The sequence below is a fragment of the Myotis yumanensis genome, unplaced genomic scaffold (genome assembly GCF_028538775.1).
Source record: "Myotis yumanensis isolate MYYU_CA2020_CCGP unplaced genomic scaffold, mMyoYum1.0.hap1 SCAF_16, whole genome shotgun sequence".
NCBI lineage: Eukaryota > Metazoa > Chordata > Mammalia > Chiroptera > Vespertilionidae > Myotis > Myotis yumanensis.
In genome coordinates this window covers 33,768,242-33,830,904 of record NW_027223767.1, presented here as the reverse complement: position 1 = coordinate 33,830,904, position 62,663 = coordinate 33,768,242, and the positions used below count along the sequence as shown (strand labels likewise).

Below are 62,663 nucleotides of genomic sequence, written 5' to 3'. Positions count from 1 at the left end.
CTTTTCCTGGGGCTCCTGGCAGCCCAGGCCCCCAAGATAAAGAACATCAGGCCAGTCCTGAACATCCGGGCACTTGGACATTATGCCGGCCCCCTGGCCGCCTCTCCTTATTTATCCCAACTCCCTTCTCTTTTCCTCCCTCTCCCTGCCTTCTTTCCTGGGGTCCTCCCTGAAGATAAAATCTTTACCTTGTCCCTGCAACAGACTCAGCCCTAGTGCTCAAGGCAGCTTGGCAGGGCTCGGGCAGCTCCGTTCCAGGAGAGCCATGTGGTGTGGCTGGCCGGCTCCTCACCCCTGCGGCCTCACAGCGCTGCCCACTGGGCCAGGCCAGCTCTGCCAGGACACCTGGGAGGAGGCAACTCTGCCCTGACAAGAAGAGGCTGTTAAAGGCCTGACACCGCGCTCCCATCCATTCATGGATTCCGTGAGCCGTCACTGAGCGTCCAGGTGGCCAGAGCTGGGCCGGTTCGGTCCTGCCAGGCGAGGTTGGGCTCAGTGCCTGGCATACAGTGCCCTTTGGCCGGGGCCCGCGGGGATGGATCTCAGGGTATCCCCCTCCCAGCAGACAGGGCATGTGGATGGGTTGTTTAGAGTTCAGTGAATTGGAATGAGCAGACAGAAAGGACGCTCTGCCACGTGCTCTGCTAGGACCGGGCGAGTGGCCGGGCCCAGAGCCTGCCCCCAGGCCCCACTGTCCTCTGGCAGCGGGGAGACGCCAGCCAGGAGGCTTAGAACAAGGGCTGCGGGGGCCCGAGGCCCATGAAATGTCTGAAATGCTTGTGGGTCGGGGCCGGGCTCTGGCAAGGACTTCAGCCCCCAGCAAAGGAGAGAGGAGTGAGGACAGGTATTTCTGGGGGGATTTAAACCTCCAGACACACGCCCTGGCCGGTGTGGCTCAGGTGGCTGGAGTGCCGTCTTGTGCACCAAAAGGTGTTCCTCCCTCCCTCCCTCTAAGATCAATAAAATATAAAAATAAAAATAAACCTCTGGTCACTCAACCAACCACTGCCTGCAGGCAGCACGGGGCATCTGGGCCCTCACTTCCTCCGCTGCCCCTGCCACCCCAGGAGCCGCCAGCCTGCCGTCACTCCTCAGCTTTTCTCTCCCTGGGCAAGGGCTGCCGCCTCGGGGTGACTCCCCGCAGCTGGGTTGTGGCCCACGACCCACAGGGCACTGAACCCACAAAGGAAGCTGTTCCTGAGTTTGGAGAGTCACTTCAGGGTGAAGGGGATCCATCATTATCCCCCACCCCCTGGGATTGGGGCTCCCTCCTGTTCCCAAGTCCTGTTGCCACTGCTGGGGCTGCACGGGAGCCTGGAGGAGGGCCTCAGGCTTGACCTTGGCCTCCGGCTCAGGAAAGCAGCTCCCAGGCCCCGCTGGGGCTCCGGCTCAGGAAGTGGAGCCCAGCCCGGAAGAGGACAGGATGAGACTTCGCAACATGTATCCTCTTTATGTCATTTAGGCTTTGGACCATGTGACCCTATTACCTATTCAGAGCAGGAGAAACTCGTTTTAAAAAATCACAACACACACACACACACACACACACACACACACGTCCACCACTGAAGTCACGAGCCAAACCACCTCCTTCAAAGGTGAATCAGATTAGCCATTTCCACTGACTGTCCACTCTACTTAAACCAACATCCACACGCTCTACCGCTGGGCAACTGGGTCTCAGCGACCTCCTGGCCCGCCCCCACCCCCCTCCCCTTCCTCAAGCTCCAGCCAGCCTGGCCTCCCTGCTGGTCCCCTGAAGCACCAAGAACTCCCTCAACAGGGCCACGGGCACTTGCAGATCCTAGTCCTGGACCGGGCCTACATGACTGCACCGCTCACTCCCTCACCTCCCTCTGGCAGAACCCGCCCCAACCGGTGTCCAAACTAGCACCCCCCGCCCCCCCCCGCCGTGGCCGCGTGAGCCCTCCTCACAGCACCTGGCTGACCTGGCACAGTGACCGTCCTTTGTGGGCAGGGCTGTCCCTTTGTTCCGTGCTGCATCTCCGGCTCAGGTATCCTCCGAGTGAGTGAAGGTGGGGGGTGGGGGCGATCCCGCCTCTGGGTGGCTTCAGAGCCCAGGCTCCCAAGGACAGGTGTGCGCTTCCCTGAAGCTCAGAGGCCGCCCTGGGAGGTGGATGGTGTGGAGCCCCCACCCAGGGCTGGCTCGGGCACCTCAAATGCTCCCCTGGGAGCCACAGCCCAGAAATATCAGGAACAGCTGACATGTGTGGGGCACTTACTGCACGAGCTGGGGCTCCAGGCGCAGATGGCCTCACTTCATCTTCCAATACCCTTAACACAGCGGTTCTCAACCTTGGCTGCACATTAGAATCACCTGGGAATCTTTTTAAAATCCTGATTTCTGGGCCTCATCCTCCGGAAATTCTGTTTCTTTGTTACTAATGTTGTGGCCTCACCCCGTAACAAAGAAACAGAATTTCCGGAGGATGAGGCCCAGAAATCAGGATTTTAAAAAGATTCGCAGGTGATTCTAATGTGCAGCCAAGGTTGAGAACCACTGACTTAACACAACCCTAGGAGGTGAGTCCTGTTCTCCCATTTACACCTGTTGAAAGTTAAGTTGCCCGAGCGCTCGCTCGCTCGCTCGCTCTCACACACACACACACACACACACCTCACACACACACACACACCTCACACACACACACACACACACACACACACACCTCACACACACACACCTCACACACACACACACACACACACATGCAAACCTCACACCTCCCCAGGAACAGAGAGAGAAGGGGGAGCAGGCCCCGAAAGGCAAGGTCCGGGAAGAAGAGACCAGAGTGAGGGTGTCCCGGTGGGGCCGAGGTAGATGCAGAAATAACAAGCGATGCCAGCTCAGGAATGCCATTTATCTCGTAAGCGATATGAGGAACAAGGCCCACGACAGGACAAGGCAGGAACCCCTCTCGCAAGCCTCTTACAGGTGTTTTATTTGTGTGCTTTTCTTTTTTCCTTTTTCTTTTTGACAATAAAGGCACATTAAAAAACTACAAAAAAAGGACCATGTTTTTGAGTCCATGTTCACATTGTCCGCACTGTGGCACCAGGACTGGCCGCACACTCCGCTGTGGGCTGGGGTTCGGCCTCTTGGAAAGGCACTGAGTGGGCTCCCGGCATGGGCCACTCCAGGAGCAAGGGTGCTGTTCCTCTGAGCCCCACAAGAGGGCGCCCCTGGAGCCGTCCCAGGCTCCGCCAACCCCTCCTCTCTCTCCAAACCAGAGCCAGAAGCTGGAAACATTAGAGGAACTTATTTTGGTCCCCACAGGGGACTCTTCAGGGACTTTTTAGAGCCCTCTCCCAACCGGCAGGAGATGACACCCCAGCCTTGCCCAGTCGCCCCAGGAGGTTGAGCGTCTCTCTCCCTGGTCCTGTCTCCAGTCCAGCTGACACCACAGCGGAGCCCTGGTCCTCAGGCCAGACCCAGGCCACCCCTGCCACACCCCAAGGCCACCCCAGCAGGCACAGGAGTGATGGATGCTCGGACCCCTCAAACTGACCCCCACTCAGAGCAAGAAGACTCCCCAAACCCCTGGACCCTGGCTCAGAAGGAAGGGACAGGTGAGAAGCAGGGAGAGGGACCAGGGCAACGGGCTCAGAGCTGAGGCTGCCAGGTGGGAAGGAGAGAAGCGACAGAGGCTGGCTGAGGGTTCAGCGGAGGCTCCTCAGGCTCTGCAATGCGAGGGTTCTGGGGCTTGGTCAGCAGGCCCAGCGGTGGGGGAGGGAGAGGGCGAGGGCTGGGGATAAAGAGGCTTCCATTCTGTCTCTGGTTACCATGGCGGCACAAGCCCAGGTGACAAGGCCTTAGACCTCAGGACCCCAAAAAGGGAGACACCACGTGCACTCAGCCAGGGCTCAGCCCAGCCCTAATGGGAGGGAGGGACCCCACCAGCCCAGGCTCTGCCCAGCCCCAGCCCCCAACAGCAGCTCCCAAGGACATCCCTCCAAAGGCCATCTGCACTGGTAGCTGGTGGGGGGCCCAGCGGACCCAGCTCCTCCTGCCCGGGGCCTGCCCACTCCCTTGGCTCTACTCCTGCTGCTCGTTCATTTCCATGTCAGACACCAGAATGTTCTTCTCCGTGGCCTCGCCGGGGCCGGAGGCGCTGCTGCGGCTGTAGCGTGCACCCTCGAAGGCCCCACGCTCCACACTCTGTCGCCTCCGGTAGAGGATCAGGGCCGCGGTCACCAGGGCCAGGAGCAGCAGCACTGCCATCAGCACCACCACCAGGGTCGCCGGGTTCTCTGGGAGCGCTGCTGTGGCAAGACGGACACCCCCTCGGTCAAGAAGCACCGCCACTGCCGGGCAGCCCTGCCCCACCGCCAGCCGCCCAGATGGGGCGGGGGGGGTAGCGGAGAGGAGTCTCAGCTCTGCCTTCCACTCACCTGATGGGGCGAAGCTGCTCTCCTGGGCTGCAGGGAAAGGTGGGGGGGCAGTTAGTAGAAGTAGTAATAGTCAGAAGAAGAAGAAACAAACACAGATAGAGCCCGCTGAGTGCTGACACTTCATTAGCTCATTTAATCTTGTAGGTTCTGTTACTATCCCCATCCTATATAATAAAAGCCTAATATGCTAAGTGTCGGGTCATCCAGTTGGCTGTTCAACCAATCAAAGCATAATATGCTAATGATATGCTAAGGCCACTCAACCACTCACTATGACATGCACTGACCACAGAGGGCAGACAGTCGACCAATTGACCAGTCGCCATGATGTGCCCTGACCACCACGGGGCAGACAGTCAGTGGGACATCCCCTGAGGGCTCCTGCACTGCCGGACTGCAATAGGGCGCAGGCAAAGCTGAGGGACCCCCTCCCCGCCCCCCCCGCACAAATTTCATGCACTGGGCCTCTAGTTTTACATCAGAGGAAACTGAGGCCACAGAGTTTAAGTAACTGGCCCAAGGTCTCAGCGTCGGTAAGTGGTCTGCCCGGGGCTTGAACCCTGTCCATGCCCTTAACCATTACAAAATGACAGGTTTGCTGTCTAGCTTAGTAACTTGTGGAAGAGCCAGTCCTTCCTACAGACCAATTTACCCCGGGGGAGGGCTCCGGCAGCCCCAGGCCTGTCTGTTCATGCCTTCCCCTGCTCTGTGTCTCCTGCAGAAGGAGCAGTGGCCCCTGGCCCCAGCCCTGCCAGCTTCGAGGGGGTGGGAGAAGGCTGAGCTGCGTGCCTGGCAGGGCACTCACCTTGAGGGAGCTTGCAGACAACGCCCATGGTGATGTTGGTGCAGGCGCCGGGCCGCCACTGCCCGCTGCTGCTCTGGATCCAATAGCAGCTGTTGTGGCTCAGCATGCTGGGGCCCAGGCCAGGGGGCCCCCAGTTGGAGTAGTTCACAACGGTGTTGTCCTGCCAGACCAGGGTGCCTCCTGTGGGGGAGAAGGCACTGAGGGGGTGCGGGGAAGACAGACAAGGCAGAGCAGGAGCAGGTGGGAGGGAGCAAGCCTGTTCGAGTACCCATTCTCCCTCCCACAAGTCCTCACCCCCCCCCCCACGCCCTAGTGAAGGGCATCTCCCTACAGCCAGAGCTTTCCCCTCCCCACCCCCCACACGGGGTACCCACCTTTGGGGTTGAAGTGCATGCCTAGCCAGGCGCCCCGACTCTGGTCCTCAGAACTCTGCAGGTGCTCCCAGACAAACACGTTCTCCATCTCATCCCGAATGGACAGGACCGTCCCACCCACTGGACACAAGCGAGGTCCACGTCAGGGCAGGCGCATCTCCCCAGGCAGCAGAGCCCCCCAAGGCCCCAGCCCCCTCTCTGGCAGGCTGAGTAGAGGATGGTGTGGGGTCCCTGCATTCATGTGTGCATAGCCGGGAGGGGTGCAAACATGTAATGGCACCTACGCTCTGTGTATGGGAACGCTTCTCAACCTGTGGGTCGTGACCCCTTTGGGGGTCGAACGACCCACTCACAGGGGTCGCCTAAGACCATCCTGCATATCAGATATTTACATTACGATTCATATCAGTAGCAACATTACAGTTATGAAGTAGCAACGAAAATAATTTTATGGTTGGGTCACAACATGAGGAACTGTATTTAAAGGGCCAGAAGGCTTGCCGTGACCAGTTTGGCTCAGTGGATAGAGCGTTGTCCTGTGGACTGAAAGGTCCCAGGTTCGATTCTGGTCAGGGGCATGTACCTTGGTTGCAGGCACATCCTCAGTAGGAGGTGTGCAGGAGGCGGCTGATCGATGTTTCTCTCTCATCAATGTTTCTAGCTCTCTGTCTCTCTCCCTTCCTCTCTGTAAAAAAATCAATAAAATATATTTCAGAAGGTTGAGAACCACTGGTCTATGGGAACGCGACGGGCACTTCTGTGTGAGTGCCTAGGGGAAGAGTGTAGCTTGGAGACTGCGTTCATGGGGTCTGAGTGTCCACGAGAGGGGTCACCACTGCAAAGACCCATGGGCTCTCGCCTGCCCTGCCCACCTCGCTGGCAGTGCTGCAGCGCCTCCTTGTGGCCCAGCTTCAGCTCCAAGTGGAAGGAGTAACAGTGCTCCCGGAAGGGAATCCACGAAGACTCGGCCAGGTCCTGGGGGCAGCTGCCATGGTAGTTTATTCTTCGGGGAGGGGGCCCTGTGGGGGTGCAGGATTGAGGAAGTGGCCCCGAGTCCTCCCCAGACGGCCCACGTCCTACCCACTCCTCCCCCCTAGCGGGTGGGCACTCACCATGGTGAACTCCACACACAGCCCCCTGCAACTTGGCTTTACAGCTGGCCGTGCGCCAGGCCCCATCCACATCCACGTAGGCGCAGCCCCCTATATGTTGGGGCTCCCTGTCCTGCCAGCCCACGTAGCTCAGTGGCTCCTCCGAGACCCAGGAGTACCGCCGGGAGCCCTGGGCAGGAGGCGGCCATCAGGGTGGGAGGAAGGGGACCAGCCAAGGAGGTGGGGGCAGGGAAGGCAGGGGGTTCAGAAGGGAGAGGAGGGAAATCGGGGGGCGGGGGGGTTTGGGTAGCTGACCTCTTCACTGGCCAGCCCGATCCAGAGCGGTGCGCGCAGCCCTCGGGCGGCCTGTGTGAGGAAGGCCTGGGTGTAGGGCTCAAGCACGCGTGCCAGGCTGGTGTTGTAGCTCTCACACAGCAAGAGGGCGTCATGCCAGCTCAGTGGCTTCTGCAGCAGCCGGAAGGTGCCGTTGAGGTAGGAGAGCTCAGTGCCCGGGGCAGGGGGTGATGCTGCTGGGGACGGGCTCAGCAAGGGGTCTACAGGGAAAGGAGACGGGGCTCAGGCCGGGCTCTGCCTCCCTCACCCCATTCCCAGGCATGAGGCTGGGGGAGCCCCAGGTCTCAGGCAGAGACCAGGTCTCCACTGGGCACAGTGAGTGTTGGTCACGGTTATGATTCATGACATATTCTTGCTAATAAGCCAGGGAGCAAGTTAGAGCCTTCACCTGTCCCTTCCCCAGAACCCAGGGCAGAGGAACCCACGCACGGAGCTGCAGGCGCCTCAGTCAGACCTCAGGGTGCTCGACACCGCGGATGCCTGGGGTCTGGTTTTTCCTGGTCAGCCTTTCATTCCCCCAACCTTCCTCCCAAGACCTGCCTTTCCCTCTGATTGGCACTGGGCCTTCCTGCCCATCTGCTTCCCCAGCAGATACGAGACTCTGGGGGTGAGGTCAGGAGCCCTGCTTCATTCCTCCCGGCATGGCCCAGAGCGGCTGGCCCAGTGCTGGGGTTTCCAAGGTCACTGGTCCCACGTACCCGTGTCCTTCTGGCAGATGAAGCCGTGTGTCTCCTCCGTGCAGCTCCGATCATCCCAGCGGCCAGTGAAGTGGGAGGAGGGGCTGTGCAGCACCACCGCACAGCTGGTCTGGGGGGAAGGAGCTGCTCAGGGGAGCCCCAGCAGCTGCCTCCACCTTGTGCCACTGCCCCCAAAAGGCACTATCAGCAAAGAGCTGGAAGAGGGGGGACCCGGGGAGTGAAGGCAAGCTAGGGCGGCGGGGCAGGGGGTGGTGGCCAAGGAGAGTGGGGAGGGCTTCCTCACCGGTATGTTGCCGCTGGGAGCAGGGTTAGGGCCAGAGGGCTCCCCTGGTGCCCAGTTGGCGTACAGTAGAGGCCCTGGCTCCACCCACTGGAAGTCCTTCTGCGAGGCATGGAGGCCAATCCAAAGGTCAAAGGTCACGTTGAACAGGCTGGCTGTGATGAAGGCTACAGGCCCCCAGAAGAGAGCGTTGTGAGCGACAGGGCAGCCCCCTGCTCGCTCTGCACTGGCCATTTCTGGGGACTGTGTCAGAGGACACTGGGGGCTCCCCAGGGGCTGGCCCTACCTTGCTCTAAGGGGTTCACAATGGTGAGCAGCTGGGCCTCTTGCTGATCGCAGGAGAACTGTGCCTCTGACCACTTCACCCGGTCCTGGGGGTCCTGGCCCTGGATTCGGAAACACTGGGGGAGGAAGGGGAGGCGTGATGTCCAGCCCCACCTCCCCGTCCCACCAGCCCAGAAACTCCACCATGTACCCCTCAGCCGTGGGCCCTGGGGAGGCTTCGGGGGCTCTCAGAACCAGGACCCTGGGGTCTCCTTGAACATGGCTTGAGCCCCCTCTGAACCTGGCACAGCAGATCGCTTGCACTTGCCCACACCCTGAGGAGGTTTGAGTGGGAGGACTTCTTCAGGCCACCGACGCTCCACTGCCCGTGAGAACAGCAGCCGGCCAAGCACCGGGAGGATGGACAGCGCCGTCTCGCTTTTTGCTCAACGCCTTCGAAGTGTCGTCTGAAATCTGTTACCTAGCCCTTCGAACATACATTATCTACGGGATACTTTTATCTGTGTTTTTGAATGACCTTTGTGAGGCGGCAGCTTCTAACTCTTGCCATGTCATGCTTCTCTGTTCCCACCCGCCTTACTTCCATAAGGTTGAAGGACCCCCCCCCCCGCCCCCCGGCCCCGTGTGGGAAATCTTCATCAAGTGAAGACTATGTCTTCGAAAATTAATGATTTACAGTCATTTTCTGCTCAGAGGCGGTGCGATCGAGAAAGAATGTATGTAAGATATATTCTGTTTCCTATGAGGTGGAAGAAGCCATGAGAATAATTTTTGGAAAAATTTAATGACATGGGAAAATGCTCAAATACAACACGGCGGGGGGCGGGGGGGGCGGGGGGAGAGCTGGCCACGAAACTGCGTTACTTAATATGAACTCAATTACGTGGGAAAAGGCAGGAAGGGGAGTAACTAATACTGATGGTGGTTATCTCTGGAGAGTGTGGGTGAGTTTTATTTTCTTTCTGTATTTTCCAAAGTCTTAATAATACACATGCCTTACTTTTTTTTTTAATAGAAGAGGAATAATATTTGCTTGAGTATTCTGAGAGGAAGAGCTCCATGATACTAAAAGCCTGGCTGTACTCCAACGTATGACAAAGAATTATGGATTATATTATCTAAGGTGACCTGATCTAATCCTCACAGTCAGGCCAAGTGGTCTTGCGATATCCTGCAAAGAAGCGTGGGCTGAAGCCTGTGCTAATGGTGCCAGCGCAAACAAGAAGGAAATGGTGACCTTCTCTTCCTGTGATAAGCTCCCTTTAGCCACTAGTGAAAACAATGATGGTCTAATCAGCCCAGTGTGCAAACAGAACCACTTTTAGAAAGAAATTCACACTCTAAAGGGAGTATTTTGAGATTATTACACTAAGCGAAATAAGCCAGTTAGAGAATGACAACTATCACATGATCTCACTTCTATGAGGAATCGAATAAACAAAATAAAGTGATGAACAAAATAGGTCCAGAGGCATGGAAGCATGGAACAGACTGACAGATCTCAGAGGGAAGGGGGATGGGGGAGCAGGGAGAGATTAACCAAAGAACTTCTATGCTTATATGCATTGCCCATGGACACAGACAATAGTGCACTGAAGGCCTGGGGTGGGTAGCGGGCAGGGTGGAGGGGAGCAAAAGCGGGGGTGGGGGACATCTAATTGTCAACAATTGAAAAAAAAAAAAAAACAAGCCCAGCCAGTGTGAGCATCAACCCATGAACCAGGAGGTCACAGGTTCAATTCCTGGTCAGGGTACATGCCCAGGGATATAGGTTCGATCCCCAGTAGGGGGCATGCAGTAGGCAGCCAGTCAATGATTCTCTCTCATCATTGATGTTTCTCTCTCTCTCTCTCTCTCTCTCTCTCTCTCTCTCCGTTCCTCTCTGAAATCAATAAAAATATATTTTAAAAAATTAAAAACAAACAAAAACTACTTGATCAGGTTTTCTGGTTAGTTTATGAGGCAGACTGTTTAATAGGGGTAGAAGGACTGAAAAATGGAGAGAATTGCTCAGAAAGCCCAGCCAGTGATGGATGAACATCTTTCCCTTCCATCTACTCGTCTTTTGTGAAGCAACTTTTTAATCAGCAACAACCATTAAAATCATGTTTGGAAATAATCTGAACTTCAAACAAGACCTGTGAGTCATGAATCACAAAGTGTCGGACCAAGATGTTTTTAAATGAGGAACATTCAGCCACATAATAGTGATTATGATTGATGATTTTTGAGTGAGCACAATTTTTTCATACTACTAAGACAGGAAAAGTTAAAAACTTAAAAATACTGTATTTAAATCTTTAGCTCATGCTTCGTATGGTTTTGTTCTCATGCATATTTTCATATATATATTAGTCATATTCGCATGGAGGTAAATATATATCTTTTGTAGACACACACACACACACACATATATATATAATGTACACACACACTTTATGTTCAGTATTTTGTTTTCCTAATAGATCAAAACGTTTAACGAGCCCTGGCCCGTGTGGCTCAGTTGGTTGGGCATCAACCTGTGCACTGAGGGGTGAATGGTTCAATTCCCAGTGAGGGCACACGCCTGGGTTGTGGGCTTGGTCACCACTGAAAGTGTGTAGGAGGTAGTCGATCAATGTTTTGCTCCCACATCGATGTTTCTCTCTCTCTCACTCTCTCAGTAAAAATCAATAAAAAGTCTTTAATAAAAAAAAAAGTTTAACGACTGCTGATCTACAAAACTCACCAAACGATTTGGACGACCAGGAGGTGCTACTACATGAGTCATTTTCCAAGGAGTCCAGCCCTGGCCGGGGAGCCCAGGAGAGGTTAGTGGGCACCGGCAAGAGGCCACAATGTTGATGTTGCCAAGGGCCAGGACTCCTGAGGCTAGGGCTTCTCGTGTTCATGTCCTCTCCCCTGACTCCCTGTGTTGTCCACCCCCCCAACCTCCTACCTTGTTGAGGAACTGGCTCCAGCCAGAGGGGCAGCCCCCCCGGACGGTGGGTGGCAGGTCGAGGGGCTGTGTCTCTCTGGTTTTGTTGCTGCGTTTGCAGACATAGGGCAAGGCTGTCAGGCACCTCTGGTCCCCCCAGTCCTCTGCAGAAAGGGGAGGAGAGAACAGTCACCCCCTCCCCCAACTCAGGGCTGGCAGCACCCTCCTCTCATGCCCTGAGGAGGCTGAGCTGGGGCTCAGGTCCCTGTGCCAACTCTGTACTCAAGTTCTCTGGCGGTGGAACCCTGAGGACAGGCCCTCCCCTCTCTGGTTAGCCCTTCTTGAGTTGTGGGAACACAGAAGATAAGAGACTGATGACCCCTGCACAGGCTCACCTTACTGCCCCCAACATCGACCCTCTCCTCAGCTTCCGCACCCTCTCTGCCCCACCTCGCCCTCACCTCGGCTGGCAGTCATGTACACACACTTCTTATCCTTGCCGATGGGCCGAGGTTTGCCAGGTGCCCAGGAGATGAAGTTTATAATGGAACCATCTGTCCACCTGCAATGGCACCACGCAGGGGTGACTCCAACACTGGCCCAGGCCTCCCCTCCCCCGTATGCAACAATGAAGGCCATGGAAGAGGGGCTGGCGAAGGACCCATGTTTTAGGAGCTCATCTATAGGCTGAGAAGTGGGACTACAGTGCTCAGTGCAGCTGGGGACCAAAGGACCCGGTGCATCCTGGGGCACTGATTTCTCTCACTAGAAAAGTCGTCTAATCCCAGGGCAGGGCTCCAAAGCAACGGGGTGCTGATACCTGTGCGCTCCAGGCACTTCATATGTAGGTGGGCTCTGCCTAGGATGAGGCCCCTTCTGGCCCGTCATTATGTTCTTCCCCAAGTCCTGAGGGGGCTTTATTCACAAGTGACTCCAGCTGCCATGATTTCGTGCCCAACAATGTGCTGGATGCTGTGCTCAGGACTTCACATACCTTATTTCTAATACCTCATTATTTTCATATTCAGATGAGAACAGTGAGGCCCAGAAAGGTTAAGCCACTTGCTCGAGGTCACACAGCCATCGAGGGGCAGATCTAAATTCAGACCCAGGCCTATCCGTGTCTGTGTGGTGCAGTGTCCCTACCTCCAGCCTGGGGCCGAGGCTAGCCATCCATGCAAGTGCCCTCGCCCACACCTGCTGCCCCCTGCCCCGCCCTCCATCCACCTGCCCCCTACCTGAAGCGCCCATCGCTCTCTGAGCTGTGCAGGCCGATCCACCAGTGTTGCTCCTGGCCCCGGGAGAACTAAGGAAGCCGGGTGGGCAAGTCAGAGTTGCAGGGCCTCTTTGGCTGCTAGCTCTGCCCGCTTGTGTGCCCGCTTCTCCCCCTGCTCTCTCGCATGCCCACCTTCTGCAGGTTGTGTCCCAGGAAGTCCAGCTCATCCTGGCTGTGCACGGAGGCCAGCTCAGCGCGGAACCACGTACAGATGCGCTGGGCCTGAGTCCACGTGGAGTGGTGCTCGAAGAACTTGTACTCGGCCTCCTGGAAACGCAGCCATTCCTGCCGGCCTGCAGGGGCAATGCCAGCGTGGGAGTGGTGGCCCGGCTGGAGCTGCCTGCCAGGCCTTGGAGGACAAGGTGGGTCCAGGGCAGAGCCAGGGCAGGCGGGCCTGGGAGTCCAGCGGACCCAGACCAATGGAGCTGAGGGTGCCCTATCTCTTGGCCGGAACCCGTAACTCTCTTCATTCTGTCCCAGCCAGGCCCTACCCTGGAGGTGATGACCCTTCCCCTTTCTGGACTGCTCTGAGGAGGGGAGGGGCGGGGGTACACAGGGGGGCCTCACCTTGAGGGCTGCCGGCAGGCTCCCGCACTTCCGAGCCTGCAGGGAACAACGTGGACAGAGACGCTGCAGGAAAAGGAGACCCTCCCTGGATCCCCTGGCTGCCGCCCTGCGCCCCATGCCCAGGCCCCCAGAGCCACCCACTCCACCTCGCGGGATCTTGCAGATCCAGTCCAGCTGCGTCTCGCACTGCAAGGCCACCCACTGCAGGGAGGCCAGGTCGAGCACCGCACAGCCCCGGATGTCGTCATCGTCGTGCCGGCTCCGGTCAAAATTGTGATAAGAGAACTGCAGACGGGGTCAGAGTGGGAGAGGGTCCTGAGGCACGAGGCGCAAGCTGCCCCCGTCCCCAGAACAGACGAACAAGAGACCTGGACTGAGCTGGGAACCCCCAACCTGGGCTGCACGCCCCCACCGGCCCTTTCCTTTACCTTCCCTCCAGCCCAAGGTAGAGAGAGACCTAACCTCTGACAAATCTCACCCCTCTCCAGGCCCCGCCCCGCCCCAACAGACCACGCCCACGACCTAGCCCCGCCCACCACCCGGCCCCCGCTCACCCCATCAGGACCCGACCCCCCTCTTACCCCAAGGCCATCGCTCCAGCGCCAGCTCTGACCCCCACTGGGGTCCCGACGATTCAGGCCGATCCAGAACCAGTGCTGCTCGTGGATCTCGGGCTCAGATTCACTTCAGCACAGCCCAGGGGTTGGGACAGAAGAGATGGGAGGGAGAGAAGTGTCAATCAACCCCCTGCCCCTGGCAGCTCTGGGCTGGTTAGTCCCAAGGGCCTGGGGCCTCTCCATCGAGGCTTCACCCTCCTGGGGAAAGGGGGGCCGACACTGGACCCCGCGCCCAGCTCATGGGGCAGTGGGTGGTCTGGCTCCCTTCCCTGGCTGCCCTTTGGGTGGGGTTTGCTCTGCCAACAAGACTGAAGGTTTCCACTGGAGGGAGTTTAGGAAGTGGGTGGATGGACAGACCTGGGGCTCTGGAAGCAGGTAAACCTGGAATCTAGGCCTGGTTCACCCATGGACCAGCTCGGTGACCAACCCAACCTATCAGCCCACAGGGCCAATGATAGTATCTACTTCCCAGGGTTGCTGGGAGGAGTGAATGTTTAGCACAGTACCTGGTGTCGGGTGAGAAGCGATAAATATGAGCTATTATAATTACTAGTGAAATAATGTCATCGTGACATTCACTGCGAGGAAACAGCCCTGGACCTCAGGGAGCCTGGACCTCAGGGACTGTTCCCGGTGCTGAGGGGCTTACAGGTGCTGTGTGTGTCATAGGATGCCAGAGCCCAGAGGACAGAGATGAGGGCCTGGGGGGACCTCCCTGGGCAAATGCTCACTTTTGCAGCCGTTCTCCTCCTGTCTTTCAGGAAACACTTTTTGTTGAGGAGTGTGTGTCACTATGGGATGGTGTAGGGTGGGGAGAAAACACTCAACTTGGATCAGCTTCAACAAGGTTTTGCAATGGAGGAGGGTGAGGGAGGGCAGTTACTTGGGTAAAAGTTTGTGAGTCTGGGGAGGCGGGTGTTGCTGGCACTGAGACACTGGTGGGCAACACCAGGCCTCCGATTCCAGGGACACCAGGGCTCGTCGAGGAGGACAGATGGTCCTGGCACCAGGAACAGATACACAGGTCACTCCGAGCCCTCACACAGGCCTCCCTGGAGCAGCCTTCACCCTGCCCTGCAGAGTCACACACACAGGCACGCAGGCCACCACCCCAGGCTCAGTACCCGAAGATCTTGTTGAGCATGTTGGCCACAAAGTGCTCCTCCTCATAGCTGGCCAGGCTCAGCAGCTGGGCCCCCAACTCCTGACAGGCGCCCTGGGCCTGGGCCCATCTCTTCTTGTCCTGCAGCCGCTCTGAGCTGAACACCTGCAGGAGCAGAGTTCAGCTGTTCAAGCTGTCCCCACTGGCCCACCTCCCCAGGGGACACCTGCCCTCCCATGGCAGCAGTGGGGAGGGGGCTGGGGCCTCACTGGACAGGGTTCCAGGCCAGTTTAGACAAACCTGCTCATCAGGGAATGAGCCCCAGAGGAGGGAGCTGACAAACAGCTCCTGGAACACGTCACTGCCCAGTCCCCCTAACCAGGAGATCTGGGCTCTCACCCCAGCAGAGCCACAGTTTGCTGTGGGCAAGTCCCTTCACCTCCCTGGACTTCAGATAAAAGATCATGGACTACATCAGTGGCTCCCAAAACCATGGGGTTTAAAAATACAAACTATCAGGCCCCATCCCTACCTAGTGAATCCCAATTTCTATAAAGACAACCTGAAGATTTTATTTTATTAAAAAAACTGGAGGCCTGGTGCATGAAATTCGTGCACACGGGGGGCGGGGAGGGAGAGGGTCCCTCAGCCTGGATTGTGAGAGGGCGCAGGCCAGGCCAAGGGACCCCACCAGTGCACAATCGGGGCTGGGGAGGGATGCGGGAGGTTGGCCAGCTGGGGAGGGACCGCGGGAGGGCTCCAGGGTATGTCTGTCCCGTCTTGCTCAGTCCCAATCGGCCGGACCCCAGCAGCAAACTAACCTACTCATCAGAGCATCTGCCCCCTGGTGGCCAGTGCACGTCATAGCGAGCCTTAGCATATCAGTAGCATTTTACGCTTTGATTGGTTGAATGGCCAACCAGACGACCGGACACTTAGCATATTAGGCTTTTATTATATAGGATTTCTTTTTTGTTAATCCTCCCCTGAGGATATTTTTCCCACTGATTTTTAGAGAGAGTGGGAGGGAGGGAAGGAGGGAGGGGGGGAGAGAGAAACATCGATATGAGAGAGACACATCTATTGGTTGCCTCCTATATGGGTTCAAGTGGGGGCCAGGGATCAAACCTGCAACCCAGATAAGTGCCCTTGACCTGGAATCAAACTCACGACCCTTCAGTGTTCGGGCCAACACTAGCCACTGAGCAACACCAGCCAGGGCTGAAGATTTTCTATTTGTCAAGCTCTCTAGCCTGGCCACTCTGGAAACCTCTGAAACCAATGATCTGTATGGTCTCATCAATTCCTTATAAGTTTACTGAGCACCTACTATGTGCCAGGTCTCAGATTCCACTGACAAGAGTTCTACCAGAAATGCTCTCTGTCTGTAGTCCGATGTGGGGAAAAGTGTTTTCGGAGCTACCGTATGGATTGTGTCTGGGTCCCACTGGGAACCCACCTCCCCCCAAGGTGAGCTGCCTCTTTGCTCTACCTTCTCTCCCTCCCCTCATGCCCAAGGGCTACCTACCTTATAGCAGTGCCGAAGTTTGGGGTCTGAGGCCCAGCCCTGGGGACAGGAACCAGTAAGGCTGGGTGTGGGGTCTGGCCCAGGCAGCTCGGGCGTCACTGGTGTGCCCAGGCTCTGCCGGCAGATGTAACGAGCCCAGAACGTGGTGCAGTTCTTCACCTCCCACAGCCCCATGGCGCTGCCCGTGGCCAGGGCCACGCAGCCCCCACGGCTGTACCCTGCAGGAGAGAGAAGGGACACCTGTATGCTGAGGAGGAGCCATGCCTCGGCTCTCCCTCATCCCTGTGGAACACCACCAGCAGCGTGGCCATCTCTGCAGGGATACAGTCTGTGAGGTTGGAGCCCAGGCGGAAGGGAATGGGGGTAGAGTCCTAACTCTGTGTTTACTCCTGTGAGCTCTTAGGCAAGTTGCTTAACCTCTCTGAACTTGTTTCACCATCTACCTCAGCAGGTTATTACAAGGGTTAAAGAAGATAATGCATGTGAAATGGTAATAATAATAATAGCAAGCACTTATATTGTGCTCACTAGTCTAAGTGCTTTACATATACGAATCATTTAAGCCTCACATCAATCCCATGAGGAAAGTACCAGTATCTCCACTTCCCAGGTGAGGAAACTGAGGCTCAAAGATATGCAGCCAATAAACAGCAGAGTCAGGGTCTGAGGCGGGTGGTATGGCTGCAGACCCTGTTCTCCTAGCGGCTTCCCCTCACTGCGTGAATGATCAGTGCACTGGGAAGCCCTGGTCTTGGTCCTGGCAGGACAGGCCCCCCTCGGAAGTCAGAGAAAGAGGCTGACTGAGTGCCGTGGAGGCGGGGCTCACCAGGCTGGTCCCGGTTCCAGTGGGTGTACATGACCTCATCCCCACTGAGCCAGCGGAAGGAGCCGGTGCTGTTGAGGTCCTGCAGGGCGGTCCAGAAGTACTCGCCGTCCCAATTGTAGATGAGGCTGCTGACGAAGGCCTGTTCGAACCTGCGGTAAAGTGGCTGGTCAAGGGGTTAGGCCTGGGCTCCCCCTCCACTCCCTGGGCCCCAAGCCAGATGCCCCGCTCCTGGAGCTAAGGTGCTGTGTCCAATTAGTAACTCGGTTAGGGAAGTGGGGACCCCTGGGGACCCTGCAGCTAACACACAGCAACCCAGCTGCCCTCTGTGCCTGGCTGAGAAGCGTGTAGAGAAAATTAGACACAGCCAAGGCCTCTCTTGGGCATCCAGCCCACACCTATACCTGTTTGTGCCCCTGCCCAGGCCCACCCCACACCGGAGTTGCTGAATAATCAGGAGTCCTCCTTGTGACAATATTAGAAAAAGGCCCTGGTGCCAGTTGGGGCCCAAAGGACTCAGATCCTTCTGTGCTGGATGACAGGACACCACCGTTTGATGGAGGAGCCAGATGAGGCCAAGACATAGGTGCAGGCTGGTCTGGGCACCCACCCCTTGCTGTACCTGTTGGTGATGGTGACCAGCTGAGCGCCCTGGTCAGTGCACAGGCGCCGGGCCTCACTGTAGGTCACCTGGTCCTCTCCCAGCCAGTAGCAGGATGGGCTGTGCCACTTCCAACCCTGGCTCGAGAGAGTGGGCAAAAGAGGGGTGTCTGTGGGGAGGACACTCCTCTCTCACCCATAAATCCTGGGGCAGGGGGATGCCAGCGGCATCACGGGATGTGCTGTAGGCCGGGGCACAGGACAGAGGGACCTGTCTGACAGCAGAGACGGCCCTTCCTGGGCTGTATTCTGTGCCTGTCACTCCACATTCCTCCTTCCATTACCCACAGCTGCCAGACCACGGGAGGAGGCAGAGCCCAAGGATGGCTGGTCGGAGGCAGCCCATGACCTGCCTGTGGCCGGGCACAGAAAGATAAGTGGCCCATCAGACTCCTCTCGAACATGTAAACCAGGAGAAGCAGTGGGAAAACGGCCAGTTGGCTGGGAAACCAGAGCCAAAAGGCTGGGAGAGCAGCCAGGACATGGAGGGGGCAGGGTGATCCTCCGGGGCCTGGAAAAGCTGGAGGACGTGGAGGCTGTGACTGGCCTGGGGGTGGGAGGGGAGACAGACCCTCAGCGAGGGGTCGCAGAGCGATGGGAGAAAGGCCACGGCTCCTGAGTAGATGCCCACCTGGTCCCCACATCCCACAGACCCCTCTCCCCTTGAGCCAGCCTGAGGGGCTCTCTGCTCCTGCCTTTCAGATGAGGAACTGAGGCTCAGAGAAATTAAGTGACTTGATTTTATACAGACACTACAAGGTAAAGCCCGGACTTGAACCCACTCCACAGAGGCTGGCCTGTCCTCACCATAGCCCTGCTCTTGCTACGGTGACTCCAGGTGCCTGCCAGGGCCCTTGCGGCCAGCAGGCCTTGAAGTGGGAAGCCTGGGGGTGGGCTCGAGGTTGGGAGAGAGATGCGGCCCTCTGGGCAGGAGCCAGGGCAGAAGAGAACCTGGTGTGTGGGGGTGAGCGTGTGCTCACTGTGCGAATGTGTATGTATTGCGGGGGTGGGGGTGGGGGGGGATCCCAGATGCCCAGAAGGGCTGGGCTAAGACCACTGGCTCTCTCAGAGTGTTAACCAGGCTAATTAGCCCAACACATACATTCTAGGCCAGCCCTGGTGCAGGGCAGTTAGTAATAATTCCTCTTCCCCCCACCGCCACCTCACCCAGGCCAGGCCAGAGCCCCTAGACCATTCCCCGGCCATGCTGGTCCCCCAGACTCTTCAGCCGGGCCTGTCCATTCCCTCCCGCGTCCCCACTGGAGGGCGTGCCTGTTGGTGTTTCCTGTTCCACCCTGGGGAAGAGTGTGGGTGCAGGTGGGGCGTGCTGACGGGTCTTAATCCAAAGGAAAACAAAGAACCACACCGGCAAAGGGCTGGTAGGACCGTGGCCTTAGCAGATGGGGATGTCGGGGCCAAAACACCACAAAGTGTCCTTTCTGAGCAACCTCCCCACAAATACCTACACCACTCACACTCCTGCTCGGCTGGGGCTGGAGCGGGGTCTGGGGGGCTGGAGGAGGGAGATGGGTGGATCACCCACTCTCACCCTCATCCTTACACTCACTCCCCCACTCACTTATTCCCCTCCCTCCCTGAACATCTGGTAGCCCCTGGGGCTTGGAGCACAAGGAGGGAGACCCCACAGTGGCCTCATTCCTCCAGAGGAGACAGACAGATAGGCACCCACTATGTCAGATGGCTTGAGCTCAGAGGACACGGGCTCACCCCGGCAGCCTCCACTCAGGTGAAGACTGGCCATGCCCAGCTGGTGTGGCACAGTGGTTGAAGTTCGACCTATGAACCAGGAGGCCAGTGTTTTAATTCCCAGTCAGGGCACATGCCCAGGTTGTTGGCTCGATCCCCAATAAGGGAGTATGCAGGAGGCAGCCGATGGATGTTTCTCTCTCGCCCATGTTTTTATCTCTCTATCCCTCTCCTTTCCTCTCTCACTAGAATCAATAAACATTAAAAAAAAAAAAAAAAAAGAAGAAGAAGAAGAAGAAGAAGAAGAAGAAGAAGAGGAAGAAGAAGAAGAAGAAGAAACATGGACCAAAACTGAACGTAAAAAAAAAAAAAAAAAAGACTGGTCAGACTAGGGGTGCCTACTGCCACCGCCTGTTCTCTGGGAGATGGCTTCCCCCTGGAGAAGAGGTTCAGGAATGTGGGTGGGGAGCTCTGCTTCCCCCCACAGCCCCGCCCCACCCAACACCACTCCTCCTGGTGAGGGGCAGTTTGGAGAGCGGGAAGCAGGGTGTGCCCAGGAAGGGCGGACACAGCGGGAGGCTGCAAGATTCCCACCCCCCCCCCTTCTCCCGGGAGCCCCTCTGCTGGCCACCAGGACCCAGATCCAGAAGCACCCTCACCTTCCGGCAGCCGTGGTCCTCCTCGGTGGTCTCCTGGCTCAGCTGGCCCGCTTTCTTGCAGATGGACGGCAAGGATTGGTTACAGGGACTGTCATTCCAGCGACCTTCCTGGGGACAACAGGATGAGAGGGAGTCTCACCCCTCCTCCCCCAAATCTCCCGAGCCCTTCACAAACCAGGTTTCTAGACCCGACCCTGCCTCTGCTTGCTGTGTGATTCTGAGCAAGAGGCTTGACCTCTCTGTGTTCCAGGCTATAAAACGGGGAAAGTAGAATTAGTTGGATAAGCCTCACGGGGCAGATGAGAGCAGACAGAGTTGATGTGCAACTGCCTTACAACACTGACAAGCACTGTCTAGTGTGAAGAGGCGCCCTTTGAGATTATTTATAGCCCATTTCATAAACATGGCTGAAACTGTTGGTGGGATGGATGGCAGGACAGACAAATGAGATTCCCAGTTCTGCAAGGTGTCCAGCCAGTACCTGCAGAGCCAGGCTGAGCAGACTGTGCGCCCAGACCCGGACCTCAGATGATGGCACTGAACAGGAATTCAGTCCTCAGCCTCCCCACGGGCTGTGCGTCTGCCTTTAGCTCCATCCCGAGGGCAGAGGTGCCGTGTACCCCACCCCCAGGGGAATGCCTGGCACGTAGTAGACTCTCAACAGATAATTGTTTATAAATTTTTTTAAAAATATATTTTTATTGATTTCAGAGTGGAAGGGAGAGGGAGAGATATCAACATCAAAGATGAGACTCACTGATCGGCTGCCTCCTGCAAGACCCCCATTGGGAATCAAACCCGCAACCTGGGCATGTGCCCTGACCAGGAATCGAACCGTGACCTCCTGGTTCATAGGTCAATGCTCAACCACGGAGCCACACCAGCTGGGCATGTTTATAAATTTTAAAATAGCACCCTCCAGTCCTGGCCAGTGTTGCTAAATGGTTAGAGCGACAGCCCACATACTGAAGGACCTCGGGTTCAATTCCGGGTCAAGGACACATATTTGGGTTTTGGGTTTGCTCCCACCCTTGCTTGGTATGTGTTCAGGAGGCAACCAGTCGATGTGTCTCTCTCACATCGATGTTGTTTTTTCTCTCTCTCTCCCTCCCTCCCCTCCCTTCCTCCCTTCCAACTCTCTCTGAAAAGCAGTGGTTTGTGGTATCTCACCAGAGTGTGTCCTATCTGTCCCTGGAGTGGGTAGTCCATCTCTATGGCATTGTCCCTTTTTAAAGGGTCTCTTATCTCTGCTTGAAGCCTTGCATCAATTCCTCCATCTGCTCATCCGCCGCTGAGGCAGAGCCATGGCAAACAGTCATCGCCCCCTACGTTCATGAGGGGATAGGACCCTGCACAGAGCACCCTGGCCTGTGGAGCATGTCCCATAACGTGGCCTCTGATGCCACCTGCCGGCGAGAACAGCGGCAGCCTAAGGTTTCATGAGAATTAGCTCCTTTCACCCTCCCAATGACCCCTGAGGTTGGCACCATCAGTGTTCCATTGGCGGATGAGGAATCCGAGGTACACAGAGGTTAAGTAACTTGCCCAAAGTGACCCAGCTAGTTGGGGGAAGGAGACGGGGGTCAAACACTGGCGATCTCCCATGTGGAAGGGTTGGTGGGGAAGACTGGGCTTCTGAGAGGCCATGGGGGGGGGCGGGTGCCAGGCAGTACCAATAGGACTGGGGTCGCACCAGAAGGCTGGTGAGTATTTGGGGCCCTGTGATAGGAAGAAGGGGTTCTCACCGGCCCCCAAATGGTGACACAGTCCTCCAGGCTGTCCCGGAAGTTGTTAGGCTCAAAGGGGTGCCAATGGGTGAAGCTCACAATGCTCCCGTCGGACCACTCAAAATTCATCTGCAGTTTCAAATCGTTGAGGCCAATCCACAGCTCCTCCACCTCTGGGGGTGCAGCCGGCGGGAGGAGAGAGAGGACATGAGAGGTCAGCCTCAGCCACCAGCAGGGGAGAAAGGGGCCGTCCCTGAGCCTCCTGGGCAGGACCAGATGGGCATCAGGAGGCCCTGTCCTCCACCTCAGACTGGCGGTGGGCAAGCAGCCCCTCACCTTGCTTGATCTGCTTGGTGATGAACTCCAGCTCGGCCATGCTGTGGATGCTGAGCAGGTCGCCTCCGCCCCGCAGACACGCCTTCTTGGACTCCTGCCAGCTGCGCTTCTCAGCTTGCAGGCGGTAGCAGTGGCCCTGGAAGGGCTGCCAGCTGGGCTCACAGTCCACCTTCATGTTGGCCCACACATCTGCAGAGACCCACAAGGCCGCTGCTCAGCCATCCAGCCGCCCAGCCTAGGCACTGACCCACTGGGCCTGGCCCCAACCTCATTGCCTCCCCAAACCTATCTCACATCAGGCCTTCCCGCCAGGACAGGTCTGAATGCTGATGAAGAGATAAAATCCTCCAGGGCTGCTGGAGCCCCAGAGGCAGAGCCCCGGGAGGTGGTGGCAGATTCCACTCAAGACAGGACGGCCCCTCTAGCCAGGGCTCTGAGAGAGAGATGGGCAGGGATTCAGGACAGACCAGCCCAGGGAGCCTGTTTCCTCTTCTGTAATGGAGTTTCCTGCTACAAGGTTCAAACGTAGCTCTTGTCCACCTTGCTCAGTAAACGAAACCAATGTCACTATCCCAGATAACGTCTACTGAGCGTGGGCTCCGTGCTGTTCCTGGTGGTCCAGGATGAAGGGACTAAGGAAATGGGGCCAGGTAGGCGGCAGGTGAAGTCACCCGCTGACTGGCTGACGTCCCTGGCTGGAATTTCTCCACCTGCTAATCCCCCCACTCTTCTCCCTACTCCCCAGGGCTGACAGACTAGCTGGTCCCTTCCTCGGCCCCACCTCCTTGCATTTCAGGTTCACCCTCTGGGGAATGGGGTCCAAGGGCAGCTGAGACAAACAAGCCGTGGCTTGGACTTTGGCAAAAGAAAATAAGATTTTACCAAACCACCCGCAATGTCAGGCTTGGGCAGGATTCTGCCTGGCTGGGCAGGAAAGCATGTGCCCACTCGAAGCACCGCCCAAAGCTGGGACTCTGGGATGCACTCCATTCTGGGAGCCGCTCCAGGGTCCGGCCATCCCATTTCCTGGAGACCCAGCAAAGCGGCAGGGCTGCGAGCCAGAGCGATCACTCCTGGGCTAGGGACCTGTCAATCATCTCTGTTGGCCACGGAGCAAAGACCCAAGTCTGCTGCCCCAGACAGAACCAGCGGTTAGTGGGTGTTCAGACCCTAGGCGCCTGCTTTGGGATGTAGGAGAAAGGGAGCTCAGGAAATGTGGATGCTTCAGGAGCACGACGTTGCCCGGCATGCTTTGAGTCATGAGACTGGGAAGGCAGAAGAAAAACTGCCTAGAAAAATGCCTCAGGCAGAGAGAAGTGGGCTGGGGTGAAAGAGGAAGGCCAAAGCCATAGACATATCTGCAGGTTTGTGAGATGACTCGCCACAGGGGCCACGCCAGGGACACCCAGGGGACAGAGAATTTGGTGAGAGGCCAGATCTAGGGGGACCACAGAGGGGCTAGGCCTGCCCACAGGGTTCCTCCTTCCTTCAAAGAGGAGCTTCTGGAGGACCTGGAATTGGTGCCTGCTCCAGGCTCCCTCCGGCTAGAGGTGGGGCGCCCAGGTTGTAAGCCTTTGCTCTGACCCCTAGGAGGTGAATCGAGAAAACCGGAGCTGACAGCCCTGAATCAGTCAGTCTTGGGCAACATTTTAATGGTCAGAAGCAGAACTTTCACTCTGTAAGTTCTTTACTTTTGGTGAGTTTGTGGGTGTTGTTTTTTTTCTGGTATTTTGCCTGGAAAAATTCCCTCTTCACCATTCCCAGGGTCACTGGATTCCTGCAGGAGCCCCTCCAACCTCCGCTGACAAATGCCTCCCGCCACCTATGGACATGCGCGCTCCCTTGGGAGCTCCTCCTTGAGGCCCCTGGAGCGAGCTCTATGAATCACATATGTCAGCAAGACACTCCCTGGCTTAGAAGCCTGCAAAGGCTCCCACTGCCTACCTGGCCCCACCCAAACTTCGCCCAACAGCCAAGACCCTTCAGGGACTGACTGGCTGCAACCTGCCTTTCTGAACCGTTCTCTCCACCACGCTCTCTGAGCCAGTGCTGCTCAAACTGTACATGCACGTGACTCGCAGGTACGGGTCTTGTGAAATGCAGATCCTGGTTGAATTAATCTGGGGCAGGGCCCGAGACTCCGCCTTTACGACGAGCTCCCAGGTGACGAGCTATGCTGCTGGGCTCAGGGCCCTGCTGTCAGTAGTTATACTCCAACCAGACCACTCCCCAACCTTAAAACTTCCGTGTACTTCCATGCTTCCACACCGCTGCTCATGCGGTTCCCTCTCCCAAGATTGCCCTTCCCTCACGCCTCTTTATGGCTCTTTAAGCTGACGCTCAACTTGCAAGGCCCCAATCGAATGTGACGTCCCTGAAACCCTCCTCAACTTTCAGAAGCTTCATTCCTTGTCTAGGCATTTCTTCTCCTCCAACATCATTGCACGTGTTTTTATAACAGCACATAGCTCAGGATATTCCAGTTGTGCGATGAGATGTCTGTCACCTCCAACAGACTGTGACCTCCACAAGGACCAGATGAGTAATACCAGCATGGAACACCATTCTTAACAAATCCCCGGATGAATGAATTAATGGCACTTTCCAATTTGTTCCGACTTTAGCTGAACTGTTAAATAAGAACAGGAGGCCCTAGCTGGTTTGGCTCAGTGGATAGCACGTCGGCCTGCGGACTGAAGGGTCCCGGGTTCGATTCCAGTCAAGGGCACATGCCCGGATTGCGGACTCGATCCCCAGTGAGGGGCGTGCAGGAGGCAGCCAATCAATGATTCTCTCTCATCACTGATGTTTCTCTCTCTCTCTCCCTCTCCCTTCCTCTCTGAAATCAATGAAAATATATTTGAAAAAGAACAGGGAGTCACCTTGTGCTTTGAGACTGGGCCGGCTGTGGCTGTGGCCATGATGGGCCCCACCCCCACTTCCCACCCCCACCTGCACTGGGACCAAGTCTCACCGGGAGGCTCAGGCTGGGCTGGGGCGTTGAGCTTCTTCTTGCACACGTAGGGCAGCGCGATGCTGCAGTCGCGGTTCTGCCAGCCTCCGGAGGACTCCGTGCGGATGACTCCACAGTTCTCCTCGCTTGGGTTGTCCGGCTGATCTGTGGGGAGGGCAGGGTGCCAGCACCCCGGAAAGAGACTCACACCCCTGCCCCTGGGGCCCTCCCCCGAACCTCCTGCTCCCTCGGAAGCATGAGCCAGCTGCAGATGCCCAGCATTGCGCTCAGCCCTCCCTAACCGGGCAACGCAGGGCCTCACTGCTTTCTCACCTGGGCCCACATGTCCTGAGTTCTACTCAGCAACTAGTACCAGCCCCAGCCAGCATCCCTGGCCAGGCTGCTGTGCACTGGGTATAGGGGGCTGAAATCCAGTCCACTGCCCAGGCCTTATGCCCTGAGCATTCATTCCTAATTCACACAAACGCATTGCATGGGCTAGTGGGGCCCTTCCAGGGGGTGGGGGAAATCTGCCCCCTCCCAGCCCCACTCTGAGGAATAAATAGGAGACAGTGCCTGTGGGGTCCCCAGGCCACCCTGTACCCCAAACCCCATGCCTCACCACTCTCCCAGTTGAGGTACTTGAGGGGTGAGTTGTCCGACCACTGCCAGCCTCCACTGGTGTCCAGATCATTAAGGCCAATCCACAGTGTGGAACTATAGCCAGTGAGGAGCCCTGACAGCAAGACGGTGACAATGAGAAGCAGGTCGCCCATCCTCGGCCCTCCTACTCTTTGCCCCCAACACCACCCTTACCCCCGCAGGCAGAAAGGGATGCCCTAGCCGGTCTGGCTCAGTAGATAGAGCATCGGCCTGCGGACCAAAGGGTCCCGGGTTCAATTCCAGTCAACAAGGGCATGTACCTCAGTTTCAGGCTCCTCTCTGGACCAAGCTCTGGTCCGGGCTCATGCAGGAGGCAACCAATCGATGTGTTTCTCTCACATCAATGTTTCTCTCTGTCTTTCCCTCTCTCTTCCACTCTCCCTAAAAATCAGTGGAAAAATATCCTCGGGCGAGCATTAACAAGAAGAAAAAGAGAGAGAGAGAGAGAGAGAGAGAGAGAGAGAGAGAGAGAGAGAGAAGAAGAAGAAGAAGAAGAAGAAGAAGAAGAAGAAGAAGAAGAAGAGAGGAGGAGGAGGAGGAGGAGGAGGAGGAGGAGGAGGAGGAGGAGGAGGAGAAAAAGAAGGAAGGAAGGAAGGAAGGAAGGAAGGAAGGAAGGAAGGAAGGGAGGAAGGAAGGACGGGCTCAGGGTTCTCCAGAGGTAGGAGCAGGTCTCAGGGTCCTGGCATCCTGCCCTGTCCCAGGTGGTCAGACCCCAGTCAGCCAGGCCGGCCCAGGCTGCCCACCGCCTCACCGTTGATGTAGGTCTGCTCGTGGATCTCGGTGATGCTCAGCAGATCCGCCCCTTGCTGCTCACAGCTGGCCCAGGCCTCCCTCCACGACAGCGTGGACTGGAAGTTAAACTGGTAGCAGCTGTCGGTCAGCTGGTCCTTGTCCCAGAAGGTCTCACAGTCATTACCTGCCACCGTGACAGCCGGACATGGGTTCCTCCCCAGCCCTGGGCGTCAGGGCCTACACGGGGGTCCCTCACGGAGTGCAGACCCCGCACAGGCTGCTCCACGCTGCGAGGAGGGGCCGCTTCTCACCCCAGTCCCGGAAGTCCTGCCGCCCGCACCCTCAGGCCAGCCTCCCGCCCTGCCGCCCTGCTCTCACTCTTGATGGGGCAGAAGCCCCAGCGCTCGTCCTTGCCGTAGTCCTGGGTGGTGGCACACCACAGGTGCCCATCCTCGCGGCCCGTGCTGGTGCAGCCGTGGAACCACTGGTTGTCATACTTGAAGGGGATGGTGCAGGGTTTCCCGTGGGAGTTCCCCTGGATGGTGTAGACCTCTGCAAGGAGGGGAGCCGGGCCTTGGCATCGGGACCCCTGAGGCTCCCACCCCCTATAACCCAGGGAGCCAGGAGTGGGCAGGGGTCAGCAGAGCAGGGAAGGGCAGTGACATCAGACAATGGCTTTAAGGCTCCCTCTTCCACCAGATGGTCCCAGGAGCCTGGGAGAGGTCCTGCTGCCCATCCCACAGGGCTGGGGAGGGGTCCGCCAATGCCCCCGATAGGGCTGTCCACTCTCCAGCTGGCTGAGGGGGTCTGCAAGTCACCCACAGAGGTCTGGGCCTGAAGGGAGCCGTACTCAGGTCCCTGGCCTGGGGGCTCCACTGTGCACCCCTCCTCCCCAGGTTCCACTCAGGGTGGCTTCCAGGAAAAGGACCCCCCAGGATGGAGCTGCCCTCTGGGGGTTACCCTGGGGTCTCCCTAGAGCAGTGATGGCGAACCTTTTGAGCTCGGCCTGTCAGCATTTTGAAAAACCCTAACTTAACTCTGGTGCCGTGTCACATATAGAAATTTTTTGATATTTGCAACCACAGTAAAACAAAGATTTGTATTTTTGACATTTATTTTATATATTTAAATGCCATTTAACAAAGAAAAATCAACCAAAAAAAATGAGTTCAAGTGTCACCTCTGACACGCGTGTCATAGGTTCGCCATCACTGTCCTAGAGAGTAGGCCTAGGGTAGGAAATTTTACATTATACGCTTTTGTGCTGACTGAGGTCTTTACATGTGTGTAAATTAATTTTGTAATTTTTTTAAAAAGTAAATTAGTTGCTTTGAAGTTCGTTTTCTTACTCAAAAATGTTTCCCATTAAATGGGAAATGTTTACAATTAAAGATGTGACTGCCGAAGGTCTAGAGGAAAAGGCCTTGTCACCCGGGAGTGTGTCCCTCGGGGCTCCAGTCCCCCCGACACTCGGCTGCTAGCAGCCTCTCACCGTAGTAGGGCCGAGCACATAGATCCTCTTCGCTGCCATAGATGGACCACTGGCCACTGCGGGTCTGGTCGCCACGCTCCGGGGTGCCAGCCTTCGACGCGTTGCCAGCTCGGCCGCCCAGGAGCAGGTTCAGCTGGTCACCCAGTGTGCGGCAGTGCCAGCGAAGATTCATTGCCTCCCGGTCACATTCGTACATGCCCAGGGAGGCAGTGGTGTTGGTGCCCGGCCAGCCTGTGCCCAGGCACTGCATGGTACCCAGGTTGAAGAGCCGGTTCCGGGAGACCCACTTCCAGCGCTGGGCAGGGAGACTGCTACTGCAGTGCGGGGAGACCCTGACTTGCCCGCCCTGGGCCTCCAGGCAGCCCTCCAGGCCGTAGCTGAAGATGAGGAAGACGTTGGGTTCTAGAAAGAAAGACGGAACATGAAGCCATCACAGGGCTCTCCTGGCCGGCCCCTGCTGGCCAGTGCTACCTACAGACATTAACCAGGAGCCTGGAGCGGGATCTCAGCCCTCCGCCACACCCCCAAAAGCAAACCCACCTCCACGGGCAAGTGAAGATTTTACGGGAGAGGTGGAGGCACTCACAGCACACAGCACATCGACACCTTTACCCCAGTCATGACAGTAGCGTGGTTTTCTGCCCAAGTGTTCCAGCCCGGAGTCATTGTCTTGCTCTGCCCCATTGGCTCCATCCTTTTCTCCCATCTAAAAAGTCCCCAAACCACTCACTGCCCCCTCTACCCAACTTCTCAAGCCCCTGCTTAAAGTCCTTTGAAAGGCAACTCAGCATTCTTCAAAAACAAGTCAAACTCTTTACTCTGAGCCTCAAGATCCTACATGGTCTGGTCCTGCCTACCAGACTGATATCAGATGAAACCACTCCCCCGGCGCAAGTCACACTGACCTCCCAGCCCTTCCTGGAACAGGCCTGACTGTCCTGCCTCAGAGCCTTTTGCACTGTTGTCCTCTGCTTGGCATTTCACATTTCAAGAAAAAAGCCACATCTTTCGAGAAGCCCTCTATGACCTCCTACTTGGAAGTGTCCACACAGTTACTCTAGCACGTCCCTGGACTGTAATTCTCTTGACGACATTTATCATTATCTGATCTTTTGTTCAGCCTCTGGATTATTTGCGCCTATTTTTTCTCTTGATCATGGGTCACTTTTCCCTGCTGCCTGCATGTCTGGTAATTTTTATTATAAACTGGACATTGTAAATAATGTTGTAAGGAGTCTGGACTGTTAAATTCCATATGGAACCTTGTGGATGACATATTCCAGGGTGCCTGGATTTATCTTCCTAAAAAGAATGTTGCTTTGTTCGGGCATGCAGTTCAATTACGGGTGAATCACCTGGATCCTGCAGTGTAGAGGCTTGGTTTTAGGCTTTGCTAGGGTGGGGTTGTTTGGGTTTTGCCTTTAGTCTTAGGGTGTGTCTCTTAGCCTTCGGTTTAATCATAGGTGAGGCCCTTCTGGAGTTTCAAAGGAAAACTTTAGGCAATAACTAAGCCCCTCTAACTTGGTGGAACTTGAATTCTCAACATTTTCCTCGAACCAGGCAGCAGGGGGGGTAGGGGGGACCTCTTTGCCTCCCAGCTGCCATTTCTTCCTGGAGCCCTTAAGGCAGCGGTTTTCAACCTGTGGGTCGCGACCCCTTTGGGGGTCGAACGACCCTTTCACAGGGGTTGCCTAAGACCATCGGAAAACACATATATAATTACATGTTGTTTTTGTGATTAATCACTATGCTTTAATTATGTTCAATTTATAACAATGAAAATACATCCTGCAGATCAGATATTTACATGACGATTCATAACAGTAGCAAAATTACAGTTATGAAGTAGCAACGAAAATAATTTTATGGTTGGGGGTCACCACAACATGAGGAACTGTATTGAAGGGTCGCAGCATTGGGAAGGTTGAGAACCGCTGCCTTAAGGCCTCACAGTGTAAACTGCCCGTGCACAGTTAGCGGTTGCCATGAACTCGAGGAGCATCTGAAGGGGACCTCTCTATAGCTCCTTCCTCTCAGAATGTTCCCTCTTGATTTTTAGCTTCTCTGGTGGCTTCAAACTCTGACCCAGTAACACTGCCACTTTCTGTTTAAGCTTCTTGTGGAGGAAAGGGGCTTCCTCACAGGGGGATCTGATCATAAATTCCTAACTGAGCAAGTCATGGTGGTAATCACACCCCAGGCAAATAACTGCTTTAGTGAAAGGCTTATCCTTGCCTTAGGCAAGCCTTGTCCATTGTTTCTGTGCATCTAGGTTAACACGCTTTTTCTTTTTGGGGGGGTGGGGGTGGTTAACACACCTTTGAAATGTCTCTTTTCAGACCACCCTCACGAGAACACATAATCTTATTAACTATCCCCTAATCCAATCCCCACCTTGCATTCTCCCAGCCCCATGTCATCTTCCTTACATTACCTCCTTAATTCCAAGTGCATAAAAGCAGCAGCAAACTGTCATTTCTTGGGAGCATTTTTCCCAGTCTTGAGATCTGGCTTCCAGGTATATCCTCTGTTTAGTGCAAATAAATTTTTATAAAAGTTCTCTAAAGATTTGGGTGGTCTTACATTGACGCCTTGTAAAGAGCAGTACTCTGGCGGGGGGGGGGGGGACGGCTTCCATGGGCCACTCACATCATCTGCTTCTTTTCTTTCAAAGACCTCTTTTCCTCCCCAGCATCTACCTGTTTTTGATTGCTCTCAAACCGCTTTGTTTTATACTTTATGCTTAGCCTATAAGCACTCTTGCCAGAGGACTAGACTGTGCCAATGTAAGAAACTCCAAACCAGTAGAGAATTTTTATGACTTTATTTGAGCCAAACTGATAACAAATCTTGAAGACTTAGAAAGTGCTCCAGAGAATGGCCGTCTTGCGGCTTATTTTGTACATTAGAATCACAGAAGGAGCTGTAAGGAGGGTTACGTGAAACCTATTGGTAGTAGAGTAAGGGGGCAGGAGAAAGCAAAGGAGGGGGCAATCTCTGAGATGGGATAAAGAGTAAAACAGGGAGCCCGGCCAGCATGGCTCAGTGGTTGAGCATCGGCCTATGAACCAGGAGGTCATGGTTCGATTCCCAGTCAGGGCACATGCCCTGGTTTTGGCTCGATCCCCAGTATGCGACATGCAGGAGGCAGCTGATCAATGATTCTCTTCCATCACTGATGTTTTCATCTCTCTCTCCCTCTCCCTTCCTCTCTGAAATGAACATAAATATACATATTTTAAAAACGAGTAAAACAGAGAGACATGAACTTCTTTTGCATTGGTGGGTGCTGAATAGTTAACAATGAACATTTATAGCACAGAGAGATGGTACGGGGGCAAAAAGATAAAAATAATGGTGGTCTTGCATGGTGGTCCTGGCCTGGAAAAGATTACTCTGACATTTCAAAGGTGTTATCCTAGAGGGAGAAAGGAGGGGAGACGTCGATTTGTTGTCCCACTCACTTATGCATTCATTGGTTGATTTTTGCATGTGCTCCGACTGGGGACTGAATCCTCAACCTTGGCATACGGGGTTGACGCTCTAACCCACTGAGTTCAGACCATCCGATGTGGTTACTTTTGGTCTCCCAGTTTGTAAAGCTCACCATGCTGGCCTTCCCTGAGCCTCAGTTTAGTATGTGGCCCCTTTTTCATCCACAACTGATACAAGCTATCCCGCCATTTCCAGAACTCAGTATCTGACATGTTTTTATTTTCTGTCTCCCTTCTTGTTCATAAACTCCTGAGGACTTTCTCTGTCTTCACCACTGGGTCCCCGGTACCCATAACTGGCTGACATACAGGAGTGCTTAATACACGCTGAATGAACAAATGAATGAATCTCAGGCCTTGATACCACAACTCACCAGTCTAGCTTTCTGCTCTCTGTCCCAGCTGCCAGATTAATCTTTCTAAACGGAGCACCCGCAGCTCCTGTTCACTGGGTGCTCAAAACACTGGGCAGGAAGGCAGGGCAGGGACCCTGGTCACTCCACTCTTCAAGAGCACTGGGCTGGGGGTCCTCTCTGGGCAAGACACAGGTGACCTCTGAAGGGCCTTTAAGGTGACAGCCACAGCTACTCATCCTGCTCGGGGGCCCCTCCCCTCACCTTGTTCTTCCCCTTCCAGCAAGCCACCTAGAACACTAAACGGGCCCCAGGGCTTGACCCAGGCTTGCAAGCTTGCTCTAGGATATTGGGATTTGGTTCTCAGAAGCTCCACTTCAGCGAAGACAGTCAGTTGTAACAGAAAATGGCCCTCAGCGGGGGGTAGGGAAAGGGCCTGGGACCGGAAAAGGGAGGAAATAGTGCTTGCTTTCATAGATGCTTCTCAGAGATAGAACTGGACACACTGGACAGTACAACCCAAACCATCACAGGAGCCCACAGCAACCCCGGGGGACAGTTTCGTCCCCTCCTCCTCGAGCAGAAAACTCACACGTGGACCACAGCCATTCCAGCCGGGCTGTGCAATTGCAACAAACGGCAAATGAAAGGGACCCATGCCAGTCGGGAGAGGCAATCCCAGCATCAGGCCACCTTCCCCTCACTTGACAGATGAGGAAACTGAGGCCCAGAGAGGGAAAGTGATTAGGATGCCCAATTGCAGTACCTCATTTTCCTCTTGTGTCCCATGAACCACGGCTGCAAGTCCCCTCCCTCCTCTGACGTTCTGGGTTCTGGGTTCAAATCCACATATCTTTCTGGAGTGCCTGTTATGTGTGTGACACGTCCCAGGCAATACTGGGGCCACGAGCAAGCACGCAGCACTGTCCTGGTTCGAGAATACTAGGTGCACCGGTTAATAATGCGGATTTTTTTCAATAGATGGAGTTACACATATGTTGACTTATATGCGATTTGATATGTATGCTATTTTATTGTATTACTCCTTCAGGTTACCACTTGTTCCGAGCGATGGCACACGCACTTTCTGAGCAGCACTTCAAAACACACGAAGAAGTGGAAAATTGGGTCTCTGAATGGTCTGCCTCAAAACAAGAAAAGTTCTATTGGGACGGTATCCACAGATTACCTGAAAGATGGGGGAAATGTGTAGCTAGCGATGGACATAAAGCACTTTCGATGTTTCTCTTGATTTTATGGTATTTTCTTTGGATTACAAAAATCTGCATTATTAACCAGTTAATAGTTAATCTGCACTATTAACCGGTTAATGATTAATCTACATTATTAACTGGTTAACAGTTAATCCACACTATTAACTGGCTAATAATCCACATTGATTTTGTAATCAAAGAAAACACGATAATTTCAAAAGAAACATCAAAAGTGCTTTATTCAAAGTAATGTTCATCGCTAGTGACACACTGAAAAAATCCACATTATTAACCGGTACATCTAGTAGCGGGTTTGGATACAGCAGGACATGAGGGCAAAGAAGCCCTTTAAAATCGGGTGTTTGGGGGGCAGAGGAAGGGGCTGTGCCTTTGGAGGGCAGGGAGATGCCCTGAAGACACTAAGGATCTGGAGGCGGCAGAAGGTGAAGACTGCAGGTCACAGAACTGCTTTGGCAGCCAATGAGAAAGGATGAGGAATTTGGGAGCAGAGGTCCCAGGGAATCTGCCAAGCTGGAGGCCAGGGCTCTGGGAGAGCATTTTCCACCGCAAGTTGAGAGGAGGCTGTTTCTCCAGGGCCCAATGGAGAAAGAGAGCTTTGGCTGAGCTCGATCCACAAGGGGAAAGGCAAGGGAACAGACGCGTTTCGAGAACTGACTGTTCTTTGTGTCCACGCTCTCAGCAAACCTAAATGGAGCAGCAGAGAGGGCTCAAAGTAGGGAGGCCTGATGCCCCACATCCTGAGAAGGCCCCTCCTGCCCCGATCCCCCCACCCCCCCACCCCCATCCACATGCCTGAGAGCACCAGGTGCCAATGCTCCTCGCTAGGATCTTGGCATGGTCCTCGCCAACAACAAAGACGACCACTTGCATTTTGTTGGCAACCACACCATGCCTAGCACAGTCAGTGAGTGAATAAATGAGTGAAGCCAGGCAGGAAACTATCCAGTGAGCACCAACTTGATGCCATTCATTCATTCATTCATTCAAAAAAATCTTTGAGAACTTCATAGGTGTCAGGCAGTCATGGTGCCAGGTATAGTGGTGAGCAGTACAGACATAATCCAGCCCCTATCACCACATGGTCTGGGAGGTGCTGGGCTCTGCATGGAAAATAGAAAGATATCCAATCCTTGACCACTCATTGACTGCTCATCGTCTCTGGCCTTTGTTTCATCTGCTCAGAAAACTTCCCATCCCCTTATTATTATTTATAAAGAATTTTCCTGTACCTCTAGCTATGCGAGGGCTTACAAAGCTCACTCTTGGCCAGTAAGAGTGTCCATCCCCTGGCCACAGTGATTGGGCACAAACTCAAACAGGGCTGTTCAGAGTCCTCCCCTGAAATACATAAAATTTTCTCTCTGTTGAGACTGCTAAGCTGGGGCTGTCAGTGGCCATGCTTCCTGCCATGAGACCTTTCTGCTACAGGCAAGAATGGAGATAACATAGGAGACGCAGAGTTGAGATGGAAGGAGAGGAAGTGAGTCCTAGTGGAGCTGACCAGCCAGTCCCGATCCCCAAATTCCTGCAGCTCTTTCTGATCATTTACAGCCACATTCTTTATTTTCTTTCTTTTTTTTTTTTTTTTAATTGATTTGAGAAAGAGAGAGGATGGGCATGAGGGGGGGGGAAGGGGAGAGAAAGAAAGACATGGATTTATTGTTCCATTTATTTATGCATTCACTGGTTGATTTTTGTAAGTGCCTTGATGGGGCTGGAACCGGCAACCTTGGGTATCAGGCCAACATTCTAATCAGCTCCCGGGCCAGGGCCACATTCCCCCCACACTCCCCTTTTTTATTTTGCTGAGCTTGTTTGCACTGGGTTCTGTCCTTGTAACCAAAAGAATCCTGATAAACACACAACCCCATGTCGGGAGCCAGAGCCTCTCGCCCTGACTGGAACGCCGGCTAAGTTTCCTTACTCCCCTGGCGGCCCCGTCAGACCAGTAATGAGTTTCCCGGGCCTGCTGCAGCCTCTGGGCCGCATGGGGGTAGTTGGTGCTTGGAGGCTGGACCCCACCCCCTCCTCCTAATCACCTTCTGGCTGCTCCCTCCCCCTATCCCTCCTCCACCGCCAGCCCCCCCCGCCTCCCCCCCCCCCCCCCCCCCACTTCCTCACTCATGCAGATAGCACTGTACTGGGTACTACAGGGAAATCAGACAATATGCCCTCATGAGGTTTACAATGAAACCGGAGAGGCACAACTCACAAGCCATCCATGCAAGTTACAAGCAACACATCAAGTGTGCAAAACAGTCAGGACATGGCTGCAGGGGGAGGAGTTGGCTAGAAATGGGTTCTCCAGAGAGCTGAAGTGTGATTGACAGGGATCTTTCTGATGTGTAGCCCACACTTCCTTGCTTCTCAGACATCCAGGTCACCATCCTGGAAATTTGTCCCTGTGCTCAGGCCACTGGGTTTGTTTTATTTATTTATTTATTTATTTATCTATCTTTTTATTGATTTCAGAGAGGAAGGGAGAGGTAGAGAGAAACATCAATGATGAGAGAGAATCATGGATCGGCTGTCTCCTGCATGCTCCCTACTGGGGATCGAGCCCGCAACCTGGGCATGTGCCCTTGACCAGAATCGAACCTGGGACCCTTCAGTCCACAGACCAACGCTCTATCCACTGAACCAAACCAGCCAGGGCGGCAACTGGGTTTTAAAGCTACTTGTTTCACATGGAGTGACCCGTCTCCTCCCTGCCTGTTGTGGTCACTTTCCTTTCCTGTCTGCTGTAAGAGACACACTATGCTTTGGCGGAGTCCTGAGGCTGAACGCAAAGGCTGTCTGGCTGTCTCTCAGGAGCAAAGCTCTCAGCTGTCCCTGCAGCTTCCCGGACTCGGCCCCGCAGCAGAGGCAGCCAGAGGTCTGACCTCGGAGAAGACGGCTGTTCTCCATTACAAGCTGAAGACATCATGCTGAAAGCCGAGCAGAGGAAGTTAATTCTAGCACAGTTCCTGGCACGCAGCACCCTCTCAACAAGAATCCGCTGAATGAGAGGCATGTCAAACAAAGCCCTGAAAGGCGCGAGCAGAGACAAGGACAAGCGGGGTGTTCGGACCAGGGGGAACAGCAGGAGCAAAGGCCGGGGACCCTGCAACCAGCTTGGCTCAGCTCCTAGAGAGCTGAATCAGGGGCCAGCTGGGACTCGACTAGATTTGTCCTCGAGGGTGTGGGAGGGTGGCCTCCAGCCCATGAGCCTCTCCTGAAGCTAGCCACCCCTCCCCAGGCCACGCAGAGGCAAGGGGTCATCCCAGGGAGAGTCCGGGGCCGCCCACAGGGCTGCCAGCCAAGAGAAGCAGCTGTTTTCAATGAGCAGCTTGGCCCTGAGGCCAGGCCTGGAAATGTCCCTGAGTCAGCAGAAGCGGCCAGCCCCGCCCTGCGGAGGGCCCACCCCGGGGAAATGGGCACCACACCCTGCATCACCTCTGCCGAAGGCTGTATCCACGTCCACGTCCATGCACGCACAGGGGCCCGCATATGGGGGGCGTGGCATCCCTCCTAGAGAGGGCAGGGGAGTCCCATGACATGAAGACCCAATACCCTGCCCAACTGTTCAATATTTCCACCAAAATTCTGGGGTACTGTGGGCGTCCCTCTACCCTCCACTCTCCAGGTTTTTCACACTCCCTTCCCTGCTCCCCAACAGCCCCTCCATTCCAGCCAGGACAAACTGCTAGGCCTCCATTGCTTAAAGTGCCTGTGACTACAACAGAACAAAAGGCCGAATTTCTATTTACTGAATTATTATCTTATTTTTTTTTAAGAGAAAGGAAAGGAGGAAGGGGAGGAGAGCAAGAAGAGAGAGAAACATTGATTTGTTGTCCCACTTATTTATGCATTCATTAGTTGATTCTTTTTTTCTTTAAATACGTTTTTATTGATTTTTAGAGACAAACAGTGATGCGAGAGCAGAGCATGGGTAGGCTGCCTCCTGCACACCCCCCAATGGGGTTGGAGCCCGCCACCTGGGCATAGGTTGCCGCTCAGCCACTGAGCACACCAGTCGGGCCATTGGTTGATTTCTGACAGGAGTTGAAACCCACAACCGTGGGGCATGGGGATGACGCTCTAACCAACTGAGCTACCAGGCCAAGGCTATCATTCATTTCTAGAGATGCTCTTCACCCCGCGAATATTTTACAGCTGTGGTAAGCTTTGTTCTAGGACGATGTTAAAGCAAACCCTGCGGGGAATGGCTTGCCACGTCCACCTAATAAGTGCAAGAGGAGATGCGATGGGTGGAAATTCATGTGAACTCGGAGAGGCAGCTTTCACCCTCCCAGGCTCTGTCCAGTTGCCCCGTCCAACAGGCGGTGCCAGCTCAGAGCGGCTGGCCCTGGGGCTCTCTGGAACACAAACGCTCACCTGTCTAGCCTTCTCTCGGATTTAATGGTGTTTCATCTCACCCCTTGCTCCCCCCCCACCCCCCGCTGGTGTTTTAAAAATACATTTTTATTGATTTCAGAGAGGAAGAGAGAGGGAGAAAGAGAAACATCAATGATGACAGAGAATCCTCGATTGGCCGCCTCCTGCACGCCCGCTACTGGGGATCGAGCCCGCAACCTGGGCATCAGCCCCTGACCAAAATCCAACCCGGGACCCTTCAGTCCACAGGCCGACGCTCTATCCACTGAGCCAAACCAGCTTGGGCCCTCTGCTAGTTTTTATATTCCGACTAAAACATCAAAATCTTTGCAGGCTGTCCTTTCCCAGGACCCATCTTGCAGGATGAAGTCAGGGAGCTGCTGATCCTCGATAGAATGGTTCTGCCTCTAACCTCTGCCGCTCCAGGGCAGTCCAGCGCGCCTTGCTCCCCTGCCCTTTTCCCACGTCTCTACCTCACCGGAGCACCCCAGGGGCGAGCACACCTTGACCCCCTCCCTCCTTCACCCCGCCCCCAGGACGTGAGGCGCTGGGACCACTCTGTCCGCTGGATCTTTGCGGCTGCAGCTGCGCCCCCTGCGCAGTGCGCCCCCCCCTCGGCTAAGCGCCCTCCCTCCACCGCGCCCCCGGGGCTGCACACCGCCCCCTCCGCCGCGTGCCGTTCCCCACTGCACCCCCACTTCAGCCAAGCGCTGTCCCTCCACGACCTGCCGCCCTCCCCCCATTCCCCGCACGCCCTTCTCCAACGGGTCCCGGAGCATTTCGGCGCGGAGCCTCCCCCGAGGTCGCCCGACTCCCCAACCCAACTCTGCAAACGCCCGGTCGGCACGGCCCGGCGCCGTCTGCGAGCCCGCAGCCAAAATAAACAGCGCAAAGCCGCTTCCTTCCCCGGGGGGCAACTTTCACGGCGACGGCGGCTCCGGTCGCGGCAGGAAGTGGCTTTCTGAGCCAGCACAATCCAGCCTCGCTGACCCGGCCGCGGGCAGCGCTCCGCAATCCCCCCGGGAGCGGGCCGGCTCCGCAGCGGCCATTGGCGGGAGCGCACGTGGGTGGGCCGGCCACGCCCACGCGCAGGAACCACCTGCAGCTGAATGAGCGCATCACCCGCAGCGAGGACCACCTACTCGTTAAAGCAGCACCCCGCCCCCCTCCGCCAGGCCTCCTCAGCCACACTAGTTTTATGTAGACGTGGAAGTCGGGAGCAAGTTATTTCATAAAATCGCTTGCAGGAGAGCCCTCTGGGACCCCAACCGCAGCCCTAGGTTAGGTGGTCCATACCTGGTTGACTGAGGATGAATTGATGAGTGAGTGAGAGAATACTGGAGACAATACCCAGGCAAATTTAGACGGTTTTTGTTTTGTTTTAGTTTTGACAACGTGGCCTGCAGAGGTGTGTGGGGGGTGGGGGATAGGAGGAGGAGTATACCTTAAAGCTAAAATATAAGTACAGTACCCGGCTTCACTGCAAAGTCAACAGAAATGAAGAAAGAACCTTTGAGGCCTTTCTGTATTTTCTAACTTTCCGTAGTGAAATCAATATTTTTTTTTAAAAAAAAATGTAGCTTCCCACTCACAAAAAAAGAAATGTGTAGAGAATTCTACTGAAATGGAAAAATGTGCGAGAAACTGAAGTTTCAAATATAAACATTTTGATTCACAAGAAAAATTTCATGAACAATTTCTAGATAAGTCTTTCAAATAACAGAAGAGTAGGGATTCCCAACTCCCTACACAGGAGGCCCTCACTGGCAAGCACCCCGAGAGCTCAGGTTCATCCTTCGCCTGGTGCCTCCTCATCACCTGGAATCACAGGAAATGTCTGTGGGATGACAGAAGGACTATGAAAGGAGGGATCTTAGCTTTAGCTTGTCCACCCTTTCTCAAGCGGACCCTTCATCACGGAAAGGCTCAGTACTTGTCCAAGGATATTCACACAACTGGAGCCAATTTAGACCTTTTCATTAGGACTAAAACTTGCTAAAGTCCCAAACAGCATAGTGCCAGTGTTTGCTTCCGTATCTTAACCATATAATGTATTGTCTTCTGTTGAGAATGAAAAGGAGAGTTGGTGATAATTACACCAGTACAAGCTTGCACCAGGACTCGCCCAGGCAAACTAGGCCAGATGGTCACCCCGCACTTACAGAAAGAGACAAGTTAAAGTTTATCACCACACAGGTTACAGTTTACTATGTGTTTACTAGGAACCTTGGTCCCAGGCATGGGGTTCCAAGGCTTTGTCTTTAATCCTCTTGCCAATCCTCATAGGGACCCTCCGCAGTAGGCAAAATTCCATGTGGCAGATGAGGAAACTGAGAGATCAGAGGCCCTGAAAACACTGTAATAAGGGTGGGGTGAGAGGCCAGGAAGGCTGGTTCCAGAGCTGAGCTCCAAACTACTGTTCCAGGTACCTGAACCTATAACCCAGACGCAAGTTGTATTTGACCTTCACAGTGTGTGAAAGAAGTGAGCCAACATTGAAAACTGGAGAGATTTCACATATAAAGCTAGATTTCCAGTTTCTCTTGGAAATATTGAGAGGTCTGACAACACTGAGCCAGTGTGCCTGCAGGGAGGGGCTCACCAGCTTGCCACAGTCTCCACCCATCCCTTCTGTGCCCCACACCCCAGCACTGAGGTGGAATGAGAGTGGCCATATGTTATCATATTTGTGCTGCCCTGGTTGGGGTGGCTCAGTTGGTTGAGCATCATCCTGTGTATGGTTTCGGGATGTTTCTCTCTTACATCGGCGCCTCTCCTCTCTCTCCCTCTCCCCGCCCCCCCCACCCTCTCTCTCTCTCTCCTTGGGTGAGGTAAAAAATAAAAAAAAGGATGTGCCTATTTCAGGCTGGAAAAAAAAAGAGGGGGAGTGAGTTTCTCTAAATTAGGCTCCACTGCCCTGCAACCAGTGTCCCTGGGACATGCCGCCTTCCTTTTACAAGATGTATCTGAAACACAGCACACTATGATTCCGAGAAAGCACAACGCATTTCACAACCAGCTTTTGCTCTGCTCACTGGCAGTTCCCCAGCCTGACTTGGTGACATTCAAGGATGACTTGTTTGGTTCTAAAAGCAAAGCATGGCCCTCTTTAAAGTTAACTGAACTTAGGACCTTGTTTGCTAGGGAACCTCAGGAGCTCCCCAAATCGATATGCCAACGATATGCCTGCTGTCTTCTGCAAGGACAGGCCAACGGGACCTGCCCACACCTTCTCTGGAGACACCGTGGAAGAGGTTCGCTCTGGAATCTGGACCCACCCAGGTTCAAACCCTTAATGGGCCCTGTGCTGGCTGCCTCATTTCTTCCAGCACCACTTTAGGGAGGACACTAATTAAGACCCGTCTCATGGGTTTCTGGAGGATTAAGCGAGAAAACACGTGAAGATGCTCTGTAACTGGTGAGCACTAACATTTCATTATTGTTGTGTGTGTTTTTCTATTTAAGCAAGACCCCCCCTTTGTGATTGGGGCCCTGAGCTCAAGAATCTATGTTTCACAGCAGAGAGCCTGGGAACCAGGCTTAGCAAACACTGCAATTTGGATAAGAGAAAATTACCAGAGGAAATAAGGCCAAGGACTCGAGTGTTTAAGCTGCTCTTCAGAAGAATTCAAAGAAAAATAAATCCATGGTCCAGATGTGGAGTCCTCCTCCCATTCCCGTGGGTGCCTGGTCCCTGGCAAGCATCGTTTGTTTCTGGCCTCTGCACATTTGAACCCTTCCTCAGGTGTGTCCGGAAGGGAGCTGCAAGGAGAAGGCCACGGACAGCGTGGCAGGGAAGCGTGGGGGCACTTGAAGGGAAGGCAGGTCAGCCTGGGTGTCCCGCCACATCCTGGGTCTGCAGAAATAAATTCCAGGGGCAGTCACGAAGGGAAAATGAGGTCACAAAATGCACAGCTGGAAGGGAGAGAGCGAAAGGCGGTGGGGTAATGCCTGCACCACTTGGCATGGCAGATGTTGGGACAGGAGGAGGAGGACAGAGGCTGCATGGGACCCTCACTGGGACTCAGGCAATCACAGGCCAGTGGGGCCCCAAGAATGGGAAGGAGAAAAGGGGTGGGGAGCATGGGCTGAGAATCAAGATCTCGCCTAAGAGTTCAGGTCTGATTCTGCCATCACAACCTAAATGACCTTAGGGAACTCAAAATACTTTCTTACCGGTAAACTGATTATAACATACCCTCACAGGCTCCTGGTGAGATCGACAGGGAGAGATCTACAGGAATATTGACATGATCCTTTCAGGGTCTCCCCCACTAAATGTGCAGGAGCTGTGTCTTATCCTCTCCTCTCCCCAGTTCAGATCATACAACAGGGACTCAATACCGGCATGTTGAACTGAGCTGGACCAGGGGAGGTGGAAAGGCAAGCTGCCCTGTGTCCTATGGGCCAGGGTTTAACATCCTCTAAATGACACCCTCCTCTAAAAGCAGATCTACACCATGGACAATGAAAAGGAGGGAAACATGAAATTATCTCTTGTGCCAGGAGGTTTGGATTATATGTAACTTTCCATTATATTATTATAATGTTCCTAAAGTAAATAAAATGGAGGGAAGGGAGGCACAGGGGCATTTTAAGATCTCTGAAGCAACAAAAGCTCTCTGCATTTCCCATAGACTCCAACTCAGGGCTCAGTGAATTTAACTTGCTTTGTCCTGAACAGCCACAAAAACTCATACCACAACACCCCACTGCCACCACCGCCAATACAACATCACAATAGACCTGACATACAAAGGCATGTCTGCCCGGGTCTCCCCACATTCCTTCTCGTGCCCCACTCTTTTCCTGGTTTCTCCCATACATTTTTAGGACCATAAGAAAGGACTGCTCCCACAATCATCACTGATCCTCCCTCCCTGACATTAATTAAGAATCAATGGCACGGTTAAGAGAGCTCAGGCTCTAAAGACAGGCTGGGTTTCGGTTCCCGCTCTTGAACTAGTCATTTGACCGCTTCAGGCCTCGGCGTCCTCATCTGTTGAGCGGAGAAAGTACTCACGTTTACCACACATAGCAATCACTGAGCACCTCGCCTGTGCCAGGAGCCACCCGTGGGCATCCTGCCCCACACAGCCTGAGCTCGTGGCCCAAGTGGCTCCAGCGGGCAGCCCTTCTGGAGGAAATTTTGGCAACGCATCTCAAAAGCTTTCAAAAACACAAACCCTCTGACCCCAGAATTCACTTCTTAGGAATTTAACTTAAGGAAATAATTAAGAATCTATGCAATGGACTTTGGGTGATAATAATGTGTAATATAGATTCATTAGTTATACAAAAAAGTGCCACTCTGGTGAGGGACGTTGATAATGGGGACATATGGGAAATCTCCTTACCTTTCTCTTAATTTTGCCGTGAAACTAAGATTGCTCTTTAAAAAATTCTAAATAAAATAGTAGATTGAAATACAAAACAAGAAAAAAATACAAAGACTCTATGCAAAGACTTAGCTACACAACCTTATTTATTATAGCAATGATTGGGGGCAAATTAATGTCCAATGATTTGGTGTTGACTAAGTAAACTGAAATAATGTCACATAATAGAATACGAACATAATGCAGACAATAGAAATTAATTTAAAAAAAGAGTAGCCCTAGCTGGCTTGGCTCAGTGGATAGAGCATCAACCTGCGGACTGAAGTGTCGCAGGTTCGATTCTAGCCAAGGGTACATGCCTGGGTTGCGGGCGCGATCCCCAGTAGGGGGTGTGCAGGAGGCAGCTGATCAATGATTCTCTCTTATCATTGATGTTTCTATCTCTCTCTCCTTCTCTCTTCCTCTCTGAAATCAATAAAGAAATATATATATATATTTTTTTAAAGAGTATTTAGGTGTGGACAGAGCTTCACGATCTGATTTTTTAAAACTGAATGTACAGCCCTGACCAATGTGGCTCAGTAGGTTGAGTATCATCTGTGCACTAAAAAGTTGCCAGTTCAATCCCCAGTCAGGGCACATACAAGAATCAACCAATAAGTGCATAAATACTAGTATAAGTGACACAACAAATCAATCTCTCTCTCTCTTTCTCCCTTTCCCTCTCTCTAAAGTCAATAAATAAGTAAAAATATGCTTCCCAAATAAAAATTTTAACTGAACAGCAAACAAGGGAAAGATATTTGTAACAAATAGGGCAAGAAACTCACAAAAGGCAATAAGAAAAATGTAGAGACCCTGATCATGTTAAGGTGATAAGACCTGAAGAGAAAGATAATCAAGGCTATAAACAGATGGTTCACCAAGAACTATCCAGGTCCAATAAGCTTATGGAAAATGTTGAAGAGCATTTGGAATACTAAAGTAATGTTCTTTTTTTAAAAAAAAAAAATACATATATATATTTTATTGACTTTTTACAGAGAGGAAGGGAAAGGGATAAAGAGTTAGAAACATCAGTGAGAGAGAAATATCAATCAGCTGCCTCCTGCACACCCCCTACTAGGGATGTGCCTGCAACCAAGGTACATGCCCTTGACCGGAATTGAACTTGGGACCTTTCAGTCTGCAGGGTGACGCTCTATCCACTGAGCCAAACCGGTCAGGGCTAAAGTAATGTTCTTATTTGCTGGATCTGAGTGTTGGTTCCTTGGGTGTGTTCAGTTTGTGAAAATTCAGTGAGCTGAACATTTATGATGTATTTGCTTTCCTGTATTTATATTATACTCCAAGAATTACAGTTTTTTAAAGCAAGGATGGATAAACACAAAAGAGGAATTGGGTGGCGGAGGCGGGGTGGGTGGAAAAGAGAGAGGGAGACAGAGGAGAAGCATACAAGTCAGTACTGGCATTCCTCAGAGATACAGGGGTTCATCTCCAGACCACCGCAATAAAGCGAGTCACGGTGCATATAAAAGTTACGCTTACACTATTCTGTAGTCTACCAAGTGTGCAATAACATTAAGTCTAAAAAGTAATGTACTATACATACCTTACTTTTTAAAAATATGTTTTTATTGATTTTCTTTTTTTTTTTTTGAGCGAGAGGAAGGGAGACGGAGAGAGAGAAACACTGATCAGTTGCCTCTCATACACACCCAACCAGGGACTGAACCCACAACCTCGGCCTGTGCCCTGACCGGGCAATCGAACCAGTCAATTTTTGGAGCACAAGTTGATGCTTAACCAACTGAGCCACTCTGGCCAGGGCTATACATACCTTAATTTAAAAAATGCTTTATTGCTGAAAAATGCTAACCATCATCTGAACCTTTAGCGAGTTATAATCTTTTTCCAGATGGAACATCTTGTCTCGATGTTAATGGTGCTCAGTGATCAGGGTGGTGGTCGCTGAAGGTAAAGGTGGCTGTGGTGGTCTCTTAAAATAAGACAACAATGGCCCTGGCCAGTTCTGTTCAGTAGTTGGGGCCTCAGCCCTCAGACTGAAGGGTCACGGGTTCGAATCCAGTCAAGGGCCGTACCTCAGTTTCCGGCTTGATCCCCGGCCCTGGTCGAGCAAGTGCAGAAGGCAGCAGATCAATGTGTCTCTCACACATCGATGTTTCTCTCTTTGTCTCTCCCCCTTCTTTCCACCCTCTCTAAAAATCAATGGAAAAATATCCTCGGGTGAGGAGGATTAACAAAACAAAACAAAAAAAGACAACAATAAAGTTTGCCACATTGATGGACTTTTCCTTTCACGAACAATTTCTCTGTAGCATTCGATCCTGTTTGATAGCATTTTACACACAACAGAACTTCTTTCAAATTGGAGTCCATCCTCTCAAACCCTGCCACGGCTTTATCAGCTAAGTTTATGTAATATTCTAAATCCTTTGTTGTCATCTGAACAATCTTCCCGCCATCTTCACCAGGAGTAGACTCCATTTTACACACAACAGAACTTCTTTCAAATTGGAGTCCATCCTCTCAAACCCTGCCACGGCTTTATCAGCTAAGTTTATGTAATATTCTAAATCCTTTGTTGTCATCTGAACAATCTTCCCGCCATCTTCACCAGGAGTAGACTCCACCCACAAGAAGCCTTTAATCATGAGATTGCAGCAATTCGCTCACATCTTCAGGTGTCACTTCTAATTCTCGTTCCTTTGCTATTTCCATCACGTCTGCAGTCACTTCCTCCACTGAAGTCTTAACCCCACCCCCAAAGTCATCCATGAGGGTTGAAATCAACTTCTTCCAAACTCCTCTGTTAATGCTGATGGTTTGACCTCTGCCAACGAATCAGAAGTGTTCTTAATGGCATCTAGATGGTGAATTCTTTCCAGAAGGTTTTCAATTTGCTTTGCCCAGATCCATCAGAGGAATCACTATCTATGGCAGCTACAGCCTTACAATAGGTATTTCTTACAGATGTGAAAGTCAAAGATCGAGAAAAAAAAAAAAAAAGACGTGAAAGTTAAAATGATTCCTTGACCCATGGGCAGCAGAATGAATGTTGTGTTAGCAGGAATGAAAACAACATTAATCTCGTACATCTCCAACAGAGCTCTTGGGTGACCAGGTGCATTGTCAGTGATATTTTGAAAAGAATCTTTTTTTTTTTTTTCGGAGTAGTATGTCTCCAATGGGCTTAAATATTCAGTAAACCATATCATAAACAGATGTGCTGTCATCCAGGTTTTCTTGTTCCATTTATAGAGCATAGGCAGAGTAGGTTTAGCATAATTGTTAAGGGCCCTAGGATTTTCAAACTGGTAAATGAGCACTGGCTTCAACAAAAAGTCACAGCTGCATTAGCCCCTAACAAGAGAGGCAGCCTGTCCTTGGAAGCTTTGAAGCCAGGCAATGACTTCTCTCAAAATATGAAGTCATAGATGGCATCTTCTTTCAATGTAAGGCTGTTTTAACTACATTGAAAAAAATGTTGTTTGGTGTAGCCATCTTCCTTACTTATCTTAGCTAGATTTTCTGGCTAACTTGCTGCAGATTTTACATCAGTACTTGCTACCTCACCTTGTACTTTTATGTTATTAAGACTAGAGGCCCAGTGCACAAAATTCATGCACAGGGGGGTGGGGGGCATCCCTCAGCCCAGCCTGCACCCTCTCGCAATCTAAGACCACTGGCTCCTAACTGCTCGCCTGCCTGCCTGAACCCCTTCTCCTCTGCCTGCCTGATCGCCCCTAACCACTCACCTGTCTGCCTAATCACCCCTAACCACTCACCTGCCTGCCTGATTGCCCCTAACTGCTCGCTGGGGGGCAGGGCCAGCCAGGGAGAGGGGCCATGGTCATTCTGGTCTCTGGTCGTTCTGCCCTTTTGGTCGCTGGGCTTTTATTATATAGGATGGCTTCTTTTTTGTTGTTAATCCTCACCCAAGGGTATTTCTTCCATTGATTTTTAGAGGGTGGAAGGGAGGGAGGGAGGTGGGGAGAGAGAGAGAAAAAATAATATTGATGTGAGAGACACATCAATTGGTTACCTCCCACATGAGTCCCGACCAGAGACCAAGGATTGAACCTGCAACCCAGGCACATATCCTTGACCAGGAATCAAACCCGAGACCCTCTGGTGCTTCTTAAGCTTCATGAACCAACCTCTACTACGTTCAAACTTTTCTCCTGCAGCCTCCTAATGTCTCTCGGCCTTCAGAGAATTGAAAGGAATTAGAGCCTTGCTCTGGATTAGGCTTTGGCTTAAGGGATGTTGTGGCTGGTTTGATCTTCTATCCAAACCACTAAAACTTTCTCCGTATCAGCAATAAGACTGTTTTTCTTTCTTCTTTCTTTTTTTACAATGTTCTTTCTTTCCATTCTTGTAGTTTTTAATTTTTAAATATTTTTTATTTCAGAGAAGAAGGGAGAGGGAGAGATAGAAATATCAATGATGAGAAAGAATCATTGATTGGCTGCTTCCTGCATGCCCCACACTGGGGATCAAGCCCACAACCTGGGCATATGCCCTGACCAGGAATCGCACTGTGACCTCCTGGTTCATAGGTCAATGCTTAACCACTGAGCCACGCTGGCCGGGCTTGCTTTCTTATTTTCTCACTGGAGTAGCACTTTTACTTTTCTTCAAGAACTGTTCCTTTGCATTCACAATTGGCTAACTATTTGGTGCAACAGGCCTAACTTTTGGCCTATCTCAGTTTTTGGCTTTGGGGGTTTGTACCTTCTTCACTAAACTTAATCATTTCTAGCTTATGATTTAAAGTGAGAGACCTATGACTCTTCCTTTCACTTAAATCCTTAAGAGGTAATTGAAGGGTTATTAATTGGCCTAATTTCAATACTGTTGTGTCTTAGGGAAAAGGAGACCTGAAATGGGGGCGGGGTGGGGCAAACAGCTGATTGGTGGAGCAGTCAGAACACACACAACCTTTACCGATTAAGTTCTCCGTCTCATGTGAGTGCGGTCTGAGGTGCTCTAAGATAATTACAATAGTAACATTAAAGATCACTGGTGAGCCCTGGCTGGTTTGGCTTAGGGGCTAGAATGTCGGCCTGTGGACTGAAGGGTCCCGGGTTCGATTCCGGTCAAGGGCACATGCCTGGGTTGCAGGCCCAGTCCCAAACCTGTAGGAGGTAGCCAATCAATGATTCTCTCTCATCACTGATATTTCTATCTTCTCTCTCTCCTGATTCTCTATCATCATTGATGTTTCCCTCTCTCTCTCCCCCCTGTCCCTTCCTCTCTGAAATCAATAAAATATATATTAAAAAAAAAAGATCACTGATGACAGATCACCTTGACAAATATAGCAATAATGAAAAAGTCTGAAGTATTGTGAGAACTATCAAAATGAAACACAGTGACATGAACCAAGCAAATGCTGCCAGGAACAGGCCACTCACTAGATAAGTGATCCTGGACCTCAGCCTGTTTGGCTCAATTTCTTTATCTGTGAAATGGAGGGATGTGCGGGCTACAAAGGCAGCCTATGTGGGATTGCCTAATACTGACCCTGCTGATTTTATGTGCTCAGTAAATAGTCACGTGGTCTCCAGTTCTCATTTGTTGCATAATGTTACACTGACGCGCCATAAAGTTCATAAAACGCGGAAGCCTTCCTAAGGGCTTTTCTGATTTGCCCTCTGGCCTCATCCACAGAAGTACGGCCATTCAGTGCTTACAGAATTTTGTGTCCTGCTGTTCTCTAAATGCAAACTCTATTCCAACGTTGGAGTCCTCTCCCCTTGCCTCTTCTGTAAACACGTGGCTAATTTGTGCCAAATGAAGATGCTCACATTTGGGGGGGGGGGGGGGCGGGCTGTTAATGGAAAGAGCTCCAAACCAGTGAGCACCCTGAAGGAGAACTTCTTCAGAAAAACCTCCTACGAAGGCCTGCAAGCGGGGAAAGCTCAACTCCCACTTGTCCTTTAGAAACACAATGGGAGGGGCAGGCATGGAGCTGCTGGGAAAACTGCTCCCGGGCCTCAGGCGGCAGGGCCTGAGGTTGTCAATTCCGCACCCAGGTTTGCTCAAGCCTTTGGCAGCCGGGTTGGAGGGCTGGCTCCCTTGAGCCTGGCAAAGGCCCACCCACCCTGGGAGGCTCTGATTGGCTCTGTGGATTTATATGCTGCACGTTCGGCCAAAATATGTCATGGAAGTTGGGGAGGACTGCCCCCTGTACCCCAATTACAGACATATTTAAAGAAAAAAATCTTTACCCTGTTAAATATTATCTATATATATAAAAGGCTAATATTCAAAGTGTCCCCTCGGGAGTTCGACCGTGAGAACGGGAGTTCAATCACTCCCGATGACATGCGCTGACCACCAGGGGGCGGCACAGAACATGGCAGGTGACCAGTGGCAGTGGTGGGATGCTTGAGGGAGTGAGGAAGGAGGAGGCAGGGAGGCGGGGGGAACTGCACAATGGCAGCATATGGGCGGCGAGGGAAAGAGGAACCTGAGAGGCAGGGAACCTGATCAGCCCTGATCGCCGGCCAGGCCTAGGGACCCTACCTGTGCGTGAATTTCATGCACCAGGCCTCTAGTATAACATAAATAGTACTAGAGGCCCAGTGCACAAAATTCATGCACTTGGGAGGGGGTCCCTTAGCCCAGCCTGCACCCTCTTGCAGTCTGGGACCCCTCGGGGGATGTCTGCCTGCCAGCTTAGGCCCGATCCCCAGGGCCTAAGCCAGCAGTCAGACATCCCTCTCACAGTCCAGGGCTCTCACCGTCTGGGACCCTTCGCTCCTTACCACCCACCTGCAGCTGAGACGGGAAAGGATCCCACAACCACCGCTGTGCTCGCCAGCCGTGAGCCCAACTTCTGTCTGAGCGGCGCTCCCCCATGCGAGCACACTAACTGGTGGGCAGTGTACGTCATAGCAACTGGTCGTTCCGCCGTTCGGTTGATTTACATATTAGGGTTTTATTATATAGGATACCAGCATATGACATACATAACCTTTTAAATTTTGGTGTGAGCTTTCTACCAATTCTATCCATATACCCAAAATACAATTTATGCTCATATCTATTGTGTATGCGTATACACATCCATAGAAACGTTTCAGAATCTTGTGGTCCTTAATATTTCAGCAAAAGAATTTGTCCGTCTTTAATATGCTGTTCAACAATGCAATATACTACATTTCATTTACTCCTTCCCTAGCTATTACTGGTCTTCAATTTGTAAACACGTTTTCTTAATTATAAATAATGTCATGTTGAACATATTGTTGCATCAATCTTTGTAGGCCCTATTATGAGAAGTGAAAACGGCATCTTGCCTTTCTTAATTACTAGCGATTTTAAACATTTTCTGTAGGCTTGTTGGACATAGGTATCCCTTCTTTGTGGATGCTGTTCACAGCCTTTATTGTCTTATCTTTTCTGATCTTAGATGCCTTAAAACTACTAGAGATTGTGTTTTTTTCTCATTGGCTTATATGAGCTTCTCACCATATACATTATAGATATTACTTCCCTTTTTGTTGTTCTTTTTAAATTTTATTGGGAACCCCCACTCTGATCACAACTTCTCCCATTGAGGGTAACTAACCACTGAGCAACAACGGCCAGGGATGGCACTGTGTTTTTAATTACTCCTGGCCAGTTTTGTAAAATGTCCACAGTCTAAATTAGTCTGATGTTTAATCATTCAATTCATGTTAAACGTTTTTTGGAAAGAAAACTGTGTGGGGGATGTTGTGTCCTTTCCATTGTATCACATTGTCCGTTTGTTCCCTAATTGGTGATGCTATTTTTTATTAAAATATAATGTACAATATTACAAGAGAAGGGCAAATACTGTATGGTTTCACTTATATGTGAAATCTAAAAAATAAAATAAAACAGACTCAGAGATACAGAGAACAAACTGATGGTTGCCAGAGGGGAAGGGAGGGGGAAAGGATAAAAAAGATGAAGGGGAATAAGAGGTACACATTTCCAGTTATAAAATAAATGGCACAGGGACGATATACAGGCACAGAGAATATAGTCAATATCATGATAACCCTGTACAGTGTCAGATGGTTACTAGGCTTGAGCGTGATCACTTTGTCGGGTATATACTAGTAAACGTTGAATAACTATGCTGTATACCTGGAACTAATGAAGTATTGTTAGCTCATCGGCCCATGAACCAAAGGATCACGGGTTCGACTCCCAGTCAACCTGGGTTGTGGGTTCAATCCCCAGCTCTGGTCGGGACACATGTGGGAGGCAAACAATCGATGTGTGTGTATGTCTCTCTCCCCGTCCCTCCCCACCTTCCACTATCTCTAAAAATCAACGGAAAAAATAGCCTCAGATGAGGATTAACAGCCACAAAAAATGCAATGCCATAAAGACAAAAAGGCCAAGCCACTATTGTAGTTTAAAGAAACTCAAGAGACTTGACGCCAAATTGGATTCTGGACGCACAGCTGTTAAGAACAGCTGTAAAAGGCACTATTGGGACAACCGGAGAAATGCAAACTTGGCCTGTATGTTAGGAAAAATTGTATCTATACTTCTTGTATGTGTGAGATTATGGTATTGTGGTTATATAGGATGTCTTTGCTTTTAGTTGATACATGGTGAAGTATTTAGGTGTGAAATGTCACATCTACAACTGCCTATAGCTTACACTTACACACACACACACACACACACACACACACAATAAAGCAAGTACGACAACATGTTAACAGCTGTGCTCCTAGGTGAAGACTTAACATAGGTCCTCACTGACTCGTTTTTTCAGCCTTTCCAATGGTTTGAGGAAGAGGATAACGCCAATGCAGTCCTGTGGGGTTCCCCCCGCTCCACATCATGTCTCTCAGATACACCCGTGCTAAGGCAGGTAACCGAGGTTCACTCATTCACTGCTGCGTTATATTTCATGGCGTGTCTGTATCTGTAATTTATCCCTACTTCGTTCGGTGTGCATCTTTGGTTTTGCTTTGGCTACTCTAAACAGTGCTTCCAAGCTCTTCCCAAACCACCAATGCTCTCCTATAGTCCCAGATCCTTCAGAGAGGAGAAGCATGTGTGGGGTTGTACCAGGAAGTCCTTTCCTCAGCGACCCAAGACGGACCGCAAAAGGCTGTGTCCACCAGGCTTGTCTGACTCAGAGTGTTCCCTCTGCGGTCAGACAGGCTCCCGACCTTGATATGTCAGAGCAGCCTCGCCTCCATCTTTCTTTTAATGAGCTTAAGACTAGCACCTCAAATGAATCAGTGAACGCTGGACTCTACTGACACTGCTCTCCATTTGGGGGGGGTTGCTCTCAAAATACAAGCGTTGGGAAGGCAGGAACCATGCCTGATTTTTTCACCAAGGTGTCCTCAGCACCAAATAGCATCCCTAGCACATTGTCAGTGCTCGGGAGAAGAAAACAAAACTGAAAACGAAACAGTTAACCGAATGAATGAATAAGTGATTATCAGCGATCGGGCATGCATCTTCATTTCATTGTTACTGGTGTGTGCACGTTGTTCTGTCCGATCGCCTTGTGGTCATAAGAACTTCCTTCTCAAGTATATTTCTGTGTACCGACATTAGCTGTCTATTTGTTCCTGACCCCAGCCACATACGCTGTCAGTCATGTTAAGGTATCTTCGTTTGCTATCCTCTTACTGTTGGGCTTTTGCATGGTTTCCAATTTGTTTTGCAACCACAAATAACACTCCTATGAACTTCTTTTCCTCTTTGGGATTAATGCCTTATGAATTCCCAAAAGTGGAATTATGAAGTCAGAGGCTACCAAGTCTTACATACCTAGTTTCTGACAGATCGTCTGAAAGACTGAATCCTGAAGGGCTGAACCAATTTACAGTGCCCCAGTCACACATATTAACTCCCAGCTCTGCCAAGGCTAGGTTTCCTGTTTTTACTAGTTTAATTATGTATTTAAAGAAAGTTATTTAACTTTTAGTGATCTTGGCACTTTCTATGTGACAACTTGCCATCTGAGCTTCCTTAAATGTGATCAGCTAGAAATTGAAATCAAAATTTTAAATTATCTTCCAGTTGTCCAAGAACATATAAAAGTCAAGATTCCTTTCCCCATTAGTGTTTTTTCTGGAGTGTCTCACATTAACTTCTTAGAACAGCTTAAGTCTTCTAGAATGTACTTCAGTCCATCGAACTTCCCTCTGTTTATGCAATGCCTTATGTTTTTTATGATTGTGACATCATCTCAAACTCTGGAAGAATAACTCTCCTCGGGGGCCTTGCTACTACAAAGAAAATAATTCTCATCTCAAGAAAAAAGTATTTTGTAGCCATGTGGACTGATGGCTGTTAACTTGCGGCCATCATTTAGTAATATGTACACATCAAATCATTATGTTTTGTACCTTAAACTAATACAAAGTTATATGTTAATTATATCTCAATAAAACCAGGGTGTGGCTCTTTGGAACACTTAACTGCTCTTTCTTTCTTTCTTTTTTTGTTAATCCTCACCCAAGGATATTTTTCCATTGATTTTGGAGAGAGTGGGAGGGAGGGGGAGAGACAGAGAGAAACATCAAGTGAGAAAGAAACATCAATTGGTTGCCTCCCACACACGCCCAGACCTGGGGCAGGGATCAAGCCTGCAACCACCCAAGTCCAATCTGGGACCTTCTTCAGTCTGCAGCTGATGCTCTATCCACCCAGCCGAACTGACTAGGGCTTTTTTTAAAACGTTTCTCTTTATTGTTGAAAGTATTACAGATGTCCCTTCCCCGCCCCCGCCCCCCGTTTGGCCCCCCTTCCCACTCCCATCCCCTTCCCTTCACCCCACTATTATCTGTGTCCATGGGTTATGCATATATGCATATGTTCTTTGGCTGACCTCCTCCCTCCCCACCCCACCCCCCACTTTTTTTTATTTCAATAAAGCTTTACTAAATGCCACTGTGTCCAAGGCCCTGTGCTGGGACCTGTGCAGGGATAGAAAGGAGGAAGTGGCCCCAGCAGGTGGGTGACAGAGATGAAATGCAAGAGGAGCTCTGGAAAGAAAGGCTTCTTCAGATGAGGCGACTGGAAGGCCTCAGGTAAGGGCTGGGACTCAGACAGACCTGTGGGACAGGCTCCTGGCGGACAGAGGAGCATGAGGAGGGGCTTCGCGGGGCGCACTCAGGGCCTCTGTGGGTGCTGGCAGGTAGCTCAGTTCGACTTGTGCAAGGGGGTGGAGAGAAAGGGTAGACCCTGATCATGGAACGCTTCACACTCTCAATGCAGAAATTTCAGACTTGGTTCTGCTGACGATTAAAGCTGCCCGTTAGGATCACATGTGTGGCCCTGGCCGACTGGCTCAGTTGGTTATAGCATCATCCCCATACACCAAGGTTGTGGGTCCGACCCCCCGACTCCCAATCAGGGCAGATACAAGAAGCAACCAATGAATTCGTAAGCGGGACAATAAATCAATGTTTCTTCCTTCCTCTCTCTCTAAAATCAATCAATCAATCAATCAATAAGTAGACAGTTTAGACCTGCTTTAAGGAAAAAATGTGTCTGTAATTAGGATTTGTATATGGAAGACTGTGCTTTTTCATACTTAAATCCATCTTTAATATTTATTTTATTGATTCCCGAGGGAGAGAGAGAGAGAAACATCAATGATGAGAATCATTGATCAGCTGCCTCCTGCACGCCCCCAACTGGGGACCAAGCCCGAAACCCAGGCATGTGCCCTTGTCCAGAATCGAACCTGGGACTCTTTAGTCTGCAGGCCGATGCTCTATCCACTGAGTCAAACCAGCGAGGGCTTAAGTCCCTTGCTATTCATATTTACTCTTCCTAATAACATAAACAGCAATAATTTAATATTATTTCCTAAGAAACTAGTGTGTCCAGCAGGGTACCAGGCATGTATCTCATCCATACATTACTGCATGTTTGTGTATGTCTTACAATAGCCCTATGAGGCGGCATTAATTTATTTTTCCCATTTTGCAAATTAAGGAATTGCCGAAGGTCACGCAGCTGGTGAGTGGCTCTAACAGTGGTCCCACCGACACTGTCCCGATGCACATCTCCAGAGGACTGGGCGGGCGGGGGGTCCCCCGCCATGCACACTCCTGCCTCAGTCTGTACTGGGGAGCCCGGCACCGGCCTCCCTTACCACACTTGCCGAGATCAAAAAAGGCGGGGACACTGGCTTCCCATTTTCCCTATAGGAGCTCCAAGGCCACCACACAACCCTCTGACCATGTCCTCCCAGAGGTGATCCTGGAGAAAGAGATAAAACGAGACAACCCACACCTCCGTTCTGAGGTTCATCCCTGCGTGTGGCATCTGGGTGCTTGTCACTCGGCCCCACTGAGTCCAAGAGGCAGTGATGGGGACTCCTCGAGTCCTTCTCCCGAGTCTGGGAGGAGGGGCGGGTGCAGCCCGGACTGAGGGGAAGATGGCATCCCAGGCAGGGGGCCCGGTGTATGCAGAGGCCAGAAGGTGGGGAGGCAGTGAAGGTTCAGGGAGGGTGGCGCAGGGCGTGCTAAGGAGAACAGGGGGAATGTGTGGGGCCGGGTGACCTGGGAAGAAGCTAAGGTTTCACAGCCCCCATAGAGCAACACATCAGAGCTGTGGGGGCAGAACGCAGAGTCAGAGGGAAGCGGAGGGGGTGAGAGGCAAGGCCGAGGCAGAGAACATGGGCCCAGCCCAGCGGGTGGGAGGGGTCTGCACAGTCCAGGGGTCAGGAGAGGGAGCTGAGCGTTCCACGGAGGAGGAGCAAGGGCAGGGAAGGAACGGTGCACTGGGTTTCCACAGGAGCCCATGCTCTAGTTTAGGGGCCAATCCAATCTGTCCCGAGGGGCTGGGGGTAGCTGAGGGCTTCCCCGGCCGGCCTGTTTGCTGACACAGCCCCTAACGGAGGAGGAACGGGGATATGCAGGCCCAGGGTGAGATCCAAGCTCTGCGTCACCCTCCGATGGCCCACCCCACCCAGATTTATAGGGCTGGTCATGGAAAAGCGGCCCCTCCCCTCTCATGAGGACCAAACAGGAAGAGGCACTTCCCGTCGGCAATGCCCGGGGCCCTCCAAGGGCAGGGGGCGGTGGATTCCGAAGAACAGGCCTGGGCATCCCTGCTCTCCGCACTGCGCAGGTGCAGTGAGCACCACTGGCTGAAGGGAGAAACCTATGCACCCTGACCTCAGGGAAGCTGGGGTGCTGGGCTGGGGCTGGCTCCTCTCCATCAGGCCCCTTCAGTCACTCGCTTAGCCACACCTCCTCGGGGTGGGCACCTCAGATACCTTGAGGACACTTAGCAAGCCTCAGTCCAGCCTCCTGGGCCCACTGGACTGGGGGAGAGACAAGCGTCTGGACAGCCCAAGTGGAATAGAGGGTTCCTCTCAGGAGGACACCGCGAGAGGATGTGTGAGAGGCCTTGGGGCTGGAGGGGAACCCATAACGCAGAATTGCCCCGTCCTTCCTAGCACATACCCCGGCAGTGCTTACTCCTGCAGACACAGCGCGGCCTGGCACTGAAGTATTCACGCTCAGCAGGCGCCCCTGGGTTCGAATCCTGCTTTTACCACTTGCAAGTGGTGGTGGGAGGGTCTTGGCAAATAACTAATCTGCTGCCAGTGTGTCCAGTGGGTGAGAACACCCTCCCGAGGTGGTGAGATGCAGAAAAGCTGTGCCCGGAAACACGTGGCACAGCGCCCCGCCCAACGAAGCAGCCGTGGCTGTTTCCTCGGCTTCCCTCCGCAGGTACAGCGGCCACTGTTTAACGCTTACATTAGAGGTGAACCCAAACGAAAGCCCTTCTGAGCATCTCAAGGTGCTTCTGAAATCATCCCATCGGCCCAAATCCCTGTACCACGTAGGCCTCCGAAAGCCAAGCTTCTCTCGTGCGAACAAACAGGGGCCAAGACCCGGGGGGCTTCCTCCTCCCCTGCCTGCACGCCCACCTTGCCTAGGTAAACTTGGGGGGGGGGGCCGGACCAACCATAGCTCAGGTGGGCACCACCCCCGCCCTGACAGTTCACAGAAGGTGAGTGGGTTGGAGCAGGAAGACTGACTATTGGGGGGGGGGGGGGTGCAGGTGATTTGTCTGGCCGACTCGAAGTAGCAGCAAGTACCTGCTGTCTTTCAAAAGGAAAGCTTGGTCCTCTACACAGCAGTCTGTCCCCACGGGAAGACTTCCCAGGTCTCCTTACTCCTTGACCTGCATCCTTGGGGCTCCCAGCAACTCTTTATCCAATCTGCACCTCCTTTCTTTGCTCAGAAACCTGCAAGCGTTCTCAGGGTCCTCCACTGAAAAATGACAAGTCCATCCCACCCTCAATTTTGGCCTCTTTCACTCAAGTTTCACCTCCACCCCACCCCATCCCACTCAGGCACCCAGCAAGCTTCCACATGACCCCCAGAACAGAAGAGCCCACCCTCCTGGTCTCACCCTCTCTGCTCCCCTTCCTGCCTCTGCAAAGCCTGGTCCCACCCAGCCTCCCTCCACAGTCTTGCTGACCTTTTGTCCCCCCACCCCTCCCCCATTTCTCCAGCCTCCAGACATTAAGTATCCACAGTCCCAGGTTTTCACTTACTAGTTGTGTAGCCCAAAGTGAATGATCAAACCCCCTTTCGCCTCCATTTTCATTGCAAAATGGGCCCAGCGATACCTACTTCCTTGAGTTATTGTCAGAATTAAATGAGAAACTGCACATAAAGCACTGACATGGCTGCTGGCCTTGAGCAGGCACCCCACCAATGGAATCCTGCCTTTCCCCCCCTGTTAATTGTGTCTGTTTCACTCTCCAGCTCGATTTCCTTTTCTCCAAGGATGCAGCTTACACTCTTCTGTAATTTCCCTCCTCAAGTATTTGGCTCAGCGCTGAACATTGAATGCTGTTCAAAAATGCAGTCATGTAACAAATTAATAGCCCTAGCCAGTTTGCTCAGTGGATAGAGCGTCGGTCCTCGGACTGAAGGGTCCCGGGTTCGATTCCGTTCAAGGGCATGCACCTCAGCAGCAGACTCGATGCCTGGCCCTGGCCAGGGTACACGCGGGAGGCAACCATTGATGTCTCTCTCTCACATCGATGTTTCTCTCTGTGTGTCTCTCCTCTTCCCTTCCACTCTCTAAAAGTCAATGGAAAAATATCCTCGGGTGAGGATTAACCAAAAAGAAAAAGAAAAATTAATAGAGGTCTTCCAGCCACCTGCATTGGGGGGCATCCCATGGAGGTGGAGGAAGATGGGTTCTGCCAAGGGGCTCTGCGCTGCTCCATCCTCTCACCCCACAGGAAGCCACCCACAGACACCCGTCCCCCAGGGTAAGTCTCACTCCAGACAAGCCAAGCCGAATCCTAGCTCCCACAAGCATTTCCTGGGGCCATTCAGATCGTGGTGCTGGTAAGTTCTTCCCAGTGACCACCTGATTCATCAGGCACAGGGGGAGGGAGGGAACAGTGGCATGCAGGGACAGGACCTACAACTGTACCCTCCTCTTCCTCCACAGCAGGCAGGGAGACCAGGCCACCCCACCCCACACCTACGCTTCTTCGGAGCGGGTGGTGAGGGCTGTTATCGAGGCAATACCATTGGGAAGTGGGGGCTCCAAGTGCAGGGACACAGCCAGAGGGAGAGCAGGGGCCACGAGGAGACCGGGAGCAGCGGGGGCTCTGCCGGTGGCCTCCCAGACAGGGCCTCTCACTACACACTTCCAGCTCCATGGGAGTTGGGGGGGGGCGGGGGCGGCGAGTCAGCACTGTGGCCACGGCTCTCCCAGAGCCTGGCTTTAAAATGCGCTCGGGGACTCTGGAATGGCCGTCCCCCTCCACCCCTCCACCCCGCCTGCCTCCTGGGTTCCTACACAGAGGAGCAAGACACAGCAGGAGTTGGGGAGCAGGGGAGCCAGTGTGCCCTGACCTGCAGTGCGCGGGGAGTTACTGCCTGGTCTGTGTTGGTCCACATTCAGTTCCAGGAGGGTCTGAAATTCACTCAGCTTGGTGTGAACAGGGTCGCCCTGACCTCCACCTCTCCCCTCAGCACAGTGGGGGCAGAGGTGTATTTTAGTGGCTACAGTCACACCTGGTGGGAAGGCCAATCCAGCAAGCACTGGCCATGGGACTGTGGGGACTTCACACAAAATTGCAAACACTGCACTGTCTGTCCCTCCTCACTCACCGGATCCCCATGAAGCCAGGCGCTGCTGGGCCCAGGCCTGGGCTGTAATGACTGCCTGCCCCTGGCAATTACAGCTCTGCCTCGGGCAGGAGCCCCGAAGTGAGAGGCTCTTTCCTTTCAGCTCTGATTCTTGCTGAGGGGCCCATCTGTCCCCACACTTCATTGTCACCCTTTAGGGAGAGCAGCAGGAAGAGAAGGTACAGCTGAAGGTTTTTGCTTTTTGTTGGTCGGGTGTTTGCATCGTGAGTAGCTCTTCGGCTGCCCAAGATCTGTCTACTCTGGAGGGGCGCCAGTTTGGTCGGAGCCGCCCACACAAAACACACACACACACACACACACACACACACACACACACGCACGCGCACACACGCACGCTGTCCAGCCTGTTTCTGCATCCTGGTGGCACAACACTGGCCCACAGAGCTCTGTTCAAGCAGAGAGGATGCTGCACGCCGCCAGCTGCCCTTGAAGACCAAGTGTGGCAACAGAAAATTATAAACACCCCGAGATTCCAGGAAGGCACACGAGCCCTTAGGAATTACTCGAAAACAATCCTAAGGCATCAGTCCTGGGAAGAAGCAAGGAGACACTCCTGGATGGAGCCTCCAGTTCCCGCAGGCGCGCCCCGCAGGTCCCGGGCCGAGGGCAGCGCGATGCCGGGTGGTCCGGGAAGGCCGGCGCGGGGGTCCTCCGGAGCCCGCCCTCTTCCACGGAGGCTGCTCGAGACCCCGGGCTCCCCTCCCCCTCCGCCCGCCACATCTGGTTCCACTCAGGTCCTCCCCCACCTCCAGGCGCGTCCCTCCCCCTCTCTTCCCTGCTTTCAGAAAAGCAGAGATTTTTAAAAACCCGGTCACACGCGCACTCACACTTGGGGGGTGGGGGGTGAGAGAAGGAGGGAAAAGTGGAGAAGAGAGGCCCGCTCCCCGGCGCTCCCCCTCGCCCGGCCCCCGAAGTTGGCCAAGTTGGCAGCGCCTTACCCGGGAGGGCGGCGGTGGCGGCAGCGTCCCCGGGGGGGCTGGGGAGACCCCAGGGCAGACCCCCGAGAAGCAGGATGCAGCGCAGCAGGTGACGAGGCCAGGGCGCGGGAGCCGGCCGGCGGGGCCCCATGCCCGCGGCGCGCCGCTCGGGGGGCGCGGGGACCGGGGGCGCACGGGCGCGGTGTGCGGCGGCAGCCGGAGCGCTGGGCTGTGATGGCCGCCCGCGAGGGGCTCGCTTCCTCCGGGTCGGGAAGGAGTGATGCCTCCCGGGGAGAGGAGAGGAGAAGAGGAGAAGGGAAGGAGGCAGGCCGGGCGGAGGGAGGGCAGAGGGAGGAGCGCAGGACGCGGGAGGAGGGCGTGAGGGGCAGAGGGGAAGGGAAGCGGGCAGCTGGGGGGTGGGGGCTGCGGGCGGGCGGGCGCGGGGCGGGGGCCGGAGCTGCAGAGAGCGCCGAGGGGGAGGGGGAGGAGGAGGATGCGCGGGGTCGAGGAGGACCCCGGCGTGCGCGCTCTCTCGTTTCGCGTTTCCCTCTCTGTCCGCCTCGCCTTCCCGCTGCTCTCGGCCCGGGCTGGGAGCCCCAGACGCTGCGTCACGACTCCCGGCTGGCGCGGGCGGGGAAGCAACTGCAAAACTTTCCGCAACCTTCGTGGCGGGACGGGGACTGCGAGGTCGGGGGCGGGGGCGGGGGCGGGGGCGCGCGGCTGCCCCAGGCGGCCACACCCGGGCCTCCGGCCCCTCCGTCCCGCCTCTCTCCGCCGAAGTCTCCGGCAGCCGAGCCGCCGCTACCTTCCAGCCCCGCAGGACCCCTCCTCCGGTCTGGTGGGAAGGGGTGGAGCTCAGAGCTCGGCCACCGGGTAGAAGGTTGGGGGAGGGGGAGGCAAGGCCCCCTTACCGTGTCTGGAGCGCAAACTTTTGCACGTCGTGTTGCAGCGTCTGTGTAACCCCTGCCAGCGTGCCTGGCACGGAGGGGTGTAGTGCTTCTACATGGAGCGATGCCCCGGAAGACAGACATCACTCTCACCAGCAAGGGGATGGCTGGCTGGTCGCTAAGGACCAAATGGAAATTTCATAAAAGGGAAGACGATCCACAACCATTCCGTATTATGCAACAGGTCACCAGGGATCTCGCAGAGCCATAGACATTTAGCGGCCCTAAATGCAGAGAAGATTCATGTTCTCCCACCACGGGTAATCAAATAAAAACACTATGGAACTAATATAAGTTTTATTGTTTCCTGTGTAGTCCACCTCGGTGCTATTTTTGGAAATAACAAATTAAAAAAAAATTCCCCCCCTCTTTTTTTTTTTTCTTTCTACTATTGCCTTTGGTAAATCTTTCCCCATGTCTGTAGCCAGGGTGTGGGACCAGAGATGCTCACTTAGCTCTTGCCTTCTTTGCTGAACTGAGATTCTTTTTTTAAAAATATATATATTTTATTGATTTTTTTACAGAGAGGAAGGGAGAGAGATAGAGAGTTAGAAACTTCGATGAAAGAGAAACATCGATCAGCCGCCTCCCGCACACCTCCCACTGGGGATGTGGCCGCAACCAAGGTACATGCCCTTGACCGGAATCAAACCCGGGACCCCTCAGTCCGCAGGCCGACACTCTATCCACTGAGCCAAACCAGTCAGGGCTGAACTGAGATTCTTGGCAAGTACAGAGGATGCAGGGCCCCAGAGAGAGCACCCACTGAAATACCCTGGAAAGATTCCCACTATCTGCACTTTTGCCCTAAAATATGGTTAGCAACCAGGCCAAAGAAGCTGGTGGCACTCCACAGCCAGCTGGGCCGCGTCCCTGCTGGTGACGGATGCTTCACGGAAGCACTTTGGAACAGACCTTCTCCATGTGGTGTGCTGGGACCTCAGGGCTCTGCAGGCCACTGGCCATGCTGGGGCTGTCTCAAAGAGGCTCCTCTCGGCCCCCTTTTGCACATTTCTCCTGTTATCTACAAAGGGTCTGAAGACTTGCCAGCTTTAGCTAAGCTGCTGACTTTTTCCCTGTCTTGAGCAGCCAAAAAACAGGATGTCTTCCCAAAGTCAACTTGCAGGCTTCTATGAGCTCACTTATCGCTGGAAGTGCTGGCCACAGCCCTCACTAAATCCCCCCTTTCCTCAGAAGGGGAGCTCGGGCAGGGCTCCCAAGGTTCTGGCACAGGGTTGGATGGCCCTGCCCCACCAGCCTGAGTAGGTTTTGGCATTCCTTCCAACAGCAGGGCAGAAAGTCAACTACCAGACATCACCACTGAATGATGGGAGTCCAGAAAGTCCACCATTGCCAGCACCAGTCCAGGGTGCCCGGTACACAAATGCCCTCTCATTTCTTCATTTCCCCGGGGAAAACTCAACAACCATCTGTTTGCTAGCCCTGTGCTAGCTGCTAGGGAAGCAAAGATGAGTAAACCAGGTAGCAGCCCCAGAAGAATTTTGTTTAGTGGGGAAAACAGACACAATGTTTGCCACATCCCAGGCAGAGAAACTGCCACTCAAGGGCTGAGGAGCATGAAAGTGTGTTTCACTAGCAGGGGCTAAGGTTTGCTCCTCTGACTCTGACACCCTGGTCAGGTCTCTGTCGAGGATGAGACTTCCTGGTCAGCCAGCCGGGGTTACACATTGTATTCTGCTGATTGTCTGTCTGGGACCACATCTGCGGCCACCATCTGTCTTAGATCTTTAACTC

General features: G+C 53.1%; 1 protein-coding gene across 2 annotated transcripts; it reads right to left on the bottom strand.

Moving 5' to 3' along the window:
• Window positions 1–2,861: 2,861 nt before the first annotated feature.
• Window positions 2,862–60,281, bottom strand: MRC2 (mannose receptor C-type 2). Of its 2 annotated transcripts, none has more exons than XM_070393642.1 (30): window positions 59,983–60,281; window positions 28,060–28,461; window positions 26,946–27,119; window positions 26,587–26,751; window positions 25,795–25,908; window positions 25,194–25,337; window positions 22,220–22,408; window positions 21,902–22,056; window positions 20,157–20,264; window positions 17,753–17,868; window positions 17,134–17,282; window positions 16,308–16,525; window positions 14,802–14,944; window positions 13,642–13,744; window positions 13,207–13,345; window positions 13,061–13,096; window positions 12,626–12,786; window positions 12,456–12,523; window positions 11,679–11,779; window positions 11,239–11,381; window positions 8,302–8,416; window positions 8,019–8,182; window positions 7,736–7,844; window positions 6,999–7,237; window positions 6,705–6,873; window positions 6,465–6,611; window positions 5,593–5,712; window positions 5,219–5,398; window positions 4,414–4,440; window positions 2,862–4,284 (listed from the first exon to the last, which is right to left on the bottom strand). In XM_070393642.1, exons 1-30 carry the CDS (start codon window positions 60,110–60,112, stop codon window positions 4,058–4,060), a joined length of 4,455 nt encoding a protein of 1,484 aa, XP_070249743.1. In that variant the 5' UTR covers window positions 60,113–60,281; the 3' UTR covers window positions 2,862–4,057. The 2 variants fall into 2 exon arrangements, with proteins under 2 accessions (XP_070249743.1, XP_070249744.1); XM_070393643.1 differs by having other exon boundaries at window positions 2,862–4,281.
• Window positions 60,282–62,663: the final 2,382 nt, after the last annotated feature.

Coding starts and splice junctions, on each gene's coding strand:
- MRC2 (XM_070393642.1), bottom strand. CDS start 60,112: ATGGGGCCCCGCCGGCCGGCTCCCGCGCCCTGGCCTCGTCACCTGCTG. Junction 27,120..28,059: donor ATGTGCTCGGCCCTACTACG/GTGAGAGGCTGC, acceptor CCCTCCTTGCAG/AGGTCTACACCATCCAGGGG. Junction 4,285..4,413: donor GAGCAGCTTCGCCCCATCAG/GTGAGTGGAAGG, acceptor GTCTTGCCACAG/CAGCGCTCCCAGAGAACCCG.